The following is a 72,089-nucleotide window of genomic DNA, read 5'->3' as shown; positions in this document are numbered from 1 at the left end:
TTCAAGTGTGGCAGCTCTCCTGGATGGCGGGTGTGTCACACCACCGGGCTACACGCAGCAATAGGTTGGGCGCTGGTTCGCGCCTCTGAGGCTGATCGGGGTCCACAGCCAGCCAGTGGCGGGCCACTCTATTCGGCTCGCTACCTCAGGCAGTCATCTCGGCCCCCGACACATGCTGGAGACTTCCCAAGATGAGGACCGCAGATTCGGACACCAGATAGTGGGTGATCTCAGCCACACCTGCGAGGAGAAGGACGCAGTGGCTCACACCGCCCAGTGCTGAGTCGGCTGCTGGCGCAGCCATCCTGGTATCATCGAAACTCTGCGGGCCGGCCAAGACTGGCACGACACAATGATGCGTTGCAGAGACTGCTGGGATGCTTCCTCAGCATTGCGGGGCCCTGTGACACAGACCGAGGTGAACGGAGCACTGTAGTGGAAACAAATAAATCATTGGGAAAGTTTTAATGTGGCACCTCATGACACCCTATCCACTAGTGTGGCACAAAATCATGCAGAAGGCAGGCGACCATTATTATGATAATCAACAGTTCTGCATCCGGGCTAAGGGGTTCGCAATAGTAAAAGTCAAACATCAGGCAACAAGTGACTTTATTGCTCATATGACGCTTTTCGGAATGTTTGTTTCACTTACAACTTAGAACGCCATATCTACGTGCAGTTAGCGCTCCTGGATATCATGTGAAGGATAAATTCCGAAACGCATCATACCAGCAATAGAGTCATTCCTTGCCTGATATTTGAGTTTTACCATTACAAGCCCATCTGCCTGGATGCAGAACAACTGGTTGTTTTAATTTCAAGTTTGTGGCCGGATCACAAATGTCTTTTGTCATTTGTAATCCGACATCAAACTTCCTATAATAGCAAATTAACATTTTTCGGATGTTTTCCTTTACTTTTACTGTGGATCCTTGCTTCTTGCCAAATTTCATGATCGTCGGCCAATGGGAAGTACCATATAGCTTTTGATGAGTGAGTTTCGGTTGTTAAAATATGTGACATAAATAGCGGTATCTGTTGGCTGCATTGATTTAGAAACTTCAAGTTTTTATAGCGCCAAGCAACCAAATACCTCAGTATGTGAGATAAATTTCAACTTGTTACGTTTGCACATTCCTGAGAAATGGGTTTTTAACGATCGGACAGACAGACGGACAACAAAGCTCCTACAAGGATTCCATTTTCACCGACTGGGGCACTTAGGCACAGAACCTTGAAAACAGGAGATTAAGCCTCAAGTGTATATCGTTTTAGATCTTGATCAGCAAGTAACTAAGTACTACTACAGCGGGTGTCCAGATTCCTTAACCATTCATGATAATTTCGTGAAACTTTTGTACACTTTACAGATTACCAGTTATTGTATACAAGTAAACTTTCGAAGTGGAAGCAGTTCCGCGTAGTTGCTGTGTGGAAGGCTGCTATGATTTAATTAGAGAAGCTAAAATTGTGTTTCAGTATTTAAACTGAAAGCAATTTCCCAGAGAATCATTCTGAAGTGAGAGATAGGAAGTTCGTATTCACAGGACATGCACATTAGTGAGTGAGCCGTGCGTGGCTCGTGTTCCCGCCATCATGTATTTTACACCCTGCTTTTAATGTACTTCCACCTCACTACATTAATTTAAATTACTACTGGCACTGTGTTGCTGCTTTGCCTGACCGTGAATGGCGTTAGCAGCGTGTATCGATATATCCCCTCTCGTAGTATCTTTGTTTGACTGCTATTACTTCCCAGTCGTTGTCTGTCGTAAGCGAGTTCGGATCGCGAGTTCGGTCTGCCAGTCAGTTGGAACGTGTCTGGAGTGCAGTCAGGACCTGCCAGTCGGGAGTTCCAATGCTGCACTAGTGCTGTCGGGTTGGGGCTGTGAGGCCTGCGTCAACATGGCTCGCCCGACCGTTGCCGCCATGCATCACTTGAGCTGGGCCACGGTCTTAGTGGATCGTCAGCCAGTCGTTCTACCGGACGCCACGTTTTGGCTCGCCAATCGTTTATGAGTCGACTGTGTGTGTGTGTGTGTGTGTGTGTGTGTGTGTGTGTGTGCATCGACTCCTGATTTGTCTTTGTGCATACTTAGTTACTGTTGGGTATCGTTCAGGTCTTCGTGCAAGTGTTTGTCAGGTTGTGTGTGTAGTCGGCATATTTCCATTGACGACTATTTTAGAGGTGTCGGCATTCTGAGGGGAGTCTGTCGGTTGCTGCGGACTAGGGAAGTTATCTCTGTGCGGTGCAGTCAGCTGGGTCTGTTGGCAGTCCCTGCACAGTGTTGGAGTGTGTGTGGAGCTGTCCAATCGCTACGAGCTTCGTGGTTCACCGACCCAGGACGTCAAAGTTTAGTAGTAGTTTCAAGTGCCCATGCCACGTCCATTCAAGTTGTGGTTCGTTTCGGTGGTTCGCTGTTGGGGATGTTTTCCTGCGAGCAACACTATGTTTGTATTAGTGAAATTTAGCTACCAAGCGGTGGAACTAACTAAATTGGTTGACTACAACTAAAGTGCATCAGCGGAATTTTCTGCCTTGTGGCTGTTAGTGTCCCAGTTACCTGTCCTGGCCACTAATGTAATTTCAGGCAGTGTCCTTTCCTCACCTGTTGTCGCAGTCAAACACAGTGTGTAGTTTTGACAGCTTAATATATATATATATATATATATATATATATATATATATATATATATATATATATATATTTGATTTTGGATAATCACGCTCATAACATTTTGTGTTTGAATTCTCATGTACCGATTGGTGGCAAGTAAGTCGTTTGTTGGTCGGTCCGTAGCTGACCCTTGGTTGGGTTCCGATGGATCAAGAGTAGTTGGGCTCACCACCTGTCTCACCTAAGTGAACGAGGGCAGACAGACCCCCTGGAGCCTTCTGAATGCTGTTGTCTTTACTGTCTTTCTTACTGGTGTTTAATTGTCTGTTTATAACCTATCAAAACCAAAATTTAAAAAAAATCTATGCTTTACAGTGTTTTATGTTAGTAAGTTTGAATTCCGGCAAGTGGATCATGATCATTTAGTAATTCAAGATTTTGTTCAGTAATTCTTAACATTGCATTCCAAGATAAACCTGATGCTGTAAAATACCAAGAATGATCTAAATTATAGATATTTATACACGTTTTTCTAAAATTTTCAAAAACATCACTTACCAATTATACATCAGTTTTAAGATATAAATCATGATATTTACCAAGATTTTTTATATTGAATTCTTCTCAAAATAATTTTGCATCTTTATAATCTTCATCAGTTATATCACAATCATTCAGTTCATTTTAAAATTCTTCTTTTGGTGTTTCTTCAAATTTTTTTCAAGAATCCATGTAATCATAAGGATAAACACCTTTTCTAATTGCTGAATTAAGTAATTCTGAAGAAAAATGCTCTTTCATATTTTTGATTGATTCTTCTTTAAATTTGATGGAAGTTTATAAAGTGAAGAAGCCATAAATTTAAATGTATCAACAAATCTAATTTTTAAAGTTTTGTATGTTTACCAAAACTAATATATTGATTTTCATTATTTGGTATTAGTTCTATTTCATTATTATTATAGCCAAGTTATTTTACAATAAGGTGTGAATCATAACCAGATAAATTATGTAAGTAAATAGAACAAAATCAGGTTGTGTTAGTTTTAAATTACAATTACTACGTAATGGAGCAATTTATTTTCCAGTAAAATGATTATGATGATGTACTTTTTTATTATTTTTTGTATAACGACATTTACATAGTGTACAAACCGTAGATTTATTATATATTTTGTATTCATCAAGTGTAAGTGGTTTCATTTCTTCAATTTCAGAATATATTCTTCCAATTTCTTCACCATCTTGTTTTATGCATTCAATAAATTTTAATGACAATTTAGTCCTCTTTAAACAACAGGATCTTTATAATTTCCATACATTTATTTAAAATAATAACAAAATCCAATTGGTTCATGTTTTTGATATTTCATTGTATATGGTGTTTGTGGATTTGGTTTACAATTAGCAATTTTTAAAAGTAAACATTCAAAATCAGTATAAATAACAAATGGAACTTTTCATGTAAATTGATAATTTTTTAAGTACACATATTCTCTTTTACTTGACATTTCATCTTTTAATGGTTTCTTAGTTAAAAAATTTGGTGTATGTTTATTTAATTTTTCTTTACTATTAAAATGTAGTAAACATAAATCACAAATAAATTTTACTGTTTCATGTTTGGTAATTTGACTTGATACAAGTCCAGATAATTTTTTTATATAACAGTAATGTGAATTATTATCTTTCTTAAAATAAAGTAGATGTACATGGTTTTCCTTTTACATTTTGTTAGTTTTAATGGACACATTTAATATTGTTCATCTTTATCACCAACTGAATAAACATTAATTGATAGATTAATTAGATTTTCCATTTTTGGAATATGATCAACTAATACACGAAATTCAATATTTTCAAGTTTTTACCAAGGTCAAGATCAACATTTTTGTATTTTGTTATTCTTTCTGCATTTTCATCTACAGGTAGCAAAGCTGCTTTTATAGACCATAGAAAACATTTTTCATCATTATTTTTTCATTAACACAAGCTTTTTTATTTTTTATTACTTCAGGTATATCAATATCGGATGATTCTTTTAATATAACATATTTATTAATTCCTAGCTGTAAACAAATAATTCTAGTTAATGACCATCCTGATGTTTGAAAAATTAGAATTTTTTTCAAATACATCTTTTGTTGTTGTTGTTGTTGTTGTTGTTGTTGTGGTCTTCAGTCCTGAGACTGGTTTAATGGAGCGCTCCATGCTACCCTATCCTGTGCAAGTTTTTTCATCTACCAGTACCTATTGCAACCTACATCCTTCTGAATCTGCTTAATGTATTCATCTCTTGGTCTCCCTCTACGATTTTTACCCTCCACACTGCCCTCCAATGCTAAATTTGTGATCCCTTGATGTCTCAGAACATGTCCTACCAACCGGTCCCTTCTTCTTGTCAAGTTGTGCCACAAACTCCTCTTCTCCCCAGCTCTATTCAATACCATATTGAAACTTTTTATTAAAATCTTTTTCTACTAAAATAGTATAATCTGGTGTTCATTGTCCGAAATCTTGAACTTTTGCAGCTATTTCATCTTTTTTCAGTATATATTCTCAATATAAATTAACATTATTTGTCTTTACACCACGAAGTACTTTCAAATATTCTTTAACAGTTTTAAAAATCTTTGTTTTTACTGAATTCAAGAAATTTTTGGGATCAAGTATATCTATACTGCTTTCAAGATTTATAGTTTGTAACCTATTTTCAAATGCTTTTTCAACTAAGTAATCTTTAATTGTTTTTCTCTCCTTTGGTTTCGGTTTTACAAATATAATTGTAGAAAATCGAAATATTCTTTTTAATGATTTATCTTCTTTAGTTAGAGGTTACATCATAAATATTATAAAATGATAACTTTTTCCAAATATTTTCACTATGTTCAGTGACAGCTGAAGCAGTCTCAGATCTGTGATCAGCTTTAGTATTTTTAACAATATTTGTATTATCTTGTACAGGTATATAAATATTACCAATATCATTATAATTTTTACTCATTTCAGTTTTATAATTTTTATAATTTTCACTTACTTCAGATTTATTGTTATTATTATTATTTTGCACAATCTTTGTATTATTTTCACTTACTACAGTTGTATTATTTCTGACAACATTTGTATGATTACCAATATTAATTGAAGAGTTACTAATAAGAAACGTAATTAAATCAGCTTTACGAAATTTTGAATATCCTCGTAAATTATTAATTTATAAAACTCACAAAGTCTTGCAACATTGAATTGTTGTAGTTGAGCAGCAATGTTCCTTTCATTTTTGCTCTTCAATTTATTACCCAAAAAAATTCATTAGATTTGTAAAAATCATTTTCATTAATAGAATGATAATTTTTTAATAGATGGATAATGATTATTATTTAATAAACAATTAATCGAAAAGAGAATTAGTTTATTATTTAGTTTAAAAATCAATTAGTTTACTATCTACTTTAACAGTCAAATAGTTTTTAAACAATTAGTTAATTATTTAGTTTTTAAACAGTTTTTAAGCAATTAGTTTTTCAAAGAATTAGTTTCCTATTTAGTTTGGTATTTAGTTTAATAATCAATTAGCTTGCTCTTCTATTTATTACAAAAATTTCATTATATTTGTAAAAATTACTTTTATGAATAAAAAGATAATTATTTAATAGATGGATAAGGATTGTTATATAATAATTAATTTAAAAAAGAGAATTAGTTTATTATATAGTTTAACAATTAATTAGTTTTTAACAATTAGTTTAACAATAAATTAGTGTTAATAATGTATTTACTTAATCATAAAGGATAATTATTTTTTAATAAATATTAAATCAGAAAGTTAAAGCTTTCTTATTCTTATTATATTCTAAAGTACATTTCTTACATTTATTATTATGTTTCTCTTTATGTGTTGGATTGATATAAAAACAATTAAAATTTTTCTTTTTTTGACTAATTTTATTTTTCTTTGTGGATGTAGATTTTTCTTCAATTACAACTTCTTCATTATTCATTGTAGATTTAGATTTTTCTTCATTATCCATGTATGTTTTTCACTTGTTTTTCGTGTTAAATGTTCTTTAAAATAATATTTAGGAACACTTTTTCCACATACACAAGGAATTCTATTTTTATTGTAATTTTCTACAGTATATTTATTTTTACATGTCCTACATATAGTTCTATAACCATATTTTGAGTATTTTTGTAAAGTGAAATTATCGATTGATTTCTCTGTATTACAATATTTACAAAATTTATTTTTCACAGAACAATCTTTTTCTACTTGACACAGTTCTAAGCCTGCTTTAGCTGGCACTTGCTCCATTTATATAGAAAAACTTTATTAGATTTGTGAAAAAGTAAATTTTTATAATCTTATAATCATTCTAATCCATCCAAAAATATGTCTCGTGAAGTACATTCTGTGCTGTATGATCGAGAATTTCATCCAACCTCATAGTACTAATATCAGCTTCATCATCAGCTAATGTTGGTGGTTTGTTTTTAATAATCATTCTACAAAGTGGGCAATTTTCTTTTTCCTTTCACCATTTATCAATACATTCTTTAAGCAAAATATGATTGCAATTTGTTTTATCAAATTGATTCTTGTTTTCATCACTTAAACAAACAGGACAATCAATATCTTTTACACATACCTCAATTATTTCAAAAGTATCTTTTAGCTTGCATTCTTTTTTGTTCTCCATTTTTAAGAAATAATTTTTTTAGATTTATAAAAAATAAAAAGGTAATAATTTTCAATGAATCATTTAGCTGTAAGTCCAAAAATACAATTTTTTAAAAATATGTTTAATACAAACTATAAATTTATTTTTGTAAAACTAATAAAAATATTTTCTGTATAGATGGAAACTACTTTAATCAAGAAGCAAAGTAATTTAAGTATTTATAAGGATATTAGAGAAGTTAATGAGGTTGAGACAAATGTTTTACATAATATTTCAAACTGTGATTATTTAAATAGTAGATTTGGAGAATAACTTTGTCTAGAACTCAACAATGATTTTAAAGCTATTTTACCAAATAGATTTTCTATATTAATTGACGATTTTGATTTTGATATAATTAAAAATGACAAATGATAATAAAATATAAAGGAATGAAGAAACTTAAAAATAGAAATAACGAATTTCATGATATTGAGTTTACAATTTAAAATGTTTAAAATGCATAGATACATACATTTCCACTGTGCTACTATGGTTGTTTTGAACGCTGTTGCTAGCTGTACATTATATTGTGTGTGTTTGTGTGTGTGTGTGTGTGTGTGTGTGTGTGTGTGTGTGTGTGTGTGTGTGTGTCTGTATGAGCGTGCGCACGTGTGTTTGTATGTGTAGTAATGTATATGCAACCATTCCGCAGTAACAGTGGGTAAAGTTAACGTATATGGAACAAATATGTATATGTAACATAGCTACAGCCAATATTGCCTATGTTCGTCTGTGAAATATGTCACACAGAATTCTTATAATTAACATAGATGGACATTAATAAACAATTATTGCTGAAAAATGTACATATGTAACTAGTAACAAGGTAGCACAGCTATAACCACTGTGTGTGTGTAATGTTGATCTTATTGCGTTTTTATGATTTCCAATGTTGTTGTCTAGCATTAACATTCGCCATATGTAAGGTATATACAACCAATTTGTGTAACGTACACACAACCAATTCCGGCTAAATGTAACCATTCCGCAGTAACAGTGGGTAAAGTTAACGTATATGGAACAATTATGTATATGTAACGTAGCTACAGTCAATATTGCCTACGTTCGTCTGTGAAAATGGACTCGATAAGCAACCTAGCTATCAGTAAATCGAATCTAAGCTCATAACGCTGTATGCGCGTTGCATGAGTGTCAGTTTCACTGTTATTTGAGTCCTCAACAGATCATTACATGGAAAACTTAAAACTAACATTTCGATAAGCAGAATCTAACTTGTGCAACGGAGTTTACTGGACTAGAGTACATGACACGTTGTGGTGTGTCAGTGTCTCTGTTTTGGCCCTACGTTTTGCACTCACTTCTTTAGATGACTGCCTTTTCCCATGTGGTTTACAGCAGCAGCGGCTAAAGCTTATCGTTATTAAGAATTAATTTAATAAAAGGAGTTTGCTTGGGTCCTGTTAACTACTAAATAACTTTTGAGAAGGGATTTCATTAATTAACGATCACGAGCCTGACCCTGCAATTACTTTGGCGCTACGATTGTGAATTTTACCTTGAATTCCATCTTCAAGCGTAGTTAAGCCATCTAAATCTCTCCTGGCTATATAAACGAAATCAGGCCTCGAGTGAGGTAAGATCTGCCACCACCGATGTGAGGGCAGTGTGACACGTCTTCTGTCTCCGAGCTCTCGACCAACACTACTCTTCCATTCTAGTAGACAGATCTCGTCTCACAACAATGCTTAGAATTGCGCTCCCATGTTTTGTTCTCAAATTGTTACTATCAATATCTGAGTGCTTACATAATGCAAAGAATAGCCGTAAGTTGGATATATTGTTTTATGTAATGGATAGTTCTGACACGCTCCTTACAGTGTGTAGTATCCATTTCAATTTTTTGTCTATGGTTGGTAGCTAGTTGCAAAGGAACAGATAGCTCAGATAAATTTATGGAACACTTCAACACTTGCTGTCAGTAATGAGATGTATTGTACGAGAAATCAAGTCCCGGGATCAGAAGTGCCTCTGGCTTTTACCTAGAGCGGACAATATGTAAATTAAAAATTCTACATTTAAATGACAATTTCAGCCCACAGATGCTTTTTCAAGAAATTAAGGCGAAACGCTGCTGGTAAAACGAAAATAGCATTTATTTAGTTGCACCTAGTCGGACACAACCAAAAATTTACAAACACTACTGATACAGACACAAGAAAAAAAATTAAAAATGGAGCCATAGTACATTATTATACTGGAGCAGCAGATATGTATAAGGCACGTTCAGTGATATTACTGTTTTACAGGAGGAAAAAGAAACTGCAGCTTAATAACTTATTTCTCCATCTTTGGAACGAAATACTTGACTGATTCTGCGTATTGGGAATCCGACAGTTTGTTGGCAGGTTTGTGGAGGTGTGTGGCATTAGATATCTACTCGCTGGTCATGATTTTCTCGTAAATAACAAACCGCTGAGTTGAGTATGAGGTGATGGCGCTCGATAGCGACCCAGGTGGGTTTCATAGGATTCATATCAGACGAATTTGGACACTGAGACTCAACATAAGGTGCCTCAAACCACGTTAGCACAGTTCCTGCTCAGAAACACGGACAGTTGGACTGCTGAAAGATGATACCGCCGTCGGGGAAGACATCAAGCATGAAAGATACGAGTGGTTCGCAGCTGTTAGCCTCGATTAGTACCGCAGGTCCCATGTAAGTGCAGGAAAATGCTTCCCATAGCATAATACTGTTCCCATCAGCCTGCATCCATGGTGCGCTGCACGTTTCGAGCCGCCATTCACTTCGATGGCGGCGTTTTTGGAGACCACCATCGACCTAGTACAGCAAAAATGTGATCCACCCAAAGAGTCGACACGTTTGCATTAATCTACGGTCGAATCCCGATAGTCCCATACCCACTACAATCGTAGTTGGTCAACATGTGAACACGGAGGGGTGGCCGGCTGCTCCATGTTCAACAATGTATAATGATCTGTGTGCTCTGAAACACTTGTGCGTGCACCAGCATTTTGCTCTTTCGGCAGAGATGCGACAGATCACCATTTATCCTACTTTACAGAGTAAACAAGCCTCCGAACCCCACGTTCGGTGAAGAGTCGTGCACGTCCAACAAGTTAGCACCTGGTGGCAGTTTCACTGTCCTTCCTCTTTCCGTGGATGCTCATGACCGTAGTACGTGAACATTCGACAAACTTCGCCATTTTCGAGATAACTGTTAACAATGCCATTTGTCAAATTCGCTTTTCTCACTGGATTTCCCCATTTGTAGACCATATCTTTGTTAGAGTGATGCCCCATCCGTGTCTGCTCCGCTTAAATACACACATGAAAAGAAGTTTTGTATCATCCTGGTTCTCAGAAGTCCTGAAGACAGACGTTGACTGTGGGTACTGTATCACAGACACAGTCCCTTTGACTGTTCAGAGATGTCACTAAACTTGGCCAAAAATGTAAACAATCATGCATGAGCAGCGCGTATTAGACGGAGGGGGTCCGACAGCCGATCAGTCATTCCACCAGGAAGGAGGTAACAGCTTGTGTTGCCTGTAGTTCAACCAAGCGTAGACGGTCAATACTGGACTGCACTGCACTGCTACTTTGTGCCAGGAAGGGGTCTCAACAAGGGAAGTGTGCATGCGTCTCGGAGTGAACCAAGGCGATGTTCTTTAGACATGGGGAAGATACAGAGAGACAGGAACTGTGGATGACATGCCTCGCTGAGGCCGCCCAAGGGCCACTACTGCAATGGATGACTGCTACCTACGGATTATGGCTCGGAGGATCTCTGCCATCAATGCCGCCATGTTGAATAATGCTTTTCATGCAGCCACAGGACGTCGTGTTCCGACTCAACATTGCGCAATAGATTCATGATGCGCAACTTCACTCCCGACGTCCAAAGTGAGGTCCATATTTGCAACCACGACAGCATGCAACGCGGTACAGATGGCCCAACAACATGCCGAATGGAACACTCAGGATCGGCATCACGTTCTCTTCACCTATGAGTGTCGCATATGCCTTCAACTAGATAATCGCCGGAGGCGTGTTTGGAGGCAACCCGGTCAGGCTGAACGCCTTAGACACACTGTCCAGCGAGTGCAGCAAGGTGGAGGTTCCCTGTTGTTTTGGGGTGGCATTATATGCGGCCGATGTACGCCACTGGTGGTCATGGAAGGCGCCGTAACAGCTGTACTATACGTGAATGGCATCCTCCGACCGATAGTGCAACCATATCGACAACATACTGGGGAGATATTCGTCTTCATGGACGACAATTCGCACCCCCATCGTGCACATTTTGTGAATGACTTCCTTCAGGACAACGACATTGCTCGACTAGAGTGGCCAGCATCTTTTCCAGACGTGAACCCTATTGAACCCTATTGACTTAAGAACTTTAATATCTGAAGAGCATAAAAGACACTTGTTTCCATTAAGCTACATTACATTACTCAGCCCGAGCAGACCATGGAGGCCTAAGGGCACCGACTGGCAGTCGTGTCATCCTCTGCCCAAAGGCGTCACTGGCTCCGGATATTGAGGGCATGCGGTCAGCACACTGCTCTCCCGTCCGTATGTCAGTTTACGAGACAGGAACCACTACTTGTCAATCAAGTACACTGTGTGATCAAAAGTATCCGGACACGTGGCTAAAAATGACTTACAAGTTCATTGCGCCCTTCATCGGTAATGCTGGAATCAATATGGTGTAGGCCCACACTTAGCCTTGATGACAGCTTCCACTCCCGCAGGCAATACGTTCAATCAGGTGCTGGACGATTTCTTGGGGAATGGCAGCCCATTCTTCACGGAGTGCTGCACTGAGGAATCAATGTCGGTCGGCGAGGCCTGGCACTAAGTCGGCGTTCCAAAACATCCCAAAGATGTTCTATAGGATTCAGCTCAGGACTCTGTGCAGCCCAGTCCATTACAGGGATGTTATTGTCGTGTAACCATTCCATCACAGGCCGTGCATTATGAACAGGTGCTCGATTGTGTTTAAAGATACAGTCGCCATTGCGGGCCGGTATGGCCGAGCGGTTCTAGGCGCTTCAGTCTGGAGTCGTGCGACCGCTATGCTCGCAGGTTCGAATCCCGCCTCGGGCGTGGATGTGTGTGATGTCCTTGGGTTAGTTGCGTTTAAGTAGTTCTAAGTTCTAGGGGACTGATGACCTCAGATGTTAAGTCCCATTGTGCTCAGAGCCATTTTTGTGCAGTCGCCATCCCTGAATTGCTCTTCAACAGTGGGAAGCAAGAGGTGCTTAAAACATCAATGTAGGCCTGTGCCACACAAAACAAAGGGTGCAAGCCCTTCCTTGAAAAACACGATCACACGATAACACCATCGCCTCCGAATTTTAATGTTGGCACTACACACGCTGGCAGATGACGTTCACCGGGCATTCGCCATACTCACACCCTGCCATCGGATCGCCACATTGTGTACCGTGATTCATCACTCCACACAACGTTTCTCCACTGTTCAATCGGCCAATGTTTACGCTCCTGACACCAAGCGAGGCGTCGTTTGACATTTACCGGCGTGATGTGTGGCTTATGAGCAGCCCCCCGACCAAGAAATCTCGCGTACAGACTTATGACATAAGTGACGCCCAATCACCTGACCACTTTCGAAGTCCGTGAGTTGCGCGGAACGCCCCATTCTGCCGTCTCGAGATGGCTAATGACTACTGAGGTCGCTGATGCGAAGTACCTGGCAGTAGGTGGCAGCACAATGCACCTAATATGAAAAGCGTATGTTTCTGGGAGCGTCCGGATACTTTTGATCACATAGTGTAGCTCTTCAGTTTGCCTCACTAGAGCTGAGTGGACCCTGCTTGCCAACAGCCCTCGGTAGACCGGAGGTCACCCACCCTAGTGCTAGCCCAGTCCGATAGTGCTTAACTTCGGTGATCTGACGGGAACCGGTATTCCACTGTGGCAAGGTCGTTGACATTAGGTTACATCGTTAGGTTTATTTAGTGATGAAGTTTATCATCTTTGTAAAGCTCCCGTACTCGAGTGCGATAGCCACAAAATTAGTAAAAATAAGTCAAGGAGCTATATAAACTGCAGGCGTCTCAGAAGATTCTCTTTCTTAGTCCTCATGTGAATAGTTTTGAATTAGCTTTCCGCTTCTCTCAATACTCTATCCAGGACGTCGTGGTGCAATGTGCGTAGCTACTTGAATCCTATAAACATTCGTTAGAGGGGTACTCCTGCTTCAAGTAATACTGTACGTAACACATCCCGCTGTCTTCCAAATCTTAATTATTTCACTTTACATGACTGAGTTCCGCAATTACTTATGGAAGCGTCTGGCAGAAGAGATAAGCGAATCTTTCGACCGTGTACAAATGTATTGAGTTAAGTTTGTGTGGGGTTTAGATAATCGTGCGTGAGAGAGACAGGACATTTAATTGTATACTACTTTTTAGTGTGTTGCTCCTTTGTCAGCTGAAAAGACTGCTATAGTTCTTCCCATTCCTAAAAGATCTGTTTCATCGAGATGAAGACAAATTGAATGAGTAAGTTATTGTAGTAGGGGAAATCTCCTGTTTCATAGATCTGTCGAAACCGGTCATCCAAGAAACAGCTTTTCTAGCGGTCTTGCCTTGTGAAGTTTTATTCAGTTACCTTCTCTCTCAGTTTGTTTCTGCAGTTGGTCTACTAGCTCATTCTGTGTAGTTTTCGAGAGCCTTTTGACCAAAAGGATATGTTCACTTACAAGTCTGTGGAGATGTTCAAGTATGCATAATGTATGGTGGTTAGTTTTTGAGTTACAATTTTAATGAACTGTTAATTATACAGCACTTCGAGAACCTGTGATAACAGAAGCATCATCATGTGGGTTGTCTGCATACCGAACGGATTCTCTTAGTGCAGGGACTTACGCAGTAAAGGTGCCTAAAGTTTGTACATTTTTCTACCTTACTAATTTCCGCAATCACTGGCGAGATATACACCTTCTGTTGGTTTTGAACCACTTGCAGAATTTTTGAAACTTGTCGGCCTGGTGTGTACTATGAGGTAAAAGGTGAGATGCCGACATAGCCAGTCGTCGAGCCTGATGAAACTGTTAGCCTGATGAAACTGTTGGGAAGTTCGTTGAGCGCATCATAGTCCAAGTCTAATGCATGGCGGATGGGTTGGTATAATACAAGCGCGTTGCCGTACCTTAATGACTACTTTTATACGATACGCATCATTAACATTATTTTATTTCTATTCCCTAGGTTTCCGAAGAAAACGAAGCGTCCAGACATTTCCGAGGCTACAGCACCCGCTGCGCTGCATATTCCTCACAGGTGAAGGTGAGCGTTTGTGTGCGAGGTGCACGCAGCACATACTTCGTGCTCTTTTCCTACTTCCACCTGATTACTTTGCAATTTACAATCAAGTGTCTGACAGAGAGTTCACCAAACCACCCTCACACTACAATCCTGGAAATTGAAATAAGAACACCGTGAATTCATTGTCCCAGGAAGGGGAAACTTTATTGACACATTCCCGGGGTCAGATACATCACATGATCACACTGACAGAACCACAGGCACATAGACACAGGCAACAGAGCATGCACAATGTCGGCACTAGTACAGTGTATATCCACCTTTCGCAGCAATGCAGGCTGCTATTCTCCCATGGAGACGATCGTAGAGATGCTGGATGTAGTCCTGTGGAACGGCTTGCCATGCCATTTCCACCTGGCGCCTCAGTTGGACCAGCGTTCGTGCTGGACGTGCAGACCGCGTGAGACGACGCTTCATCCAGTCCCAAACATGCTCAATGGGGGACAGATCCGGAGATCTTGCTGGCCAGGGTAGTTGACTTACACCTTCTAGAGCACGTTGGGTGGCACGGGATACATGCGGACGTGCATTGTCCTGTTGGAACAGCAAGTTCCCTTGCCGGTCTAGGAATGGTAGAACGATGGGTTCGATGACGGTTTGGATGTACCGTGCACTATTCAGTGTCCCCTCGACGATCACCAGTGGTGTACGGCCAGTGTAGGAGATCGCTCCCCACACCATGATGCCGGGTGTTGGCCCTGTGTGCCTCGGTCGTATGCAGTCCTGATTGTGGCGCTCACCTGCACGGCGCCAAACACGCATACGACCATCATTGGCACCAAGGCAGAAGCGACTCTCATCGCTGAAGACGACACGTCTCCATTCGTCCCTCCATTCACGCCTGTCGCGACACCACTGGAGGCGGGCTGCACGATGTTGGGGCGTGAGCGGAAGACGGCCTAACGGTGTGCGGGACCGTAGCCCAGCTTCATGGAGACGGTTGCGAATGGTCCTCGCCGATACCCCAGGAGCAACAGTGTCCCTAATTTGCTGGGAAGTGGCGGTGCGGTCCCCTACGGCACTGCGTAGGATCCTACGGTCTTGGCGTGCATCCGTGCGTCGCTGCGATCCGGTCCCAGGTCGACGGGCACGTGCACCTTCCGCCGACCACTGGCGACAACATCGATGTACTGTGGATACCTCACGCCCCACGTGTTGAGCAATTCGGCGGTACGTCCACCCGGCCTCCCGCATGCCCACTATACGCCCTCGCTCAAAGTCCGTCAACTGCACATACGGTTCACGTCCACGCTGTCGCGGCATGCTACCAGTGTTAAAGACTGCGATGGAGCTCCGTATGCCACGGCAAACTGGCTGACACTGACGGCGGCGGTGCACAAATGCTGCGCAGCTAGCGCCATTCGACGGCCAACACCGCGGTTCCTGGTGTGTCCGCTGTGCCGTGCGTGTGATCATTGCTTGTACAGCCCTCTCGCAGTGTCCAGAGCAAGTATGGTGGGTCTGACACACCGGTGTCAATGTGTTCTTTTTTCCATTTCCAGGAGTGTATTTGTGAACAGTTCCACTCTCGAACAGCGCGCGGAAAAAAAAAAGAATCTTTCTGTGATTTCCCTTATTTTATTATGATGAACATTTCTCCAGCCAAATATTTTCGCATTCGGAGGAGAAAGTTAGTGATTGGAATTTCATGAGAAGATCCATCCGCAACGCAAAACGCCTTTTTGATGATTGCCACCCCAATTCGTGTATGATATTCTTGGCACTCTCGCCCCAATTTGGCGATAATAGAAAAAGAGCAGCCCTTCTTTGGAGTTTTCCGTTGTCCTCCGTCAGTTCTATGTGGTAAGGATCTCATACTACACAACAATACTCTAGCGCAGAACGCCAGTCTTCCTTTCCTTTTTCTAGCAGAGGGCGGACAAGCGTAGTGCGGGCGGCCTCTTTAGTAGACCTGCTGCATCTTCTAAGTGCTCTGCCAACAAAACGCACTCTTTGGCTTGCTTTACTCACAAAATCACCTATGCGTCGTTCGAGTTTAAGTTGTTCGTAATTGTAATTTCTAAGTATTTAGTTGAATTGATAGCCTTTACATTTGTGTGATTTATCGTGTAACAGAAATTAACGGACTTCTTTCAGTACTCGTGTGGATGACCTCATACTTTTGCTTATTCAGAGATAATCATCGCTTTTAGAGTATATAAAGACTCCTTTTATTACTAGGCTAATTACTGTTTAGCTCTACAGGGCCTTTATACTGAAATGTTTCCCCACACCACCTAGTAATGTCTTTCTATGTGTGTGAGTAACTGTATGTTCACTGTTGTGGGTAAATACATACAGCGTACACAGGGCGGTGTGTGAAACTGATAGCGATTACACTCTTCCGCTGTTGTAGAAATCTGCTCCAGATGCTGCAGATACCGTGTTGAGCTGAAAGTGTTAACCAAAGTACGGAGAAATATTCTTCGGGGCTCTGTTGCATAGCAATCAGATTTCTTTCAGTTCTGAGAAATGTCCAGTTACTATTGTGGATTTGAATGATCCATGAAGTGACTTCTTTTCCGAAGAAAACATCGAACTATTTCACTAGAACTGAACGCTCCCGTCGGAACTGTTCTCAGCTGGTGTTTATTAGTAAATCACAATAGCAGTACATCGCTGGGTGTATAATAAGACGTGCCTTCTTGAAATGAACAATATTTTATTGTTCTATTAACTGATTTCCTTCCATATGCACTTATATTTTACAATGTGAATCAAAACTCGCAATGGCGTCGATTTTTTACATCACAAGAATGGCTCTCCTCCCCTAAAAATTACTCTTAACAAGAAGAAAAAACTCTATATCCTAAGAATAATTATGTGAGCGCTGACCGCCACAGAGTAATAAACAATATCTTTGTCTCTCTCTCGCACTGTCACAGCAAGTAGCACCAGACTGATATTTTGCCGAAGTCATTTTGCGATTGGGTTTGATCTTCTGATAACTAGACAGTAAATGACAGCATCGTCTGAAAACAATCTAACAGGACTGCTCAGATAATCTCTTAAACATTTTTATAGATTAGGAACAGGAGAGGACCTACAAAATTTCCTTGGGGAACCCCAGATATCGCTCCTGCTTTACTCGATGATTTTTCATCGATTACTACGTATTGTGGCCTTTATGACTCGAAATATAGAAAACAGCCGTACAACTACAGCGATACTCCATAGACACGAGATCTGATTGGGAGTCACTTATAAGGAATGGTCTCAAATGCCTTCTGAAAATCCAAAAACATGTAATCAGTTTGATATGCCCTGCCCATAAGACTTATTATTTCGTGAGAATGATGAGCCAGTTATGTTCTACAAGAACGATATTTTTTAAATCCATGTTGGCTATTTGTTAAGAAATCGTTTTTTCACGGATAATTCATAACTTTTGAACACAGTAGCCGGCCGTGGTGGCCGAGCGGTTCTAGGCGCTACAGTCTGGAACCACGCGAATGCTACGGTCGCAGGTTCGAATCCTGCCTCGGGCATGGATGTTTGTGATGTCCTTAGGTTAGTTAGGTTTAAGTAGTTCCAAGTTGCAGGGGACTGATGACTTCAGAAGTTAAGTCCCATAGTGGTCAGAACAATTTTTTTGAACACAGTATATGTCCCAAAATCCTACGGAAAACCGAAGTCAGGGATACCGGTTTGTAAATTAGCGAATCACCCGCATTTCCTCTTTTGGGTATTGCAGACCTGTGCTACTTTCCACTCTAGGTGGCATCCTTCGTCAAGCAAGCGGTTGTATGATTCCGAAGTATAGAGCTATCATATCAGCATACTCTGAAAGTAATCTAATTGGTGCAATCTGGACCGGAGACCCACCCTTTGTAAAGTGCCTAGCTGATAAACCTGGTGTTGCCTGTGATTTCATTTTGCTAATTTTCTATTAGAAACGAAAACAAAAATAAGGATTCTGTATGTAGTGTAATATTGAAAATTGGCGAAGACACCTTACAAATTATGAAACGTACAAGGAAATACACTCCTGGAAATGGAAAAAAGAACACATTGACACCGGTGTGTCAGACCCACCATACTTGCTCCGGACACTGCGAGAGGGCTGTACAAGCAATGATCACACGCACGGCACAGCGGACACACCAGGAACCGCGGTGTTGGCCGTCGAATGGCGCTAGCTGCGCAGCATTTGTGCACCGCCGCCGTCAGTGTCAGCCAGTTTGCCGTGGCATACGGAGCTCCATCGCAGTCTTTAACACTGGTAGCATGCCGCGACAGCGTGGACGTGAATCGTATGTGCAGTTGACGGACTTTGAGCGAGGGCGTATAGTGGGCATGCGGGAGGCCGGGTGGACGTACCGCCGAATTGCTCAACACGTGGGGCGTGAGGTCTCCGCAGTACATCGATGTTGTCGCCAGTGGTCGGCGGAAGGTGCACGTGCCCGTCGACCTGGGACCGGACCGCAGCGACGCACGGATGCACGCCAAGACCGTAGGATCCTACGCAGTGCCGTAGGGGACCGCACCGCCACTTCCCAGCAAATTAGGGACACTGTTGCTCCTGGGGTATCGGCGAGGACCATTCGCAACCGTCTCCATGAAGCTGGGCTACGGTCCCGCACACCGTTAGGCCGTCTTCCGCTCACGCCCCAACATCGTGCAGCCCGCCTCCAGTGGTGTCGCGACAGGCGTGAATGGAGGGACGAATGGAGACGTGTCGTCTTCAGCGATGAGAGTCGCTTCTGCCTTGGTGCCAATGATGGTCGTATGCGTGTTTGGCGCCGTGCAGGTGAGCGCCACAATCAGGACTGCATACGACCGAGGCACACAGGGCCAACACCCGGCATCATGGTGTGGGGAGCGATCTCCTACACTGGCCGTACACCACTGGTGATCGTCGAGGGGACACTGAATAGTGCACAGTACATCCAAACCGTCATCGAACCCATCGTTCTACCATTCCTAGACCGGCAAGGGAACTTGCTGTTCCAACAGGACAATGCACGTCCGCATGTATCCCGTGCCACCCAACGTGCTCTAGAAGGTGTACGTCAACTACCCTGGCCAGCAAGATCTCCGGATCTGTCCCCCATTGAGCATGTTTGGGACTGGATGAAGCGTCGTCTCACGCGGTCTGCACGTCCAGCACGAACGCTGGTCCAACTGAGGCGCCAGGTGGAAATGGCATGGCAAGCCATTCCACGGGACTACATCCAGCATCTCTACGATCGTCTCCATGGGAGAATAGCAGCCTGCATTGCTGCGAAAGGTGGATATACACTGTACTAGTGCCGACATTGTGCATGCTCTGTTGCCTGTGTCTATGTGCCTGTGGTTCTGTCAGTGTGATCATGTGATGTATCTGACCCCAGGAATGTGTCAATAAAGTTTCCCCTTCCTGGGACAATGAATTCACGGTGTTCTTATTTCAATTTCCAGGAGTGTATGCATAAGTACCGTATCCCGGGCTGGCCACGCGGCCCAACGCGCTGCTTCCCGAGCGGGAAGGCGTGCCGGTCCCCCGCACGTATCCGCCCGGCGAATTATTGTCGAGGTCCGGTGTGCCGGCCAGCCTGCGGATGGTTTTCAAGGCGGTTTTCCATCTACCTCGGCGAATGCGGGCTGGTTTCCCTTATTCCGGCTCAGTTACACTATGTCGGCGATTGCTGCCCAAACAAGTTCTCCACGTACGTGTACACCATAATTAATCTACCACGCAAACATTTAGGATTACACTCGTCTGGTATGAGACGCACAATAAGCCTGAATTCGGTGTGGAGCGGCGGTGGGGTGGGTGGACTGCTGTGGCCTGTTGTGGGGTTGTGAACCACTGAGGGCTACGGCAGGACGAAGCCTCTCTGCCGTGTCTAGGTTCCCGGTTTAATACATGATACACAATGCACACCGTATCCCGGACGGTTTCTGTACGCTGGGCACAGCTCCTTTGCTTGTCTACAGCCCGATTTTGTAAATGTCTCCGTGGCAATGCCTCTTCATATCCCCATAGGCAGCTGTGTTTCGAAATTTGTGGTAAGATCCTATGGCACCAAACTGCTCAGGTCATCGGTCCCTAGGCTTACACACTACATAATCTAACCTAAACTAACTTACACTAGCCGCGCGGGATTAGCCGTGAGCTCTAAGGCGCTGCAGTCATGGACTGTGCGGCTGATCCCGGCGGAGGTTCGAGTCCTCCCTCGGGCATGGGTGTGTGTGTTTGTCCTTAGGATAATTTAGGTTAAGTAGTGTGTAAGCTTAGGGACTGATGACCTTAGCAGTTAAGTCCCATAAGATTTAACACACACACAACTTACACTAAGGACAACACACACACACAAATACATGCCCGAGAGAGGAATCAAAACACCGCCGGGGGGGGGGGGGGGGGGGGGGGAGCCGCGCGAACCGTGGCAAGGCGGCTTTATCTGTACGGCTATCCCACGCGGCTAGGCGGCTACAGATTTCATTTCACCTACAACCGTTTGCGCTTTGCGATTGAAAGCTGTCAAAGGTGCTACTAGGTGTCAGGAATTTCCTTGACTCGACTGTAAGAGTGTCTTATTAATCAAAAATACAGTCAGTTCCACAAGAAAGTGTACGTCATTATCTATATCAAATGAAAAACACTATTATAAATACAGGGTGTACATAAAGTCCGCATTGTTACTTTGTGCCAGGATGGCCTCCCAACAAGGCAAATGTCCTGGTGTCTCAGAGTGAACCAAAGCGATGTTGTTCGGACATGGAGCAGATACAAAGGGACATGAACTGTCGATGACGTGCCTCGCTCAGGCCGCCCAAGGGCTACTACTGCAGTGGATGACCGCTACCTACAGATTATGGCTCGGAGGAACCTTGACAACAACGCCACCATGTTGAATAATGCTTTTCGTGCAGCCACAGGACCTCGTATTACGACTCATACTGCGCGCAATAGGCTGCATGATGCGCAACTTCACCCCCGACGTCCATAGCGTGGTCGATATTTGCAATCACGACACTCTGCAGCACGGTACAGATGGGCCCAACAACATGCCGAATGGACCGCTCAGGATTGGCATCACGTTCTCTTCACCGCTGAGTGTCGCATGTACCTTCAACCAGACAGTCGTCAGAGACGCGTCTGGAGGCAACCCGGTCAGGCTGGATGCCTTAGATACACCATCCAGCGAGTGCAGCGAGGTGGTTTCCTGATGTTTTGGGATGGCATTATGTGGGGCCGACGTACGCCGCTGGTGGTCATGGAAGGCGCCGTAACGTCTGTACGATACGTGAATGCCATCCAACGACCGATAGTGCAACCATATCGGCAGCATATTGGCGAGGCATTCGTTCTTTATGGACGACAATTCGCGTCCCCGTCGTGCACATCTTGTGAATGACTTCCTTCAGGATAACGACATTGCTCGACTAGAGTGGCCAGCATGTTCTCCAGACATGAACCCTATCGAACATGTCGGGGATGATTGAAAAGGGCTCTTTACAGACGACATGACCCACCAACTACTCTAAGGGATCTACACCGAATCGCCGTTGAGGAGTGGGACAATCTGGACCAACAGTGCCTTCATGGATTTGTGGATAGTATGCCACGACGAATGCAGGCATACAGCAATGCAAGAGGACGTGCTACTGCGTATTAGAGGTAAGAGTGTGTAAAACAATGTGGACCACCACCTCTGAAGGTCTTCCTGTATGGTGGTACAACATGCAATGTGTGGTTTTCATGAGCAATAAAAAGGGGTGAAATGACGTTTTCGTTGATCTCTATTCCAATTTTCTGTACAGATTCCGGAACTCTTGGAACCGAGGTGATGCAAAACTCTTTTTGATGTGTGTAATAATGACGGAGACGGCATATAATATAGAAGAGCTGTTGAATGGGATGGATTCTGTTTGCAAAAGACGTTACCGGATGAACTTGAACGAAATTAAAACAAGGGTGAGGGAATGAAGTCCTGTTAAATCAGGTGATGTTGAAGGAATAAGTAAATGAGACACTAAAACCAACAGATGAGTTTTATTATTTGGGCAAGAAAATAACAGAGGAGATATGAAGTAGAGACAGTATAAAATGCAGACTGCTAACTGCAGGGAAATATTATTGCAAATGAGAAAGTTTTTAACGTTGTACGTAAATTTAAAAGTTGAGGAGTGTTTTCGGAATGTATTTTTTCTGAAGTAAAGTGCTTTATGAAAGGGAAATGTAGACGATAAACAATTAGACAAGCAGAGTAGAAACTTTCGAAAAGTGTTGATGCAAGAGAATGGTTGATTACATGGATATGTCGCGTGATTAATGAGGAGGCACTGTATGGAATAGAAGAGAAAAGAAATTTATGTTGCAACGCGACACAGTAAGGATCGGTTGATAGGACATGTCGTAAGGCGTCAAGGATTTGTTAGTTTGGTAATGTAGGGAAGTGTGTACAGCCGAAAGGAAGGGGAAACTAAAGCTGTTCTATTCCCCTAGGACTTGCTGCTCTACCGCACAGCTTAATGACGGAGGCAAGCACTCTGGTAAAATATTCCCCCTTCAGATCTCTGGGCGTGGGCTGCTCAGGAGGATGTTGGCTCCCGATGGGCCGGAATTGGTGAGTGATCCCACCCAGACATACGAATGTCACAGACCCCAATCCTGTGACTCGTCCATTGAATTATTAACCCTTTTCCTGAGGTGACATTTCTGTGGTGGTGACCAAGCAAATGCTGGCGTGGAGGGGCTCCACCTCTTCTTCTTCTTCTTCTTTGTTATAACAATAATAATAATAATTATTTTATTTTCGTATTGACCAACTAGGATCACGTAACAACCTCGGTTCCCTTCTTTCCTTGTTGATTTCTATTTCTGCTGGTCTACTTCATCTTCTGGCAACGGCCTTGCCGCAATGGATATAGCGGTTCTTCCCATCAGACCGCCGAAGTTAAGCGCTGTCGGGCATGGCCGACACTTGAATGGGTCACCAACCGGGTCTCATTGCGCTGTTGCCATTTTTCTGGGTGCACTCAGCCTCGTAATGCCGAGGAGCTACTCGACCGAATAGTAGCGGCTCTGGTCAAAGAAAACCATCGTAACGACCGGGAGAGTGGTGTGCTGGCCACATGCCCCTCATATCCGCATCCTCAAATGAGGGTGACATGGCGGTCGGATGGTCCCGGTGGGCCACTTGCGGCCTGAAGACGGAGTGCCTTCATCTTCTCCCCTTGTTGTATTTTCCTTTCTTGTGAACATGTTGTTCCAGATTTCTTATTTCTTCATCACTGACAGTTTATAAATTTAGTATTTTATTCTTAAAAAGGTTATTGTATCTTATTTACGATTGTTTGATGTTGTTACTTTCTAGTTCTTTCCTTATTTCTGCAATCCAAGCTAGTGTCGATTTCTTCTTCCCGAAATTCGTCGCCTTGTTCTCATTTCCAGAATGAAATATTCACTCTGCAGCGGACTGTGCGCCGAAGTGAGACTTCCTGGCAGATTAAAACTGTGTGCTGCACTGAGACTCGACCTCGGGAGTTTAGTAAAGCAAGAGTCGATGTACTAGCGGAAGTAAAGCTGTGAGGATGGGTCGAGAGTCGTGCTTGGGTAGCTCAGAGAAATCCAAACTCGGGAAACCAGAGTGTGGATATACACCTGACACGAAACGGGAAACCAAGAAACTATCCTTCGAGAAGACCAACTTGAAGTAGTTACTGAGCCGGGATTTATCATGCAGCGAAGACATGCCTAGACGGCTGCGGTTACACATCATACGGATAGAACACCTACCTCATCGACGGCTGTCCTCCGGACACAGAAGCCTAAAGCTGTACATCTCCTGCGGCGATTACGATCTTACAATGAAATAATGGAATGAATAATGAATTTCATGTACGTCTATAATAGTTCAGTCTTCTGCTGGCCACTCTCGAACGACTTTCACTTTAATGGTATGAGTTGCAACATCTTTAAGGTGGTCAAGATCTGTAACATGGTTGGTGTGAATAAGCCAAGCTGAAAAGAAAAAGAAAAAAAGTTGGTAGAGCACTTGCGCGCGAAAGACAAAGGTCCGGAGTTTGAGTCTTGTTCCGGCACACAGTTTTAATCTGACATGAAGTTACTGGTCTCGTTTATTCTGTAGAGGTGTCCAAAACAGATTAATCTTCTTTTAACCATTGCTTCTGAAATTGTGTTTATATTTTTGCAGATCTGCTCATTACTTCTGATTTTCTAGCCATCTCTAGTTTGTACTGCACCCATTATTTTTTTTAAGAATCCGTCTTTCAAGTACCTCTATTCCGTAAAGCTTATAGTTCATTATTAAGCATTCACGTTTACGAGACATTCTGGTCGTACCATTGTGGTATAATGTTTTAATTTTATTTTTCTGCATATGCATTTCTTGTTGCAAATATTATTTGTCAGACCATATGCACTCTCCATTTAGTTAACTCTTACATCTACTTCAAATTTTTGTAGACCATTGCGTTGTACAGTTTCTCAAAGATATTTGAATTTGCTACTCGCCCTATTTTACCATTGCTGTTTTTATGAATTTTGAAGCATTTTACTTAATTTCTCATAAACTTTCTTTCGTTGTTGTTGTTGTTGTGGTCTTCAGTCCTGAGACTGGTTTGATGCAGCTCTCCAAGCTACTCTATCCTGTGCAAACTTCTTCATCTTCCAGTACCTACTGCAGCCTACATCCTTCTCAATCTGCTTAGTGTATTCACCTCTTGGTCTCCCTCTATGATTTTTACCCTCCACGCTGCTCACCAATACTAAATTGGTGATCCCTCGATGTCTCACTACATGTCCTACCAACCGATCCCTTCTTCTAGTTAAGTTGTGCCACAAGCTCCTCTTCTCCCCAATTCTATTCAATACCTCCTCATTAGTTATGTGATCTACCCATCTAATCTTCAGCATCCTTCTGTAGCATCACATTTCGAAATGCTACACTCCATACAAATACTTTCAGAAACGACTTCCTGACATTTAAATCTATACTCGATGTTAACAAATTTTTCTTCTTCAGAAACGATTTCCTTGCTATTGCCCGTCTACATTTTATATCCTCTCTACTTCGACCATCATCAGTTATTTTGCTCCTCAAATAGCAAAACTCCTTTACTACTTTAAGTGTCTCATTTCCTAATCTAATTCCCTCAGCATCACCCGACTTAATTCGACTACATTCCATTATCCTCGTTTTGCTTTTGTTGATGTTCATCTTATAACCTCCTTTAAAGACACTGTCCATTCCGTTCAACTACTCTTCCAAGTCCTTTGCTGTCTCTGACAGAATTACAATGTCGTCGGCGAACCTCAAAGTTTTTATTTCTACTCCATGTATTTTAATACCTACTCTGAACTTTTCTTTCGTTTCCTTTATTACTTGCTCAATATACAGATTGAATAACATCGGGGATAGGCTACATCCCTGTCTCACTCCCTTCCCAACCACTGCTTCCCTTTCATACCCCTCGACTCTTATAACTGCCATCTGCTTTCTGTACAAATTGTAAATAGACTTTCGCTCCCTGTATTTTACCCCTGCCACCTTCAGAATTTGAAAGAGAGTATTCCAATCAACATTGTCAAAAGCTTTCTCTAAGTCTACAAATGCTAGTAACGTAGGTTTGCGTTTCCTTAATCTTTCTTCTAAGATAAGTCGTAGGGTCAGTATTGCCTCACGTGTTTCAATATTTCTACGCAATCCAAACTGATCTTCCCCGAGGTCGCCTTCTATCAGTTTTTCCATTCGTCTGTAGAGAATTCGCGTTAGTATTTTGCAGCCGTGACTTATTAAACTGATAGTTCGGTAATTTTCACATCTGTCAACACCTGCTTTCTTTGGGTTTGGAATTATTATATTGTTCTTGAAGTCTGATAGTATTTCGCCTGTCTCATACATCTTGCTCACCAGATGGTAGAGTTTTGTCTGGCTCTCCCAAGGCTGTCAGTAGTTCTAATGGAATGTTGTCTACTCCGGGGGCCTTGTTTCGACTCAGGTCGTTCACTACTCTGTCAAACTATTCACGCAGTATCATATCTCCCATTTCATCCTCATCTACATCCTCTTCCATTTCCATAATATTGTCCTCAAGTACATCGCCCTTGTATAGACCCTCTATCCACCTTTCTGCTTTCCCTTCTTTGCTTAGAACTTGGTTTCCATCAAAGCTCTTGATATTCATGTAAGCTCTTGATATTCCTCAAAGGTCTCTTTAATTTTCCTGTACGCTGTATCTATCTTGCCCTTAGTGAGATAAGCCTCTATATCCTTAGATTTGTCCCATCCCTGCTTAGCCATTTTGCACTGCCTGTCGATATCATTTTTGAGACGTTTGTACCCCTTTTAGCCTGCTTCCTTTACTGCATTTTTATATTTTCTCCTTTCAGTATTTCTTCTGTTACCCAAGGGTTTCTACTAGTTCTCGTCTTTTTAGCTATTTGATCCTCTGCTGCCTTCACTATTTCATCGCTCAAAGCTACCCATTCTTCTTCTACTGTATTTCTTTCCCCCATTCCTGTCAATTGTTCCCTTGTGCTGTCCTTGAAACTCTGTACAACCTCTGGTTCTTTCAGTTTATCCAGGTCCCATCTCCTTAAATGCCCACCTTTTTGCAGTTTCTTCAGTTTTAATCTACAGTTCGTAACCTCATCTGCCCCTGGAAATGTTTTACAATTTAAAACCTGGTAACTAAATCTCTGTCTTACCATTATATAATCTATCTGTTACCTCTTAGTATCTCCAGGCTTCTTCCATGTATACAACCTTCTTTCATTCTTAAACCAAGTGTTAGCTATGATTAAGTTATGCTCTGCCCAAAATTCTACCAGACGGCTTCCTGTTTCATTTATCTCCCCCAATCCACATTCGCCCACTATGTTTCCTTCTCTCCCTTTTCCTATTCTAGAATTCCAGTCACCCATGACTATTAAATTTTCGTCCCCCTTCACTACCTGAATAATCTCTTTTATCTCATCATACATTTCATCAATTTCTTCATCACCTGCAGAGCTTGTTGGAATATAAGCTTGTACTACTGTGTCTATCTTGGCCACGATAATGCGTTCACTATGCTTTTTGTAGTAGCTTACCCGCACTCCTATTTTTTTATTCATTATTAAACCCACTCCTGCATTACCCCTATTTGATTTTGTATTTATAACCCTGTATTAACCTGACCAAAAGTCTTGTTCCTCCTGTCAGCGAACTTCACTAATTCCTACTATATCAAACTTTAATCTATCCATTTCCCTTTTTAAATTTTCTAACCTACCTGCCCGATTAAGGGATCTGACATTCCAAGCTCCAATCCGTAGAACGCCAGTTTTCTTTCTCCTGGTAACAACGTCCTCTTGAGTAGTCCCCGCCGGGAGATCCGAATGGGGGACTATTTTACCTCCGGAATATTTTACCCAAGAGGATGCCATCATCATTTAACCATACAGTAAAGCTGCATGCCCTCGGGAAAAATTACGGCCGTAGTTTCCCCTTGCTTTCAGCCGTTCGCAGTACCTGAACAGCAAGGCCGTTTTGGTTATTGTTACAAGGCCAGGTCAGTCAATCATCCAGACTGTTGCCCCTGCAACTACTGAAAAGGCTGCTGCCCCTCTTCAGGAACGACACGTTTGTCTGGCCTCTCAACAGATACCCCTCCGTTGTGGTTGCACCTACGGTACGGCTATCTGTATCGTTGACGCACGCAAGCCTCCCCGCCAACGGCAAGGTCCATGGTTCATGGAGGGGGGGGGGGGGAGGGGGGGAACTTTGTTTTATCAGTTGAAATTTTGAAACAAGTTCTGCTACTTATTCCAGGATATTTATTTGAATAACTACGTCTGTCAGATTTATTACTATTATCATTATTATGATAATTATTACTATTGTTACCATTAAAAAGAAGATGTTGTCACCAGGAGAAAAAAAATGTAGAAAGTGTGGGGGCTGAAAATTGTTGACGGAGATCAAAGTTTGAGTACATGAGTAGAGTAAGCAATTTCGAATGGATGTCGGTTGCAGAAGTTACACAGAGATGAAGATACGTGCACAGAGCAGGCTAACGCTGAGAACTGCATGATAACCAGTCTTTAGTCTGAAGACCACGACATCAGCAACAGTGGTAATACAGTGGCATAAAAAAATCACAACGCTAAGAAGAAGTTGTGCGACATAAACGAAAGCTGGTAGGCCTGTTTCTACATCTGAAAGATAGCGTCTATTCAAATTTCGCGTCAGTCGCATAGGAGTGGCGATAGTGTCGTCACTATGAGGATGCAAAGCAGCTTTGCTTTAAATACACGCTGTACATCTACATCTACATCTACATCTACATCCATACTCCGCGAGTCACCTGACGGTGTGTGGCGGAGGGTACTTTGAGTACCTCTATCGGTTCTCCCTTCTATTCCAGTCTCGTATTGTTCGTGGAAGGAAAGATTGTCGGTATGCTTCTGTGTGGGCCCTAATCTCTCTGATTTTATCCTCATGGTCTCTTCGCGAGATATACGTAGGAGGGAGCAATATACTGCTTGACTCCTCGGTGAACGTATGTTCTCGAAACTTCAACAAAAGCCCATACCGAGCTACTGAGCGTCTCTCCTGCAGAGTCTTCCACTGGAGTTTATCTATCATCTCCGTAACGCTTTCGCGATTACTAAATGATGCTGTAACGAAGCGCGCTGCTCTCCGTTGGATCTTCTCTATCTCTTCTATCAACCCCATCTGATACGGATCCCGCACTGGTGAGCAGTATTCAAGCAGTGGGCGAAGTGTACTGTAACCTACTTCCTTTGTTTTCGGACTGCATTTCCTTAGGATTCTTCCACTGAATCTCAGTCTGGCATCTACTTTACCGACGATTAATTTTATATGGTCATTCCATTTTAAATCACTCCTAATGCCTACTCCCAGATAATTTATGGAATTAACTGTTTCCAATTGCTGACCTGCTGTATTGTAGCTAAATGATAAGGGATGCTTCTTTCTATGTATTCGCAGCACATTACACTTGTCTACATTGAGATTCAATTTCCATACCCTGCACCATGCGTCAATTTGTTGCAGATCCTCCTGCATTGCAGTACAATTTTCCATTGTTACAACCTCTCGATATACCGTAGCATCATCCGCAAAAAGCCTCAGTGAACTTCCGATGTCATCCAGAAGGTCATTTATGTATATTGTGAATAGCAACGGTCCTACGACACTCCCCTGCGGCACACCTGAAATCACTCTTACTTCGGAAGACTTCTCTCCATTGAGAATGACATACTGCTTTCTGTTATCTAGGAACTCTTCAATCCAGTCACACAATTGGTCTGATAGTCCATATGCTGTTACTTTGTTCATCAAACGACTGTGGGGAACTGTATCGAACGCCTTGCGGAAGTCAAGAAACACATCCACCTGTGAACCCGTGTCTATGGCCCTCTGAGTCTCGTGGACGAATAGCGCAAGCCAGGTTTCACACGATCGTCTTTTTCGAAACCCATACTGATTCCTACAGAGTAGATTTCTAGTCTCCAGAAAAGTCATTATACGGTTGCAAGCGTCTCTGATATTCGACGTACTGAGACGGTGTTGGTCAAGAATGACTTCAAGGCGACAAACACGCCATTATCAAGAGCTCACTGACTTTGAACGAGGTCGTCTGACAGGGCTATGAGAAGCTAGATGCTCCTTCCGTGATACTGTAGGAAGACTTGGCAGCTATGTAGCCACTGTACATGACTGCTGGCAGCGGTTGCCACAGGAATGTACGGTCGCAAGAAGACATGGGCTCCGGACGGCCACCTGGCATTACCGAGAGAGAAGACCGTGTTCGGTGTACGGCCCAGGCGCAGCAGTTTGTGCTACGCTTGGCACCACAGTGACACAACGAACTGTTGCAAATTGGTTACTGCAAGGAGAACCCTGTAGCGCGCAATCCACTAATCCCAGACCACCGTCATCTGCGACTTCAGTGGTGTCAAGCTAGACCTGACTGGAGGGCGGGGTGAAGGTTACGGTCTTTCCCAACAGAAAATGTGACACAATGTGGCCCTCAAAAGTTTTGGCTGGTTTTGTTCTCTACGGGCCGCGATACATACACTACTGGCCATTAAAATTGCTACACTAAGTAGAAATGCAGATGATAAACGGGTATTCATTGGACAAATATATTATACTAGGACTGACATGTGATTACATTTTCACGCAATTTGGGTGCATAGAGCCTGAGAAATCAGTACCCAGAAAAACCACCTCTGGCCGTAATAACGGCCTTGATACGCCTGGGCATTGAGTCAAACAGAGCTTGGATGGCGTGTACAGGTACAGCTGCCCATGCAGCTTCAACACGATACCACAGTTCATCAAGAGTAGTGACTGGCGTATTGTGACGTGCCAGTTGCTCGGCAACCATTGACCAGACGTTTTCAATTGGTGAGAGATCTGGAGAATGTGCTGGCAAGGGCAGCAGTCGAACATTTTCTGTATCCAGTAATGCCCGTACAGGACCTGCAACATGCTGTCGTGCATTATCCCGCTGAAATGTAGGGTTTCACAGGGATTGAATGAAGGGTAGAGCCACGGGTAGTAACACATCTGAAATGTGACGTCCACTGTTCAAAGTGCCGTCAATGCGAGCAAGAGGCGACCGAGACGTGTAATCAATGGCACCCCACACCATCACGCCATTATGGCGATGACGAATACACGCTTCCAATGTGCGTTCACCGCAATGTCGCCAAACACGGAAGCAACCATCATGATGCTGTAAACAGAACCTGGATTCATCCGTTTTGCCATTCTTGCACCCAGGTTCGTCGTTGAGTACACAATCGCAGGCGCTCCTGTCTGTGATGCAGCGTCAAGGATAACCGCAGCCATGCTCTCCGAGCTGATAGTCCATGCTGCTGCAAACGTCGTCGAACGGTTCGTGCAGATGGTTGTTGTCTTGCACACGTCCCCATCTGTTGACTTAGGGATCCAGACCTAGCTGCACGATCCGTTACAGCCGTGCGGATAAGATGTCTGTCATCTCGACTGCTAGTGATACGAGGCCGTTGGGATCCTGCACGGTGTTCCGTACAACCCATCTGAACCCACACCGATTCCATATTCTGCTAACACTCATTGGATCTCGACCAACGCGAGCAGCAATGTCGCGATACAATAAACTGCAATCGCAATAGGCTACAATCCGACCTTTATCAAAGTCGGAAACGTGATGGTACGCATTTCTCCCCCTTACACGAGGCATCACAACAACGTTTCACCAGGCAACGCCGGTCAACTGCTGTTTGTGTATGAGAAATCGGTTGGAAACTTTCCTCTGTCGGCACGTTGTAGGTGTCTCCACCGGCGCCAACGTTGTGAATGCTCTGAAAAGCTAATCATTTGCATATCGCAGCATCTTCTTCCTGTCGGTTAAATTTCGCGTCTGTAGCACGTCATCGTTGTGGTGTAGCAATTTTAATGGCCAGTAGTATAGTTGCCACATTACACGCCAAATACTGCGGAGTCTACAGTATACGCTAAGAATACACACATGAATCGAGTGGTCGAAGGTTTCTATCACTCGGCAATTGCTAAATATGAAAGTAACATATAAATATACAAATGAAAGATTGCAATTAAATAAAATCTGCAGTTACTATCTTAAAGATTTTTAATGCTAAGTACGCTAGTAGAAGTACTCTTGAGAATGCGGTATGTTTCTGCAAAACACGTATTGGTGTCGATGATCCAGTAATTAAATAAAATATAAATCGAATTGTAGATTAAAACTGAAGAAACTGCAAAAAGGATGAGAATTTGAGGAGATGGGACCTGGATAAACTGAAAGAACCAGAGGTTGTAGAGAGCTTCCAGGAGAGCATTGGTGAACTATTGGCAAGAATAGGGGAAAGAAATACAGTAGAAGAAGAATGATTAGCTTTGAGAGATGAAATAGTGAAGGCAGCAGACGAGCAAGTAGGTAAAAAGACGAGGGCTAGTAGAAATCCTTAGGTAACAGAAGATATATTGGATTTAATTCATCAAAGGAGGAAATTTAAAAATGCAGTAAATGAAGCAGGCAAAAATGAATACAAAGGTCTCAAAAATGAGATCGACAGGAAGTGCAAAACGGCTAAGGAGGGATGGCTAGAGGACAAATGTAAGGATATAGAGGCGCATATCACTAAGGGTAAGATAGATACTACCTAAAGGAAAGTTAAAGAGACCTTTCGGGAAAAGAGATTCACTTGTATGAATATCAAGAGCTCAGATGGAAACCCAGTTCTAAGCAAAGAAGGGAAAGCAGAAAGGTGGAAGGAGTATATAGAGGGTCTATACAAGAGCGATGTTCTTGAGGACAATATTATGGAAATGGAAGAGGATGTAGATGAAGATGAAATGGGAGATATGATACTGCGTGAAGAGTTTGATAGAGCACTGAAAGATCTGAGTCGAAACAGGTCCCGGGAGTAGACGACATTCCATTAGAACTACTGACAGCCTTGGGAGAGCCAGGCCTAAGAAAACTCTATCATCTAGTGAACAAGATGTATTAGACAGGCGAAATACCCTCAGACTTCAAGGAGAATATAATAATTCCAATCCCAAAGAAAGCAGGTGTTGACAGATGTGAAAATTACCGAACTATCGGTCTAATAAGCCACGGCTGCAAAATACTAACACGAATTCTTTACAGACGAATGGAAAAACTGGTAGAAGCCGACCTCGGGGAAGATCAGTTTGCATTCCATAGAATTGGTGGAACACGTGAGGCAATACTGACCCTATGCCTTATCTTAGAAAATACATTAAGGAAAGGCAAACCTACGTTTCTAGCATCTATAGACTTAGAGAAAGCTTTTGACAATGTTGACTGGAATACTCTCTTTCAAATTCCAAAGGTGGCAATGGTGAAATACAGGGAGCGAGAGGCTATTTACATTTTGTACAGAAACCAGATGGTAGTTGTAAGAGTCAAGGGGCATGAAAGGGAAGCAGTGGTTGGCAAGGGAGTGAGACAGGGTTGCAACCTATCCCCGATGTTATTCAATCTGTATATTGAGCAAGCAGTAAAGGAAACAAAAGAAAAATGTGGAGTAGAAATTAAAATCCATGGAGAAGAAATAAAAACTTTGAGGTTCGCCTATGACATCGAACGGAATGGACAGTATCTTGAAAGGAGGATATAAGATGAACATCATCAGAAGCAAAACGAGGATAATGTAGTGTAGTCGAATTAATTCGGGTGATGCTGCAGGAATTATATTAGGAAATGAGACGCTTAAAGTAGTAAATGAGGTTTGCTATTTGGGGGGCAAAATAACTGATGATGGTCGAAGTAGAGAGGATATAAAATGTGGACTGACAATGGCAAGGAAATCGTTTCTGAAGAAGAGAAATTTCTTTACATCGAGTATAGATTTAAGTGTCAGGAAGTCGTTTCTGAAGGTATTTGTATGGAGTGTAGCCATGTATGGAAGTGAACGATAAATAGTTTAGACAAACAGGGAATAGAAGCTTTCAAAATGTAGTGCTACAGAAGGATGCAGAAAATTAGATGGGTAGATCACATAACTAATGATGTGGTATTGAACAGAATTGGGGAGAAGAGAAGTTTGTGGCACAACTTGTCTCGGAGATGGGATCGGTTGGTGAGGCATATTCAGAGGGATCAAGGGATCACCAATTTAGTATTGGAAGGCAGCGTGAAGGGTAAAAATCGTAGAGGAAGACCAAGAGATGAATACACTAAACAGATTCACAAAGATGTAGGTTGCAGTAGGTACTGGGAGATGAAGGAGCTTGCACAGGATAGAGTAGCATGGAGAGCTGTATCAAACCAGTCTCAGGACTGAAGACCACAACAACAACAACAATATAAATTGAATAACAGAAAAACAATCGATTCCTTAGTTATGATAACAACATACCTCGCGAGATATTCACTTCTAAACTCACACTACGTCTTCACTGTAGAAGTCACAGAAATCTCACAAGTGCGCAAGTCGGCACTACGAAATATTTCTATTCTCTGCGACCACGTGCAAACTGCTCCACTCCAAGTCTCTCTCGCGACCGTGCGTCCCTTGCGCCATCGCGTCGACCACCTACTGTCCCGTCCCGTCCAGCACTGTCTCACCGCCAGAACCCCTCGTGTCCTCTCCGGAAACCAGGCTCCACCCCAACCTCCATACGTCTCTCTTAGTGACGAGCGCTTTGATTGGCTAGAGCGCTCGCGCCATGTCTTCAAGCCCACACACCCACATACATATAATGAATACATTCGAAATACTTGATTTACATTTAAATAACTTGAAATTAAATAAATATTCCTACGGCTGCACCATAAACACGTTCTAACACACATTATTAGATACATAAAAAATTAAATAAATATATATCAAAGGAATATAACAAAAGGTGGGCCAGTAGCCTAATGTCTCTGTGCTTTCTAAAACACAGTAAATATTTCAGCAGTTTCTTCATGAATAGTATATGTCGGATATAAACAAAGACATATATTAATAAATATATTTACAGGGTGCTTCAAAAACGACCGGTATATTTGAAACGGCAATAAAAACTAAACGAGCAGCGATAGAATTACACCGTTTGTTGTAATATGCTTGGGACAACAGTACATTTTCAGGCGGACAAACTTTCGAAATTACAGTAGTTACAATTTTCCACAACAGATGGCGCTGCAAGTGATGTGAAAGATATAGAAGACAACGCAGTCTGTGGGTGCGCCATTCTCTACGTCGTCTTTCTGCTGTAAGCGTGTGCTGTTCACAACGTGCAAGTGTGCTGTAGACAACATGGTTTATTCCTTAGAACAGAGGATTTTTCTGGTGTTGGAATTCCACCGCCTAGAACACAGTGTTGTTGCAACAAGACGAAGTTTTCAACGGAGGTTTAATGTAACCAAAGGACCGAAAAGCGATACAATAAAGGATCTGTTTGAAAAATTTCAACGGACTGGGAACTTGACGGATGAACGTGCTGGAAAGGTAGGGCGACCGCGTACGGCAACCACAGAGGGCAACGCGCAGCTAGTGCAGCAGGTGATCCAACAGCGGCCTCGGGTTTCCGTTCGCCGTGTTGCAGCTGCGGTCCAAATGACGCCAACGTCCACGTATCGTCTCATGCGCCAGAGTTTACACCTCTATCCATACAAAATTCAAATGCGGCAACCCCTCAGCGCCGCTACCATTGCTGCACGAGAGACATTCGCTAACGATATAGTGCACAGGATTGATGACGGCGATATGCATGTGGGCAGCATTTGGTTTACTGACGAAGCTTATTTTTACCTGGACGGCTTCGTCAATAAACAGAACTGGCGCATATGGGGAACCGAAAAGCCCCATGTTGCAGTCCCGTCGTCCCTGCATCCTCAAAAAGTACTGGTCTAGGCCGCCATTTCTTCCAAAGGAATCATTGGCCCATTTTTCAGATCCGAAACGATTACTGCATCACGCTATCTGGACATTCTTCGTGAATTTGTGGCGGTACAAACTGCCTTAGACGACACTGCGAACACCTCGTGGTTTATGCAAGATGGTGCCCGGCCACATCGCACGGCCGACGTCTTTAATTTCCTGAATGAATATTTCGATGATCGTGTGATTGCTTTGGGCTATCCGAAACATACAGGAGGCGGCGTGGATTGGCCTCCCTATTCGCCAGACATGAACCCCTGTGACTTCTTTCTGTGGAGACACTTGAAAGACCAGGTGTACCGCCAGAATCCAGAAACAATTGAACAGCTGAAGCAGTACATCTCATCTGCATGCGAAGCCATTCCGCCAGACACGTTGTGAAAGGTTTCGGGTAATTTCATTCAGAGCCTACGCCATATTATTGGTACGCATGGTGGATATGTGGAAAATATCGTACTATAGAGTGTCCCAGACCGCAGCGCCATCTGTTGTTGAAGATTGTAACTACTGTAATTTCGAAAGTTTGTCCGCCTGAAAATGTACTGTTGTCCCAAGCATATTGCAACAAACGGTGTATTTCTATCGCTGCTCGTTTAGTTTTTATTGCCGTTTCAAATATACCGGTCATTTTTGAAACACCCTGTATAAGCATGCTGCTACCGTTTCTTCGTGTAACTGACGCGATGGACAGCAATCAGCCACTATGACCTCCAATAACTCAAGTACTATTCAAGTTACATACCTGTAATTCATACCAGTTTACATTTACTCTAATAACTTTCTAAACACATGGCGATCGACAAAATCGGATGAAGCGTTTATATTTTGGAAATTCGTTGCTGGGTGTCACTTGTATAATTTACCATCAGATACTAAACTTTGGTTACTAAATATGTTGAAAATCTGATTACACCACCAGAATCGTCGTGGAAGTCATGGTAATGTACATATTTCTTTTTGAGGTATCATGATTCATCTGGCTACGATTAATTTCTATACAAACTGTGAAATGTCTGCCTTTAAGGTTTCACAAAGTCCGTCATCTTTGGCACTCCCGGTGTGTCTCCTTCATCGACACAAAGCACCGACATCGTCACAGTGGAATTCCCAGCCACGCGGCAAGACTATGGGCTGGGGCTACCTACCCCCCTCTCGTCCGGCTACCGTTTGCCACCACGTGTTTGCTGCCGGGCCGCGGCTTTGACGAGCGTCCTGTGCGGCCGCCCCAGCTACGAACACATAATACACTACTGGCCATTAAAATTGCTACACCACTAAGATGACGTGCCACAGACGCGAAATTTAACCGACAGGAAGATGATGCTGTGATATGCAAATGATTAGCTTTTCAGAGCATTCACACAAGATTGACGCCGGTGGCGACACCTACAACGTACTGACATGAGGAAGGTTTCCAACCGATTTCTCATATACAAACAGCAGTTGACCGGCGCTGCCTGGTGAAACGTTGTTGTGATGCCTCGTCTAAGGAGGAGAAATGCGAACCATCACGTTTCCGACTTTGATAAAGATCGGATTCAAGCCTATCGCGATTGCGGTTTATCGCATCGCGACATTGTTGCTCGCGTTGATCGATATCCAATGACTGTTTGCAGAATATGGAATCGGTGGGTTCAGGAGGGTAATACGGAACGCCGTGTTGGATCCGAATGGCCTCGTATCACTAGCAGTCGCGATGACAGGCATCTTATCCGCATGGCTGTAACGGATCGTGCAGCCACGTCTCGATCCCTCAGCCAACAGATGACGTTTGCAAGACAACAACCGTCTGCACAAACAGTTCGACGATGTTTGCAGCAGCATGGACTATAAGCTTGGAGACCATGGCTGCGGTTACCCTCGACGCTGCATCACAGACAGGAGCGCCTGCGATGGTATACTCAATGACGAACCTGGGTGCACGAATGGCAAAACGACATTCTTTCGGATGAATCCCGGTTCTGTTTACAGCATCATGGTGGTCGCATCCGTGTTTGGCGACATCGCGGTGAAACCACGTTGGAAGCGTGTATTCGTCATCGCCATACTGACGTATCACCCAGTGTGATGGTATGGCCGGACATTGGTTACACGTCTCGGTCACCTCTTGCTCGCATTGACGGCACTTTGAACAGTGGACGTTACATTCCAGATGTGTTACGTCTGGTTAATGGTGGCCGAGCAACTGGCTCGTCACAATACGCCAGTCACTGCTCTTGATGAACTGTGGTATCGTGTTGAAGCCGCATGGGCAGCTGTACCTGTACACGCCATCCAAGCTCTGTTTGACTCAATGCCCAAGTGTATCAAGGCCGTTATTAGGGCCAGATGTGGTTATTCTGGGTACTGATTTCTCAGGATCTATGCACCCAAATTGCGTGAAAATGTAATCACACGTCAGTTCTAGTATAATATATTTGTCCAATGAATACCCTTTTTATCATCTGCATTTATTCTTGGTGTACCAATTTTAATGGCCAGTAGTGTATTTATAAGCATGCTGCTACCGTTTTTTCGTGTAACTGTAGAGTGCTTATGGCCTGACACGATCGATAGTAATCGGCCACTTGGACCTCCAGTAACTCATGTACTATCAAGTTACATGCCTGTAATTCATACCAATTTAGGTGTACACTAATAGCTTTCTAAAGACACGGCGACCGACAAAATCGGATGAAGCGTTTATATTTTGGAAATTCGTTGCTGGATGTCACTTGTATAATTTACCATCAGATACTAAACTCTGATTAATAAATATATTGAAAATCTGATTACACCATCAGAATCGTCGTGCAAGTAACGGCAATGTACGTGTTTCTTTTTGAAGTATCGTGATTCATCTGGCTACTAGTAATTTTTATACGAACTGTGAAATGTCTGCCATTAAGGTTTCACAAAGTCCGCCATCTTTGGCACTCCCAGCGCCACAGCGCCACAGTGGAATTCCCGGCTGGACCATGCGCTGGGGCTACCTACCCCCCTCTCGTCCGGCTAGTGTTCGCCACCACCTGTTTGCAGCCGGGCCGCGGCTTTGACGAGCGTCCTGTGCGGCCGCCCCAACTCCGAACATACAATATTTCCTGGGCGCCACAACTTGCCCGTTACCTCACACGGTCTGTCGTTTTTTCATGGGAACGAGTTCTGCGTTGGTATCAGTGATGACCGTGTGTCGGTAGAAGGGCACCTGTAACCAGCCTGTCGGGGTGCTTGATGTACAGGACATACACCTGAAGTTACGGGGTGGGGTGCGATTTCGTATGACAGCAGGAGTACTCTCTCGGTTATCCCACGCACCCTGACTGCAAGTGTGTACGTCAGTCTGGTGATTCGACCTGTTGTGCTGCCGTTCATGAACAGCAATCCAGGGAGTGCTTCCCAACAGGATAACGCTCCTACACACACCACTGTTGTAACTCAACATGCTCTACAGAGCGTAGACATGCTGGCTTGACCTGTCTCCAGTCGAGCACTTGCGAGACATCAGAGAACAACTCCAGAGTCATCCACAAACAGCGTTAACCGTCCCTGTATTGACCCACCAAGCAAGTGCAACAGGTAGGGAACTGCAACACACACCCCCCTGTGGGGGTTAGAATAGGCCCAAAGTATTCCTGCCTGTTGTACGAGGCGACTAAAAGGACTTTCACACGTTTTGGCCTTTGTGATGGTCCCCTGTGGGGTTTGACCTACATTCTTCAAAATTTTCCCAAAAAGCCAATTGGGGAAGCGCGCCTTACAAGGTGCATCGTGCCCATCGTGCATTGAGATCTTTAGCCCACTTTCTCGTCGTCGCATTGCAGTCCTGCCCATTCTCCATTTCTTGGGCGAAGACACCTTCCTGGGTGCGTTTTCCACTATGTGCTATGCAGTGTCGATTTCTGCGTCGACGATGACTGTGGACTTCTTTGCACCTGACATCCAACACAGTAGCCAGTCCATTGTGGTGGGGCCGCAATGTACCATGTTGGTTGAAGCCCCCGCTGACCACACAGGGATCGCTCTGCTGATGCCTGCGCCGTTAACCTCCCAAGTGTGCCATGGGGCAGCAGCCCATCCCCCTGCGGCATCAGGACTCCCGGCAATGGCCATCCTGCCAGGTGGCCTTTGCTGCGGCTGGCTGGCGCCCGTGGTTGGGCCCCTGGTCGGAGTGGGTGTCATCAGGGTGGATGGCACGAGATGAAGCGTAGTCCATCATATCTTGCTGGTGGTGAACAGCAGCAGTCTCTAAGCGATCACGAACTCAATTCAATGCACAGAAGTACGACCCCAAATCTTTCCCTCCCTGGCCACGTCATGGGAGGAGCGTCAGGCTAAGGATGGCAGCGGATCTTATTCGCTCCAGTACCTTGTATGTTCCAAAGCTGATGGGGAATCTTTCATGACGATGAAGCCTCAGTTTTTTGTTGAGCATTTAGAGGACAAGTTCGGGGAGGTGGAGGGTTTGTCCAAAATGAGATCTGGGTCAGTCTTGATCAAAACAGCATCCTCTTCCCAGCCACCGGAGTAACTCGGTTGTGACAAGCTGGGGGATGTTTCTGTAATCATCAGGCCTCATAAGAGCTTAAACATGGTCCAGGTCATCATATTTCACAGAGACCTTATTTTGCAGTCCGACGATGAGCTGCTCGTCCATTTTCCAGCACCCTTCGGTGTTGGGCGACAATGCCTCCACAGCAGCTTTAGTTTTACGTTTTATCTGTGAGAGTGGGTTTTATATTTCTATGTAGGTTTTAGCGCATGTCATTTGTCGCTCTGTGTCCTCCACCCTAGTGCTTTTATGGTGGAGGTTTTAATGTGTCGGCGGGCGCGGTGGCCGAGCGGTTCTAGGCACTTCAGTCCGGAACCGCGCGACTGCTACGGCCGCAGGTTCGAATCCTGCCTCGGGCATCGATGTGTGTGATGTCCTTAGGTTAGTTAGGTTTAAGTAGTTCTAAGTTATAGGGGACTGATAACCTCAGATGTTAAGTCCCATAGTGCTCAGAGCCATTTTTAATGTGTCGCAGAGTGGCTGGATTTCCCTTTTTATTCTCGTGGTTGGCCAGCCACTGTAATCTGCTTTCATGTTTTAGTCACATCTCTTTCTAGCGTCTCTCTGTTGTTTTATTGTCCTCTTTTGTTCCTTTTAGTGTTCGTTGCCTTCTCTTCGTTCTTGTGGCTTTTCCTTTCTTTCCATTTTGTGTTATATGTTTCGTCCGTTTTATTCTCACACTTGTGGCGTTGTTTTATTGGGAACAAGGAACCGATGACCTCGTAGTTTGGTCCCTTCTCCCGCCTTTAAACCAACCAACCAATCAAGCACGCAAACTGACATCCGACACCTGTACAACACAATGCATGCAAGTCTGCATGCTTGCATTCAACACCGTGTTATTACTTTACCAGCATTTCAAATTTTCAATGGCTTACCTCCCGCTTACATTAATCTGTGATCTTGCAATGTTAATCACATAAGCAGACAAATGTATTCCCGAAATTTCATTACTCTACATTAATTATTTCTTGGCGTTGTTTTTTCCGTTAGTCTACGTGGAGAAAGCACTTAAAACCTACAGGGACAGATTTGGCGGCATGTGAGTCCTTTTGGGGATGAAACCTGCCATGTCCTGACTTAGGTGGGAGAGGGAAAAAGGGGTTACTGGTCAGTCTGCGCTCCCGAGCGGTCCAGAGCAGAAGGCAGAAGGACAATTCACAGTGAAGGCATTTGATTGTTTTCTTCTATCTGAGCCAACGCTGGTACAGGCATTTACTAGAAATGCAAGTGGTGAGACTCGGTAGGGAACTCGTTGTGGAGACTCTTGGACAAACAGTGTTTTGAAATAAATGTTTATTCCAGACAGGACTACCTAATACACTGGAGGCTAGTTCTAGGGTTAGAAAAAGCAGCAATAACACTGTTGCAACAGAAGCCTGTGCAGAAATCCCGGGAGTGGATGCTAACCACAATAGAAAACACTAGCATCATCTTAAGGCAAGAACTTAGTTGCAAAACAAAACATACTGAATGTGACACTGTTCACTGAGGCACTCCAAGAGAGGGAGCAGACTTACGCGGAGCTGTACCGAGGCTGGAGTCGACGGACGCGGATTCGGCACCCAGATCGTTGACTGAGAACTCTGCCAAAATGCGGAATCTAGGGGTTTTAAAGAGTCGCGTGGGGACACTGTTTTTCCCACTTAAAGCCACCCAGACAATCCCGTGGGTCTCTTGCAGGTGCCTGCCAATCACAGTTTAGTTAGGTCCCCTCTACTGCTCCTAATGTGGGGATGTTAATGCAGTTCGGAGTGGCCGAGCGGTTCTAGGCGCTACAGTCTGGAGTCGCGCGACCGCTACGGTCGCAGGTTCGAATCCTCCCTCAGGCATGGATGAGTGCGATGTCTTTAGGTTGGTTAGGTTTAAGTAGTTCTATGTTCTAGGGGACTGATGACCTCAGAAGTTAAGTCCCATAGTGTTCAGAGCCATTTGAACCATTTTTGTTAATGCAGTTGCACTAAGTTCGTATTTGGCATCAACATTTTTCAGCTGAAAGAAAATACGGCTTGCAACATTATTGTTATACATCATTTAGCCCCGCCCCTCGGGGGCTAGGTTAACAGTTTTTGGCGTTTCCGCTCTCTTTCTAACCCTTGTGAGCCTACTGACATTGTTGTTCTCAGGGCTAGTATCAAGCTGGCTTTATACGCTAATATATGCCTGTTAGTTACAAAGTTCTACGGTGGCAACGTACCAAAGCGTCTAGACGACATATGAAGTTACATGTTGATTCCTTGAAGAGTAACTAACGCCCTGGGACCGAGTCTGAGGGCGTCTGCATTTTCGCAAGGCTCTCCCCTTACGGTTTACTTCCTGTAACAATATCTCTCCCAGTTTCGCCTGCCCTCAGCATCGTCTCTGCTTCCGCGCCTTGGAACGCCTGTCCTCCTTTCTCACAGCTTCAAGATAACACTACAGTAGCAGGGAATAATCAATATATTACAAACCTTGTACACACTTCTGTGCGCTGATGACTGCCTCACCGTAGAAGGAGACCAAGATGATGCTGAGTTCATGCTCGGGAAGTTAAAAGTGAAAACGAATACCTGAAGGTTGACTACAGCACTCAGAATACTGAACGTCATCTTTTCTTCTAGTGTTGTTAGCTACGCACTTTGCTATTGTTTTTTAATTGGGACTTGCTGTTAATAAAAAATTTCATTAACGATTATATGTATTGTGAAGGTACTGTGAATATCCCTAGTTCCTTAAATATGCGCCTGCAAGATAACCTTGTGTGGACTTCAGCTGTTACTCTGTTTATACACTACAGGCCATTAAAATTGCTACACCACGAAGATGATGTGCTACAGAAGCGAAATTTAACCGACGGGAAGAAGATGCTGTGATATGCAAATGATTAGATTTCAGAGCATTCACACAAGGTTGGCGCCGGTGGCGACACCTACAACGCGCTGACACGAGGAAACTTTCCAACCGATTTCTCATACACAAACAGCAATTGACCGGCGTTGCCTGGTGAAACGTTGTTGTGATGCCTCGTGTAAGGAGGAGAAATGCGTACCATCACGTTTCCGACTTTGATAAAGATCCGATTGTAGCCCATCGCGATTGCGGTTTATCGTATCGCGACATTGCTGCTCGCGTTGGTCGAGATCCAATGACTATTAGCAGAATATGGAATTGGTGGTTTCAGGAGGGTAATACTGAACGCCGTGCTGGATCCCAACGGCATCGTATCACTAGCAGTCGAGATGACAGGCATCTTATCCGCATGGCTGTAACGGATCGTGCAGCCACGTCTCGATCCCTGAGTCAAAAGATGGGGACGTTCGCAAGACAACAACCATCTACACGAAAAGTTGGACGACGTTTCCCGCAGCATGGACTACCAGCTCGGAGACCACGGCTGCGGTTACCCTTGACGCTGCATCACAGACAGGAGCGCCTGCGATGGGGTACTCGACGACGAACCTGGGTGAACGAATGGCAAAACGTCATTTTCTCGGATGTATCCAGGTTCTGTGTACAGCATCATGATGGTCGCATTCGTGTTTGGCGACATCGCGGTGAACCCACACTGGAAGCGTGTATTCGTTGTCGGCATACTGGCGTATCACCCGGCGTGATGGTATGGGATGTAATTGGTTACACGTCTCGGTCACCTCTTGTTCGCATTGACGGCACTTTGAACAGTGGACGTTACATTTCAGATATGTTACGACCAGTGGCTCTGCCCTTCATTCGATCCCTGCGAAACCCTACATTTCAGCAGGATAATGCACGACCGCATGTTGCAGGTCCTGTACGAGCCTTTCTGGATACAGATAATGTTGGACTGCTGTCTTGGCCAGCACATTCTCCGAATCTCTCACCAATTGAAAACGTCTGGTCAATGGTGGCCGAGCAACTGGCTCGTCTCAATACGCCAATCTCTACTCATGATGAACTGTGGTATCGTGTTGAAGCTCCATGGGCAGCTGTACCTGGACACGCCATCCAAGCTCTGTTTGACTCAATGCCCAGGCGTATCAAGGCTGTTATTACGGCCAGAGGTGGTTGTTATGAGTACTGATTTCTCAGGATCTATGCACCCAAATTGCGTGAAAATGTAATCACATGTCAGTTCTAGTATTATATATTTGTCCAATGAATACCCGTTTATCATTTGCAATTCTTCTTGGTGTTGCAATTTTAATGGCCAGTAGTGTATATTATGCAATTCATCGTTAATTTCCAGTTAAGCATATAGTAATCGAAACCCTTAAATTTCCGTAGCTATCCCAGTAGTTTGGATTTCCTTGCAGACGTGCTGTATGACAAACTCGCCTGCAGATTTTGTATTGTGCCATATACAACAGAAAAAATCGTGACACACCGGAAACATGACGTTAAGTGCTTGCACGTGGCGTCACAAAGTGTCCGGAAAGGATTTCACACTCCATTTAACCTACGTAAAGCAACTTGCCTTCTGTGTTACGGTACTGTGGATTTAATACCCATTTTCTTTTCTAGGTGGATCCAACAGCGGCAGTGTGGCCCATTGTGTACCAGGAACAACGTTCATGATGGGGTGCAACAAATGTTTGTGTAGGCAGTGCGGCAGGAGAGCGTTTTGTACCAAAAAGGACTGCCACAAACAACTAAATGATGGTAAGTCTAGCCAGGCACCTGCTACAGCGGGCTAGCGAAGCGATCATTCCCCGCAAAACTCACACGTTAGATTAACCAGTCCACATCTGCATACTCCGCAGCCCACAATATTGCATCTCGCTTAGGGTTATCATACTACGCTGCTGGCCATTACAATTGCTACGCCAGGAAGATGACGTCCTGCAGACGCGAAATTTAACCGACAGGAAGAAGATGCTGTGATATGCAAATGATTAGCTTTTCAGAGCATTCACACAAGGTTGGCGCCGGTGGCGACACCTACAACGTGCTGACAACCGATTACTCCTACACAAACAGCAGTTGACCGGCGTTGCCTCGTGAAACGTTGTTGTGATTCCTCGTGTAAGGAGGAGAAATGCGTACCATCACGTTTCCGACTTTGATAAAGGTCGGATTGTAGCCTATCGCGATTGCGGTTTATCGTATCGCGACATTGCTGCTCGCTTTGGTCGAGATCCAATGACTATTAGCAGAATATGGAATCGGTGGGTTCAGGAGGGTAATACGGAACGCCGTGCTGGATCCCAACGGCCTCGTATCACTAGCAGTCGAGATGACAGGCATCTTATCCGCATTGCTGTAACGGATCGTGCAGCCACGTCTCGATCCCTCAGCCAACAGATGACGCTTGCAAGACAACAACCGTCTGCACAAACAGTTCGACGATGTTTGCAGCAGCATTGACTATAAACTTGGAGACCACGGCTGCGGTTACCCTCAATGCTGCATCACAGACAGGAGCGTTTGCGATGGTGTACTCAATGGCGAACCTGGGTGCACGAATGGCAAAACGACATTCTTTCGGATGAATCCAGGTTCTGTTTACAGCATGATGATGGTCGCATCCGTGTTTGGCGACATCGCGGTGAAACCACGTTGGAAGCGTGTATTCGTCATCGCCATACTGGCGTATCACCTGGCGTGTTGGTATGGGGTGCCATTGGTTACACGTCTCGGTCACCTCTTGTTCGCATTGACGGCACATTGAACAGTGGACGTTACATTTCAGATGTGTTACGACTCGTGGCTCTACCCTTCACTCGACCCCTGCGAAACCCTACATTTCAGCAGGATAATGCACGAACGCATGTTGCAGGTCCTGTACGGGCCTTTCTGGATGCATACAATGTTCGACTGCTGCCCTGGTCAGCACATTCTCCAGCTCTCTCCCATAATGAAAACGTCTGGTCAATGGTGGCCGAGCAACTGCTTCGTCACAATACGCCAGTCACTACTCTGGATGAACTGTGATATCGTGTTGAAGCTGCATGGGCATCTGTACCTGTACACGTCATCCAAGATCTGTTTGACTCAATGCTCAAGCGTATCAAGGCCGTTATTACGATCAATGGTGGTTGTTCTGGGTACTGATTTCTTAGGATCTATGACCCAAATTGCGTGAAAATGTAATCACATGTCAGTTCTAATATAATATATTTGTCCAATGAATACCCGTTTATCATCTGCATTTCTTCTTGGTGTACCAATTTTAATGGCCAGTAGTGTAGTATCAGTGCATTTCTATCCTATTCACTCACAGATTAAATACTAGAGCTACTGCTGTGCACAGCTGATGACATTCTAATACAAAAATGGCCAGATACGAGCAAAGCAACATGTAACATACGTAAGACAAATTTTTATACAAAACAAAAACAATAACAATGTTAAATTAAACTTAAATGGTGACTCGGTAAGCTGTGTAATAAATTATTAAGGATGGATACAGATAACCGGCCGCTATGGCCGAGCGGTTCTAGGCGCTTCAGTCCGGAACGGCGCTGCTTTTAAGGTCGTAGGTTCGAATCCTGCCTCGGGCACGGATGTGTGTGATGTTAGGTTTAAGTAGTTCTAAGTCTAGGGGACTGATGACCTCAGATGTAAAGTTCCATAGTGCTCAGAGCCATTTGAACCATGGATACAGATGAACAACTGAAATGGAGAAAACATACAACAAGAAGAGTAGCAAAACGAATTTCAGCTGCAGTGTATATTTTAAGAGCACCAGCCTCGAAGTAATTTATTATGCAAATGTTCACACAGTCAGTAGATATGGTATAATTTACTGGGACACAGACAGATAAAAGCTAGAAAAAAAAAATTCAAATTAAGAGAGATGGCTCGTAAAATAATAATGACGCGTAAGAAACGGTCTCACTAACTGGAATTATTTAAAGAGCTATGGATCGTAATCGTCCCCTGCGAATATGTTCTCCAAACATTAGTATATATCAGTTAAAATATACATCAGTACGCCAAAACAGCTCTGTACACAAACATAACGCAAGAACCAGAGAGTGCCTGCTCCTATAAAGAAAGCACAAGGTGAGAATACAAAACCGTATTGAATACCAGGGATTAAAACTGGAACTAGCGGGAAAAATCTCCTGTCAGAGCACGGCAAAGAGGAATATGTTCCTTCTTAAGACAGACAGAAACTAAAATTATTGACACGTGGATACATTCGCACTTTCTTCTGATGAGCGAGAGTAGCAGCAGTGACAGTGGAAGAGAGGTGGGATAGTCAATGAGAGTGAAAGAGATAGGTGATAGTGACAGGGGGGGAGGGGGGAGTGGCAGTGAAAGAGAAAGGGAGATGGGTGAAGACAACAGCAGTCGGAGCTATAGAAGAGATATTGATGATCAGTGAGAGACAGCGGCAGTAAAAGAGAAAGAGAAATGAATTGAGATAGAAGCAGTGGGAGGAAAAGAGAGATTTTGGTATGTGATCGTATTCGCCCTTTTTTGTGGTCAAAGTGAGTTGCAGAGAGATAGTGACAGTGCCAAGAAAGAAAGGGCGAGGAGAAAGTGATGATGGGAGAGAGGAAGTGGCAGTAAAAGAGAAAGAGAGATGGAGACAATAGCAGTGGGAGCCAAACAGACAGGAGATATTAATGGTCAGTGACAGACAGTGACAATAAAAGAGAAAGAGAGATGGACGGAGATAGAAGCAATGGAAACAAAAGAGAGAGGAGACATTGTAAATGGAAGGGAGAGGTGAGTGAAGTCCATACATAGGCTTTGGTGGTCTGAGCCCTCCAGGCCAGAGAACTTTAACATGCAGGTATACGGGAGGGCAGTGTTTGGATAGAAATCCTAAACCTGTGGATACAGGGAAAGACATATCAACTGCCAGGGTATGGTGGAGCCAGTGGTAGTGAAAAAGAAAGGCAGAAGAAGTCACTTTAAGTGAGAGAGGAGACAGTGCAAGTGAAATATATTGTAAATCAATGGGAGGAAAAAGAGGCAGTGGGAGAGAAAAATATACAGAAAGTGGTAGTGAGAGGGAGATGCTGAGTGTGAAGGCTTAACCACGAAGGGAGACTTGGTAAAAGAATATTGTGACCTTAAGGACCTAGAATGTTGTGAGTTAAAAAACGCTCTAACATTTTCACACGCCAAAATTTTTGGTAAGGGAGGTGGAAAGAGGATTGACACAGCAGTTTCCCTGCTCTTACGTCAGAGTCTTTTAAAGAGGAATATTTTTACCTTTGTTGTTGCCCGACAGCATCTTTATCCAACAGCTGGTCTCATTCACATTAAGTTACCATTGTTCATAGTTACTATCCTGTATCCTTAACAAGAAGAGGAGGTCTGATGTTACTTTATGACACATCTACACTCCTGGAAATTGAAATAAGAACACCGTGAATTCATTGTCCCAGGAAGGGGAAACTTTATTGACACATTCCTGGGGTCAGATACATCACATGATCACACTGACAGAACCACAGGCACATAGACACAGGCAACAGAGCATGCACAATGTCGGCACTAGTACAGTGTATATCCACCTTTCGCAGCAATGCAGGCTGCTATTCTCCCATGGAGACGATCGTAGAGATGCTGGATGTAGTCCTGTGGAACGGCTTGCCATGCCATTTCCACCTGGCGCCTCAGTTGGACCAGCGTTCGTGCTGGACGTGCAGACCGCGTGAGACAACGCTTCATCCAGTCCCAAACATGCTCAATGGGGGACAGATCCGGAGATCTTGCTGGCCAGGGTAGTTGACTTACACCTTCTAGAGCAAGTTGGGTGGCACGGGATACATGCGGACGTGCATTGTCCTGTTGGAACAGCAAGTTCCCTTGCCGGTCTAGGAATGGTAGAACGATGGGTTCGATGACGGTTTGGATGTACCGTGCACTATTCAGTGTCCCCTCGACGATCACCAGTGGTGTACGGCCAGTGTAGGAGATCGCTCCCCACACCATGATGCCGGGTGTTGGCCCTGTGTGCCTCGGTCGTATGCAGTCCTGATTGTGGCGCTCACCTGCACGGCGCCAAACACGCATACGACCATCATTGGCACCAAGGCAGAAGCGACTCTCATCGCTGAAGACGACACGTCTCCATTCGTCCCTCCATTCACGCCTGTCGCGACACCACTGGAGGCAGGCTGCACGATGTTGGGGCGTGAGCGGAAGACGGCCTAACGGTGTGCGGGACCGTAGCCCAGCTTCATGGAGACGGTTGCGAATGGTCCTCGCCGATACCCCAGGAGCAACAGTGTCCCTAATTTGCTGGGAAGTGGCGGTGCGGTCCCCTACGGCACTGCGTAGGATCCTACGGTCTTGGCGTGCATCCGTGCGTCGCTGCGGTCCGGTCCCAGGTCGACGGACACGTGCACCTTCCGCCGACCAGTGGCGACAACATCGATGTACTGTGGAGACCTCTCGCCCCACGTGTTGAGCAATTCGGCGGTACGTCCACCCGGCCTCCCGCATGCCCACTATACGCCCTCGCTCAAAGTCCGTCAACTGCACATACGGTTCACGTCCACGCTGTCGCGGCATGCTACCAGTGTTAAAGACTGCGATGGAGCTCCGTATGCCACGGCAAACTGGCTGACACTGACGGCGGCGGTGCACAAATGCTGCGCAGCTAGCGCCATTCGACGGCCAACACCGCGGTTCCTGGTGTGTCCACTGTGCCGTGCGTGTGATCATTGCTTGTACAGCCCTCTCGCAGTGTCCGGAGCAAGTATGGTGGGTCTGACACACCGGTGTCAATGTGTTCTTTTTTCCATTTCCAGGAGTGTACTTTGTTAAAAATAGCAGTAAAATCTAGCGTTATGTCTACGTCCATTATGTAACAGTCATTTAAACGGAGTAGGTGCTATATACCAGGCAGGTCATCCATTACTGCAGCTGTTTATTCGATATGGTCTACAGTGCTTCCTTGCTGACTTTTTCCGGTATGCATCTTGCTGTACATTGTCGTTCCCCTGTAGGAGGAATGGTGTTTTCACCATGATACCAAGTCATGGAAATATGAACTTGGAGAATATACCGCGTAGATAATTTTTAAATGCGCCACACATTTACTTATTTAATGTTATATGCAGTTCCTTTCTAATAATTTTTGGGAGTCGTCTGCTACACACGTACACTCACATCTGGCCGCAATATGTCCGGCCTATCTCTGAGGAATATAACGAGTGTAAATCTGAAGACGTCAACTAGTCTCGATTTACCTGGGACCTTGTTGACAAAACACACATTTTACACATCCTGGTGCACTCTCCCTGCCATTACAGGCACGTGGCTCCTTCCTCCACCCTTCACCAACCACCTCATCCCAATCATATAACATCAGGGGTACTGTGCTAAGATTTGCATGTACGCTAAGTCAGCAAGGAATCGGACAATTGGCGACTTTCAGAATGAATTTTTCACTCTACCATGGAATCTGTGCTAATATGAAGCTTCCTTTAAGATTACAACTGTTTACCAGACAGAGACTAAAAACTCAGGATCTTTGCCTTTCGTGGGCAAGTACTGCACTGGATTAGATCAGTTTTAGATCAAATTCAGTTTTTGTTATATAGGCCCAAAAATGAGATTATTCTCGAGTGTGTGGAACACATCAGAAAGTAGAACACAGAAACCATCCAACAATCAATTACATACTCTCTTCCCTGATCATTTGTCAGGAGACTGTCAAAATATGTGAATAGATTGTCAAAATATGTGAATCCATTAGACTAAACTGGAACTGTCAATATTTATAGAATTAATACATTGTTAGAATGAAACATAGTTATGCATTTTTAATAAATCATTCATACACAAAATACCTAATCTCGACTGTTGTGACCAAGTGCTGTGAGAACTGACATCTAGCAGACATTTTTACTTAACTTCCTGGCAGATTGAAACTGTGTGCCGGACCGTGGGTCGAACTCGCGACCTTCGCCTTTCACCTGCAAGTGCTCTACCAACTGAGCTACCCAAGCACGACTTACACCCCTTCTCACAGCTTCAACTCTGCTAGTACCTCGTCTCCTACCTTCCAAAGCTGTGAGGAGGGGTCGTGAGTCGTGCTTGGGTAGCTCAGTTGGTTGCCGGCACGGTAGCTCAGCGTGTTCGGTCAGAGGGTTAGCTGCCCTCTGTCATAAAAAAAACTGAGTTAATCGATCATCAACGAACTTGAACAGATATATTACGACGTCCGCCCCGAGCAGATGCAACGAATATAAGCGAACAAAATGAGATTTAAAAAAAAAAAAAAAAAAGTTGGTAGAGCACTTGTCCCTGAAAGGCGAAGGTCGCGAGTTCGAGTCTCGGTCTGGCACACATTTTTAGTCTGCCAGCTGGTTCCCTTATTATATATGCTATATAAAATGCTTGTTACATGAAATGAATTCCATAGAAAGTTCTGAGAACTTAATTCTATACTTCGACATATTTATGTACTTTGACACATGCAAACAGCACATAAGCAGACATTATATAAGGGTAACACAAGCCTTTCATGTAAAACTTTGCAACTTCCATTACACTTTAAACATAATGCCATACCTTTTCTAAACTTTTTGTTTCTTACGTGCCTTAAACATTTAACAAGGTAACTCATTTGAAAAGTAATCACAAGTCTGAAGCTCTTTTATACATGGCACTTCGATCCTTTAAACCATTATTTAGTATTTATTGATACCTGATTGGTAGGTAATCAGAGAGCGCACAGGAAAAGGTTAAGGTTGTGGATGGGGCCGTAAACAGTCACTGTGAGTTGCACAATCGAACACACAACTTTATTTTTCTAAGAACCACTTATTTACATGTTGGCTTAAGGATCACAATTAAACAATATGGCTGAAGGTCTAGTTAAAGAAAACTTAAGATGCTTTCTGGGCTGAAGACACAAAAACACACATCAAACACAAGAATGGCTGAAGGCCTGCTTTAGAAATCAAAAGCAATAAAAAATAGAATGTAAATTCTTTTTTCATAAAAAAACATGCAATGAAAGCAATTAACGGCTGACGGCCTACACTACACGTCTGAAGGACAACTATAATTAAGTCACATTAATAATCAATTTTTTTCTAAGCAAGACATTTTCCTTTTAAACTTATAACAGAATGGCTGAAGGCCGCAAACAAATTTGAAACGACAGCTGAAGGCCTGAATAACAAGTCAGATAAATAATTCAGAATAACCTCTTGCTTCGTATAAAAAATTTTTCTTTAGAGAATATACACGGCTGAAGGCCTTAGTAAGGGGTACACACATGGGACAACTACCAGCTTAGGGCCTGATTACAAACAATTCCAGATAGAACAATTTCTAAGAATAAAATTTTTTTTAAACAATCAATGCTCAAAATTTAATTTAACACGGCTGAAGGCCTTTATGTAAACTTTTAAAAAAACTGAATTAATACACAGCCAAAGGCCTCGCCCAATACTTCAGCTAAAATGAAAATCACAATTTAAAACAAACAGAACAAGTGGTACTCAGAAGTGTTCCAAGGGTCGGCCTAGGAAGGTACCACAAACGTAACGTGAGGTGAGACAGGCAGCCAAGAGTTGAAGTTAGGTAATTGGATGGCAACCCAAACTAGGGCCGTCTCAAGGACCGACCAAGAATTTAACCATTTTCCTTCTGTGCGACCAACGGCACAACGATGGAGAATATCGGCCGAGAGCGAGAATACGAACAGCACTAAGCCTCCAGAAATTGGCGTTTAAAAACAGCCAGGGGAACAATAACCAATCTAAGCAAATATGAACCAAACAACAACTTAAAGGCTGTCGAGCTACACGCTGTGCTGGACAGCATCAACATGATGAAGAAAAGGCACACTGCCTATGTTGTGTCTAGACAAGACAGCCTAGACACAATGAGAGGAAGCCGACAGGCACGCGCTAAGCCAAAGCAGGGTGCGTGAGGTCTGAAACAGGATACGTAATGAATGCTATAAAGAAAAGTACGTAGCTTCTGGAATACTTAACTTTAATCCATCCTTTTGGTACATCTGGAGATTGTGGCGATACAAGTGAGACTCTTTAGATACATGCAATGTTACTAATGGCGCCTTGCTAGGTCGTAGCCACTGACTTATCTGAAGGCTATTCTAACTATCTGCTCGGCAAAGGAGCGAGGCTTCGTCAGTGTAGTCGCTAGCTACGTCGTCCGTACAACTGGGGCGAGTGCTAGTCCGTATCTCGAGACCTGCCTTGTGGTGGCGCTCGGTCTGCGATCTCACACAGTGGCGACACGCGGGTCCGACATGTACTAAATGGACCGCGGCCGATTTAAAGCTACCACCTAGCAAGTGTGGTGTCTGGCGGTGACACCACAGCCTACAAACTACGCTAACGACCAGGGCAGTTAACTGGAGCGTTAAACGTCACAGGACACAAAATACCGCTGGTGCGCTTCACTGATAAGTAACAGTCAATTGAATAATTAATCAAAACGTAGGAAGATGGCTGCAAGATTTCGCCAACTCCAACACATCATACGATGCTGCTAGCCCGAACGGCCAAGAGAACAACAACCGGCAAATGAACGAAGAGATAGTTGAGCTTTAATAACAGATTAACTGATCACTCAACTATAGCGTCCAGGTTCTTTGGGCAGCGAACTTGTCGCTCTCACAGCTAGCGCCTCACGATCCGACAGCACGTGCATCCCGCCAGCGGCTCCGGCTTGGCCTCGCGCCATGGAGACTTGCTTGCACTTCCACAAACAACTCTAACAGTACTGAAACCAGTCACTGTCTAACAATAAGGATGAATCACAAGTCGACACAAAAAATGGTTCAAATGGCTCTGAGCGCTATGGGACTTAACTACTGAGGTCATCAGTCCCCTAGAACTTAGAACTACTTAAACCTAACTAACCTAAGGACATCACACACATCCATGTCGGAGGCAGGATTCAAACCTGCGACCGTAGCGGTCGCGCGGTTCCAGACTGTAACGCCTAGAACCGCTCGGCCACTCCGGCCAGCTAAGTCGACACACACGGAGAACCCAGAAGCGGTCAGCGGACCAAATACACGTCGTACAATGAGTCGACCAACCAAAGGTCGCCCCACTCAAGTGATGTGTGTCGGCAACAGTCGGGCGAGTCACGGCTGAAGCGAACCTCACTTCTACTACATCCCGACTCCCTCGATGTCCATTCGCAACTCGGACACACGACGATCCGGAGACACTGGCTCGGAACCAACCATGGAGAGGGAACACTTGCCCATTGGCCACCCGACATCTCTGCACAAGGAAGCAACCGACCCACGTCGCACAAGATGACCAATTGAAGGGGCCCAGAAGCGGTCAGATGGTCAAATACATGTCGCCCGATGAGACGACCGACCGAGCAACCAACCAATGGTCGTCCCTGACCAAGTCTCCTTTCGTCGGACAGTGCATGTGTGTCGCCAGCGGTCGGGCGAGTACTGGATGTACAGACCTCACTGGAGCTCCATCCTGACTGAACTCCCCGCGCGTCACGACCCGGAAATACTAGCGGTCGCTCCAAAGATAGTACGACAGTGCTCTTATCGATAGCGCTGCTGCTGCCACTCACGGGCAGGCAGGCCAGCAGCTTAGTGACGCCAGAAAATAGAATAAGAAACGCGACAGCAGTACCGCAAAGACAAGGTGTCAAGTAATAAACGGCACGCACACGAGTTGCGCTCGGCTCATTTATCTGCTACGATCCTAGATGGGTCTCTCTGAGTTCATTCAGCTCTTAGGATCATACCGAAAGCATAAGGTCTCGAAATACTTGGAGAGAATTCTAGAACCGTTCTCACTAGCGCCATGTATGCAATGTACAGGGTTGCTGATGTTGTTGCTACGGTCCTCAGTGCAAAGACTGGTTTGATTCAGCTTTGCACGCTACTCCATCCTATGCAGGCCTCTTCATCTCTGAATAACTTTTGAATTTGGTTATCACTGTTAGCATTCAACCGCGATTCTTATACATATATTTTAACAACGCGTTTCAAGAGACAATGCTCCCATCATCAGGTTGTAAAATCTATGTCATGAATTTAAACGGACTAAAAAGACAAAATACCATCACAAATAGTTGGGAAGTCCATAGAGTAAAACAGAATTAAAAGAACATTGGACTGTGGGTCCTCGTCTTACACTGAAGTTGTTGACACAAGTCGATGGCCGTCCCATATCTACGAAGTATGCTGTCGCACTGTGCTGGCTCGGGAGCTGTTGTGGACTGACGTGCCTAGGTGTTGTGGCGTGGTTGCAGCCGTGTGCTTGACGGTAACGCTATGCTATTGGGCGCCTGATTTCCTTATTGCATTGGTCTGCTATTGTTAGCCTCTCGCCATTCCGTCAGTGACATGCTACAAGTTTAAAGTCGCATACCTACCCTAAAATAATTCTAAAAACCCGCTAAAAAATCTCATTTCTTTAAAATTATCTTGTGCGTTTAGAATATTGCTTTGTTTCTTTTCATGCATAGTTATCTCGAATTCCTCTAGTAAATCAGGTTTCCTCCCTTTCTTTTCTACATGCAATATTTCTACGTTGTTTTCTATGCTCTTAGGGGATGGCCTGTTTCATATACAGGGTGTTTCAAAAATGACCGGTATATTTGAAACGGCAATAAAAACTAAACGAGCAGCGACACAAATACACCGTTTGTTGCAATATGCTTGGGACAACAGTACATTTTCAGGCGGACAAACTTTCGAAATTACAGTAGTTACAATTTTCAACAACAGATGGCGCTGCAAGTGATGTGAAAGATATAGAAGACAACGCAGTCTGTGGGTGCGCCATTCTGTACGTCGTCTTTCTGCTGTAAGCGTGTGCTGTTCACAACGTGCAAGTGTGCTGTAGACAACATGGTTTATTCCTTAGAACAGAGGATTTTTATGGTGTTGGAATTCCACCGCCTAGAACACAGTGTTGTTGCAACAAGACGAAGTTTTCAACGGAGGTTTAATGTAACCAAATGACCGAAAAGCGATACAATAAAGGATCTGTTTGAAAAATTTCAACGGACTGGGAACGTGACGGATGAACGTGCTGGAAAGGTAGGGCGACCGCGTACGGCAACCACAGAGGGCAACGCGCAGCTAGCGCAGCAGGTGATCCAACAGCGGCCTCGGGTTTCCGTTCGCCGTGTTGCAGCTGCGGTCCAAATGACGCCAACGTCCACGTATCGTCTCATGCGCCAGAGTTTACACCTCTATCCATACAAAATTCAAACGTGGCAACCCCTCAGCGCCGCTACCATTGCTGCACGAGAGACATTCGCTAACGATATAGTGCACAGGATTGATGACAGCGATATGCATGTGGGCAGCATTTGGTTTACTGACAAAGCTTATTTTTACCTGGACGGCTTCATCAATAAACAGAACTGGCGCATATGGGGAACCGAAAAGCCCCATGTTGCAGTCCCATCGTCCCTGCATCCTCAAAAAGTACTGGTCTGGGCCGCCATTTCTTCCAAAGGAATCATTGGCCCATTTTTCAGATCCGAAACGATTACTGCATCACGCTATCTGGACATTCTTCGTGAATTTGTGGCGGTACAAACTGCCTTAGATGACACTGCGAACACCTCGTGGTTTATGCAAGATGGTGCCCGGCCACATCGCACGGCCGACGTTTTTAATTTCCTGAATGAATATTTCGATGATCGTGTGATTGCTTTGGGCTATCCGAAACATACAGGAGGCGGCGTGGATTGGCCTCCCTATTCGCCAGACATGAACCCCTGTGACTTCTTTCTGTGGGGACACTTGAAAGACCAGGTGTACCGCCAGAATCCAGAAACAATTCAACAGCTGAAGCAGTACATCTCATCTGCATGTGAAGCCATTCCGCCAGACACGTTGTCAAAGGTTTCGGGTAATTTCATTCAGAGATTACGCCATATTATTGCTACGCATGGTGGATATGTGGAAAATATCGTACTATAGAGTTTCCCAGACCGCAGCGCCATCTGTTGTTGAAAATTGTAACTACTGTAATTTCGAAAGTTTGTCTGCCTGAAAATGTACTGTTGTCCCAAGCATATTGCAACAAACGGTGTATTTCTATCGCTGCTCGTTTAGTTTTTATTGCCGTTTCAAATATACCGGTCATTTTTGAAACACCCTGTACCAACTGAAGTTTAACTAGGCGGGGGACACAGGTGGAGAGACAAGCGCAGGGGCTCTCTCGGCGCAGGAAAAGAAATATGTAAACACTAGCTAAACAGCGAGGAATGTTCGGGTTGTGGAAAATATCGTACTGTTTCCCAGACCGCAGCGCCATCTGTTGTTGAAAATTGTGACTACTGTAATTTCGAAAGTTTGTCTGCCTGAAAATGTACTGTTGTCCCAAGCATATTGCAACAAACGGTGTATTTCTATCGCTGCTCGTTTAGTTTTTATTGCCGTTTCAAATATACCGGTCATTTTTGAAACACCCTGTACCAACTGAAGTTTAACTAGGCGGGGGACACAGGTGGAGAGACAAGCGCAGGGGCTCTCTCGGCGCAGGAAAAGAAATATGTAAACACTAGCTAAACAGCGAGGAATGTTCGGGTTGTGGAAAATATCGTACTGTTTCCCAGACCGCAGCGCCATCTGTTGTTGAAAATTGTGACTACTGTAATTTCGAAAGTTTGTCTGCCTGAAAATGTACTGTTGTCCCAAGCATATTGCAACAAACGGTGTATTTCTATCGCTGCTCGTTTAGTTTTTATTGCCGTTTCAAATTTACCGGTCATTTTTGAAACGCCCTGTATATGGTTCGCAACAGCTGATTTGTCATAATTTCCTAACCTGAGCGCATCTTTATGTTCTTTATACCGGATCGCGAATGATCTTCCTGTCTGCCCTATATATTTTGCATCACAAGTTCTGCGCTGAATCTTATAAACTCCCGATCTTTCAAACTTATTTCTCTTCTTGCCAATATCGTGCTTAAGCCTATACCTCACTAGGTTATTAGTCTGAAAAGCTATTTTAACATCGTATGGCTTAAAAATATTTGCTATCTTTTGTGAGACACACGGCTGTAACCACGCCACAACACCTAGGCACGTCAGTCCCGAGCCGGCACAGTGCGACAGCATATTTGGTAGCTATGGGACGGCCATCGACTGGTGTCAACAACTTCAATGTAAGACGAGGACCCACAGTCCTATATACTTTTAATTCTGTTTTATTCTATGGACTTCCCAACTATTTGTGATGGTATTTTGTCTTTTTAGTCCGTTTAAATTCATGACATAGATTTTACAACCTGATGATGGGAGCATTGTCTCTTGAAACGCGTTGTTAAAATATATGTGTAAGAATCGCGGTTGAATGCTAACAGTGATAATCAGTATAACGACAACTGCTACCTCGACTCCATAATGGATTATATTAAACTTTTGAATTTGCTTACTGTATTCACTTCGCGGCGTTCGTGTAGAATTTTTACTCCACCACCCCAACCTCACTTCCATTCAGTACTAAAAATGGTGATTGCTTGATGTCTCAGAATGTGCCCTATTAACAGGGCCCTGCTTTCATTCAAGTTATGCCGCAGATTTCTTTTTTGCTCCATTTATGTTGAGTACCTCATCATTAGTTACGTGATCTACCCATCTAATCTTCAGCATTCTTCTGCAGCGCTAAATATCAAAAGCTTCTATTCTCGACTTATCTGAACTATTCATCATCCAGTTCCACTTTCATACCAGGCTACACTCCAGACAAATTCCTTCAGAAAAGATTTTCCGGCACTTAAACCTAATTCGATGCCAACAAACTTCTCTTCTTCAGAAACATTTTTCTTTCCATTGCCAATCTACGTGTTATATCCTCTCTACTTCGGCCATCATCAGTTATTTCACTGAGGAAATAGCAAACCTCATCTATTCAAGTAGTGTCTCATTTTTAATCTAATTCTCCCGGTGTCGCGTGATTTAATTCTGCTACATTCCATTACCCCTGTTTTGCTTCTGTTAATGTTCATCTTATACCCCCCCCCCCCCCCTCTTTTCAAGAGACTGTCCATTCAGTTCAACTACTCTTCCAAGCCCTTTTCTGCCTCTGACAGAATCACAATGCCACCGGCAAACCTCAAAGTTTTTATATCTTCTCACTGAACTTTAATTCCTCTTCTAAATTTTTCTTTGGTTTCCTTTACCGCTTGCTCAGTATACTGATTAAAATTCTGAAGGTAGCAGTGATAAAACACAAGGAGAGAAAATTTAGGCCTATATACAACTTTTACGGAAATCAGACGTGAGCTGTAAGAGATGAGAGACACGAAAGGGGATCAGTGGTTGAGAAGGGAGCGAGGCAAGGTTGTAGCCTCTCCCTGATATAATTCAAAGAGTGCATTCCAGTCGACATTGTCCAAAGCTTTCTTCAAACCTAGAAAAACTGTAACCCTAGGTTTGCCTTTCTTTGACCTATCTTCTGAAGTAGGTCATAGCGTCAGTACTGCCACACGTTTCCTACATTTATCCGGAATCCAAACTGAAGTTCCCTGAGGTCAGCTTCTATGATCTTTTTCCACTCTTCTGTAAATAATTCGTGTTAATATTTTACAACCATAACTTATTAAACTGATAGTTCGGCAATATTCACACCTGTCTGCATCTGTTTCCTCTGTAGTTGGAATTATTACATTTTTCTATAAGTCTGAAGATTCTTCGCCAGTCTCATACGGCTTGGACACCAAGTGGAACAGCACTGTTTTGACTGGCTCTCCCAAGGATACCAGTAGTTTTGAGGGAATTTATTCCAGAGGCCTTGTTTCAATTTTGGTGTTCCAGCGCTCTGTCAAATTCTTCTGGCAGTACCGTGAATTCGGTCTCATCTTCATCTGCGACGTCCTCCCGTTGATAGCAATACACCATCCTTCCAGTCGCTGATAGTAACTGATAGTACAACCCCTGCCATTCGTTGGAGTCTTGGCTATCGGTAATAGAGAGACTGTAGGAGGTAACACTGTTTCTCTGTTTGTTTGCATCTTTTTGTTTTCCAGGGATCATTTTAATAGCAACGTAGTCTTTCTGTACATAAGTACAAATGCTGTCTGTTGTGTAAGTCTTAACTTCAGATGAGGAATATAATGTTTAAAATATCTGTACAGTTGAAAACTGATGCTTATCTATAACTGATTATGAAATGGCGATGTACAGGACAACTTGTTACAATTTCATTGGGAGCAGTTGTTATGGTGTACCAAGCTGTCCAGTGTCATTTGCAGTTGCTTATTACGTATTTTTATTTGAAGGCGACGTGAGAAATAAGAAAAAGATGAGAAACAGAGGCACAACATCAAAAGAAACGTATAGTGAAGTAGCGAAAAAAGTAATGTCATTACCAATGATTTGTCAAGTTAGCATAAGAGAAAAGTATGCAGTGAATCTACAGGGTGTTACAAAAAGGTACGGCCAAACTTTCAGGAAACATTCCTCACACACAAATAAAGAAAATATGTTATGTGGACATGTGTCCGGAAACGCTTAATTTCCATGTTAGAGCTCATTTTAGTTTCGTCAGTATGTACTGTACTTCCTCGATTCACCGCCAGTTGACCCAATTGAAGGAAGGTGATGTTGACTTCGGTGCTTGTGTTGACATGCGACTCATTGCTCTACAGTACTAGCATCAAGCACATCAGTACGTAGCATCAACAGATTAATCACTAACGTGGTTTTGCAGTCAGTGCAATGTTTACAAATGCGAAGTTGGCAGATGCCCATTTGATGAATGGATTAGCACTGGGCAATAGCCGTGGCGCGGTACATTTGTATCGAGAGAGATTTCCAGAACGAAGGTGTCCCGACAGGAAGACGTTCGAAGCAATTGATCGGCATCTTAGGGAGCATGGAACATTCCAGCCTATGACTCGCAACTGGGGAAGACCTAGAACGACGAGGACACCTGCAATGGACGAGGCAATTCTTCGTGCAGTTGACGATAACCCTAATGTCAGCGTCAGAGAAGTTGCTGCTGTACAAGGTAACGATGACCACGTCACTGTATGGAGAGTGATACGGGAAGTGTTCGTGCGCTTATATTAATGTGACTGATTCGTTGACGGATGGATTGGTAGAGGCGGACCAATTCCATGGCCTCCACGCTCTCCTGACCTCAACCCTCTTGACTTTCATTTATGGGGGAATTTGAAAGCTCTTGTCTACGCAATCCCGGTACCAAATATAGAGACTCTTCGTGCTCGTATTGTGGACGGCTGTGATACAATACGCCATTCTCCAGGGCTGCATCAGCGCATCAGGGATTCCATGCGACGGAGCGTGGATGCATGTATCCTCGCTAACGGAGGACATTTTGAACTTTTCCTGTAACAAAGTGTTTGAAGTCACGCTGGTACGTCCTGTTGCTGTGTGTTTCCATTCCATGATTAATGTGAATTGAAGAGAAGTAATAAAATGAGCTCTAACATGGAAAGTAAGCGTTTCCGGACACATGTCCACATAACATATTTTCTTTCTTTGTGTGTGAGGAATGTTTCCTGAAAGTCTGGCCGTACCTTTTTGTAACACCCTGTATAATAATGACGCTACGTTATAAGGTAATTCATTTCAGTTGGAAATTGCTCTGAAACCTTCTTGTGCTGTAATTACTGATAAACATTTTAAAAGTAATCCATAGTCTCCTCTTCACCAAAAGACTTGACCAATATCTTAGAAACAGCGACCTAAATATAGGTCCTGTAATTAAAAATAAAATATTCCGATATAAGGCCAAAAAAAGAGTTTTTCTTATTATTAATCTGACTGAAGAATTTTGCAATGCTTTATTTCGACCGAAACCAACGGCTGGAGTTTACAGACTGAACGTAAACCAAAGGACTTCTTCTCTACATTTTTTTGTTCGTATGAATGCCTAACAGCAGGTGAAATTCGCCACGTGTAGACTAAATCTCAGTTCTGCATCACAAGCACAGCTGAAGCCAGTTGTTCTGAATACATATCAATCTAATATTATGTCGTTTTTCTCTTACAGTGTGTGTACCTGGAAAAGTGACAAAAATGGAGTGCAACACTTGCATCTGCAGTGCTGCAGGAAGGTGGGCGTGTACTTACAAGGAATGCCACAGCGGTTTCATATGTGCGTATCACCGTCATATCGCCTTTTCTTAAACTAGTCCTAAAACAGTCCTCTTCGTTGATACCTAAACTTTTATTTCTGCAAATTGTATCACAGTCTTACTTCAGTAAGTTTTTATGGCATGTGGTAACAGAAACTATTGTTAATATGCGACCTAAATTTCTAGTTGGTCTAATTTTCTCTATCTGTTTGTCTCTCTTTATGCATATAGCTCTCTGCATGTCTAAGGCTCATATTGGTTTTGTACGAATATTTGATTGTACACTTGACTAGCAACATGCTTAGTTTCGTTTCTAAGAATCTTCATATGCCCTTCTTATGGCGTTTCTGAAGGTAATATGGTTTTGCTTTTTGTTATCTGAAGTTGGTACAGACACGACAAAGAATACCCATCGTACATTTCATGTGACATGAAGAAAATCTTCATACGAATCGGTCTTCAGAAACAACTGAACTCCAATTTTATGCAAAATGAGTTATGTCCAGGCCTTCTTAAAAGGTAGTCGCAGCGTTCAGTAGAGAAACTACGTAATTTCCATCTGCCAGTTTGTGTTTTTTTTTGTGTTTGGTTTAGAAACAACGTAGTACACGGATGTAGAAAACATCGTTCTTGTGAAACATAACTAGCTCCTTACTCACACTAAGTGTTGAGTGCTATTGATAAGAAATTCATTCCGTATTTCTGGATTTCCGGAAGGCTTTTGACACTGTACCACACAAGCGGCTGGTAGTGAAATTGCGTGCTGATGGAATATCGTCTCAGTTATGTGCCTGGATTCGTGATTTCCTGTCAGAGAGGTCACAGTTGGTAGTAACTGACAGAAAGTCATCGAGTAAAGCGGAAGTTGTTTCTGGCGTTCAACAAGGTAGTGTTATAGGCCGTCTGCAGTTCCTTATCTAGATAAAAGATTTAGGAGACAATCGGAGGAACCGTCTTAGGTTGGCTTCTAATGGTGCTGTCAACTATCGTCTAGTAAAGTCATCAAAAGATCAAGACATATTGAAAAAGATTTAGAAAAGATATCTGAATGGTGAGAAAATTGGCAGTTGACGCTAAATAATGAAAAGTGTTAGGTCATCCACGTGAGTACTAAAAGGAATCAGTTAAACTTTGGTTACACGATAAGTCAAGCTAATCTACAGGCCGTAAATTCAACTAAATATCTAGGAATTACAATTGCGAACAATTTAAATTGGAAATAACACGTAGAAAATGTTGTGGGGAAGCCGAACCTACGAGTGTATTTTATCGCCAGAACACTTAGGAAAGCAACAGATCTACTAAAGAGACTGCCTACACTACGCTTGTCCGTCCTCTTTTGGAACACTGCTGCGCGGTCTGAGATCCTTCAGATAGTATTAACGGACTACATCGAGAAAGCTCAAAGAAGGGCAGTGCGCTTTTTTGTTATCGAGAAACAGGGGAGAGAGTGTCACCGACATGATACGGGATTCGGGCAGGACATCATTAAAACAAAGGCGTTTCTTCGTTGTGCCGGAACCTTCTCACTAAACTCCAATCACCAACTTTCTCCTCCGAACGCGAAAATATTTTGTTGATGCCGACGTACATAGGGAGAAACGATCATTAAAATAAACTAAGGGGAATCAGAGCTCGCACGGAAAGATACTGGAGTTCGTTTCTTCCGCGGGCTGTTCGAGAGGGGAATAATAGAGAATTACTGTGAAGGTTGTTCGATTAACCCTCAGCCATGCTCTTTAGTGTTATTCGCAGAGTGCGGCAGCGAGGTTTCTCTTCGTCCACTTACCTGCACCTATCTGTGAATTCGTCGCAGCATATCACCGGTAGGAAAGCCGAGCAGAAACCTACCGTACTGCAACTCGCACCAAGATGGATGCAACGCAACTGTTCTAAAACTCTGGAAAAGGTTTTAATTTTGAATGAAAGGTGAAAATACTGGCAAAACTACCGTATATTCTGAAATTGAGAATTACACGTTCACTGTCAAACCCGTGCTAATCCTAACACAGCCACGCACAAATTCTTTCATTCACGTTAGCAAGTTCATGGTAACGTATTTCCCGAAATCTGAACAGCTACTAGAAACGGATTGTTCTTAAATGAAAATGCTCGCCACACCATTAAGTTCATCGGTGTCTAATGCACTCAAGTCTTTAGTCACCGATCTGCTCAATATGCCACGCGGACTTACTGTCTTTTTCTCATACACAAAATTACTTAAAAAATCCGTACTTTCTGAAAGACACACCGGAATAAATATGCCTTCACTTTAGAGAGCTTTTGAGGCGTGTAGTACAACTAAAACCGGCAAACTATAACTGCCTTCGGAGCTCATACTGCACACGACCGTACTACTGAAAGGATGGGCACCGACAACCTAGACTGCTGGAAGTATTCTCTATCTCCAAGAGAAAAGACGCGCGAAGAATACTCCGTTCGGACCGGTCAGTTTTCTTTGAGGCCGATAGAAAAACATTATCCGTGTTAGTCCGCGCTTTTTATGACTAACCAAGCAACGAATAACCCACTGTCGAACTGTACATGTTCCTGAAATAAATATTTAACATTCTGATATTTTGTATATACTTTACGCTATTAACTATTTTCATTTGCACTCGAATTAGCTTTCCTTTTACCATAAACTTACCTAACATATTACGATACATAAATAGCCGTCGTTTGCATTCACACTGTCTTAGAAATTTCACACACTGCAGCGTTCATTAGAAGAACAATGATCTACGTATTTGCCATAGAATACCTTGAAGCTGTACTGGCCCATTTAACAACCCAAAACAAAGAAATAGTGGTTGCTGGTGACTTCAATGTAGATTTCCTCAAAAACTCTCTCAATAAGAACTTACTTCAGTTAGTAACACTATCATTCAACTTAATTCCCACCGAAAAGTTCCCCACTAGGGTAGCCAATTGCTTACAAACAGCCATTGATAATATCTTTATAGAAAAGTCGAATGAACAAAATTATATTACAAAACCAATAGTCAATGGCCTCGCAGACCATGACATGCAGCTCCTTCTGTTAAATGTTCATACTGAACAGGATACAAAATCTGTTAAATCTGAGCTCAAGAGGGTAATCAATAAGCCAAAAATGTATTATTTTAGGACACTCCTCAGAGACGTTCGCTGGAGTGAAGATCACAGTGCTTATGGCATGAATGAAAAATATAACACTTTTGCTAATAAAGTGCTCACCGTATTTGAACACTGCTCTAACCTTGGTTAGTTTTGAGGGAAAACAAAGTCTACAAAGAAGCCATGGATTACTCGAGGAATAGAGGTATCTTGTAAAACAAAAACAAAACTTTATCTGTCTGTCCGATGCTATAGCACATTACAAGAAATAACGTAAAATATCAAAGACTGTAATATGGACATCGAAGAAAATATATTACAAGGAAAAGATAGTCATATCAGATAACAAAATAAAGACAATATGGGATATAGAGCAGGAGGAGGCCGATAGAACCAGACAGGAAGAGGGACAAACAGCGTTAAGAGTAAATGATACATTGCTATACCTCCTAACATCGTGTCGGAGGTCGTTTTGACCAGCATACAGAAGCTTTTTGACTTGGCATGGCCTCAAGAAGTCTATGGAAGTCCCCTGCAGAAATACTGAACCATGCTGCCTCTAGAGATATCCGTAACTGCGAAATTGTTGCCACTGCAGAATTTTGTAGATGAACTGACCTCTCGATGATGTCCCACAAATGTTCGATGGGATTCATGTCGGGCGATCTGTGTGACTAAATCATTCACTCGGATTGTCCAGAATGTTCTACAAACCAGTCGCAAACAATTGCGGCCCATTGATATGGAGCACTGTTCAAATGGTTCTGAGCACTATGGGACTTAACATCGATGGTCATCAGTCCCCTAGAATTTAGAACTACTTCAACCTAACTAACCTAAGGACATCACACAACACCCAGTCATCACGAGGCAGAGAAAATTCCTGACCCCGCCGGGAATCGAACCCGGGAACCCGGGCGCGGGAAGCGAGAACGCTACCGCACGACCACGAGCTGCGGACCATTTGAATGAATTAAGGAGTTCCTTAGTGCGGTTTGCTGTGTGAGGTCGCGCATTGTCATGCAAAAACAAAATTTTGGACGTCAGCTTTCCTCAGGGTTTATTTTGAACTGTTCTTCTAAGGCTGTGCAAAGTTTGACAGTACCGGACAGAACTTATGGTTCCTCCACGTTCGAGAAAATCAATAAGAAGCACACCTTGCCTATCCCAGAATACTGTTGCCATCAACTTCCTTGCTGACAAGGTTTGCAAATATTTTCTTGGTTTTTGGGGGAACCATATGTGCCCCCACTCCATGGACTGTAATTTTGTCTCGTAATTGACGTGTTTCACCCAAGTCTCGTCACTGATTACGATTCGATCCGGTAGTGAATCACCATGTTTTTGGTAGACCTCCAGAAATGTCAATGTTACCTGCATTTGCTGTTCTTTGTGGTGCTCTGTAAGCATGGGCACCCATCGTGCACAAAATTTTTGGTAGTCTAGCTTTTGAGTGACAATTTCAAACAACAAAGTCTATGAAACTTGTGGGGAAAAAAAAACGAGAACTCCGTTGTGAATCGACAGTTTTCACGAATCGTTCATCTACTTTAGCGACAAGATCGTCAGTCACGATGCTCGGGCGTCCACTCTTCTCTTCATCATGAACGTTGGTTCGGACATTTTTAAGCCGAATGCACCATTTCCGGATGAAACATTCACTCATTTCATTGTTTCCGTACGCTTCGCACAGTTCACGATAAATTTCTATAAGTTTTAAGTTTTTTGCGAACAAAAACCGTATCACAGACCGCACCTCACAACTAGCGGGATTTTCGACTGCAGCGCGCATTCAAAACTGGAATATCGAAAAACCCAGACGTTCCCGCTGTCGTAGATAGATACCGACAAAGCTGCAGAGCACGCACATAACAAAATATACGCGATCAGCGCGCGCCTAGCGGCGTCAGACGGAAACGTTCCCTACTTTCTGAATAGCCCTCATAGAATGTGTGTGTGGAGAAATAAAATTTTGTAAATGAGGGTGCGTATTGTCAGAGCATTTACGTGAAGTGTAAAATACAAAGGCACAGAAAAAAATTAATTTTTTTTAAAAACTATACAACCTTGTTTCGATGCGATATGGTCTATAGCTGCAATGAATTTTTTGAATGATTTCGCGATGCCTTCATCTGTCATTCTCTTTATTTCATGAATGGTTGTACAAATTCGGGCTTAGGCCATTTTCAGGTACCTAAAACGTAAGCATTATGCATTGGATACATTAGATTTGTGATTATGACATTGGAAATCGACACATCTGTAGATAGACTAAGCACATTGTAACTTACTTTATGAATGATTCTTTAGTGGTATATTGTGCCATGTGTGTCCTTGCTCCTATGACTGCCCACAGTGCTCATAAAATAAATTAGAGAAGTTTTTAGCTTTTTTAGGAGCACTTTACTTTCGAGCAGTTGTTATGTGCTATATACGAGATAACTATTTGTTAATTAAGCTACATACGCTTTTTTCTCAACTATATTTAATTATCGTGCATCATTGGTGTAAATATGACTGTATGTAATGTTTTCTTAGTAACTTGTAAGTATTTGCTCTCTTATTGCGGGAGCATATCGGTTTTCAAGATCTTACATATAAAATGAATCACTGTACTCTAATGAAACAGTAGCCTACTGAAAACTATGAGATTCGAATAAAATCTGATTTATGGTTTCGCGATTTTTCGCATTAGTCATATTTATTAAAGAGTGTAACGATAATTTTACATTCTATGTTTCTGTAATGCTTCGTCGTAGAATTGGTAAAAAGATGTCAAGGAATTTCCAATTTCGCAGGTCTTTTTGCTCATTTAAAACTCTGTACGACTGGTCTATTCGATGAGCGTAAATTTCAATTTCTTCCATTACATCCATGAATTTTCCTTACTGAAACTTACGTAACGTTTGAAGTGGCGCATCTACATTGGGTATTTTGTGTTTGGTGTCTTTCAAGTACGCAGCAAAGGTGGATGGGATACTGTCGCTTATTTTCATGTGTTCTGTAAGCTGTGTGCTAACTTTAAAGAACACACGGCAATAAGCGACAATAACCCATCCACCGTTGCTGCACACTTAAAAGTAGAAGAAGAACGAGACTGCATTTCCTGTAGAGGACATCAGAAGAATTGGAGAACATGGAAGCCTACACACAAGTAATTTGGCGTAGCACTTTCTTTAACACGTGCAGTCAAAGTGACTTAACTGGAGGACAGATTGTCTGCCATTCGAAATTGGTTGCAAAATATTGGCATGTATTATTTGCGGAAGAATAGGAAAACTAGCAGAGGACAACCTCAGGGAAGATCCATTGGTGTTCCGGAGAAATGTAGGAACTCGTTGGGCAATAATGACTGCACGACTTATGCTAGGCTGAAGAAAGGCAAACATTCAGTCGGGCGGTCGGGGCATGCCACACATTCTAGAACAATGGTTCTCAACCTCGGGTAATTACCACCTGAAGATGAAAATGTAATTATATGCGGGTTAAAGACGTTGGTATTCAGTATTGTGTTCTGGTCACGAAACTAAATTATTTCTGAAATACCATTACTGTAGCCACTATATCGCACGAGAGTAATACTAATTACATGAGTTACCAGTAATTAAATTTTTTGAAATTAGCGTTAAATAGAGCACTGAAAGACTTGATCGAAACAAGGCCCCGGGAGTAGAGAACATTCCAATAGAACTACTGGCAGCCTTGGGAGAGCCAGTACTGACGAAACTCTACCATCTGGTGAGCAAGATGTATGAGACAGACAAAATACCCTCAGACTTCAAGAAGAGTATAATAATTCCAATCCCAAAGAAAGCAGGTGTTGATAGATGTGAAAATTACCGAACTATCAGTTTAATAAGTCACTGCTGCAAAATTAAACGCGAATTCTTTACAGACGAATGGAAAAACTGGTAGAAGCCGACCTCGGGGAAGATCAGTTTGGATTCCGCAGAAATATTGGAACACGTGAGGCAATACTGACCCTACGACTCAACTTAGAAGATAGATTAAGGAAACGCAAACCTACGTTTCTAGCACTTGTAGACTTAGAGAAAGCTTTTGACAATGTTGACTGGAATACTCTCTTTCAAATTCTGAAGGTGGCATGGGTAAAATACAAGGAGCGAAAGGCTATTTACAATTTGTACGGCAACCAGATGGCGGTTATAAGAGTCGAGGGGCATGAAAGGGATGCAGTGGTAGGGAAGGGAGTGAGACAGGGTTGTAGCCTCTCTCCGATGTTATTCAATGAGTATATTGAGCAAGCAGTAAAGGAAACAAAAGAAAAGTTTGGAGTAGGTATTAAAATCCATGGATAAAAACATTAAGGTTCGCCGATGACATTGTAATTATGTCAGAAACAGCAAAGGACTTGGAAGAGCAGTTGAACGCAGTGGACAGTGTCTTGAGAGGAGGATATAACACGAACATCAACAAAAGCAAAACGAGGATAATGGAATGTAGTCGAATTCAATCGGGTGATACTGAAGGAATTAGATTAGGAAATCAGACGCTTAAAGTAGTAAATGAGTTTTGCTGTTTGGGGAGCAAAATAACTGATGATGGTCAAAGTAGACAGGATATAAAATGTAGACTGGCAATGGCAAGGAAAGCGTTTCTGGAGAAGAGAAATTTGTTAGCATCGAGTATTGATTTAAGTGTCAGGAAGTCATTTCTGAAAGTATTTGTATGGAGTGTAGCCATTTATGGAAGTGAAACGTGGACGATAAATAGTTTAGACAAGAAGAGAATAGAAGCTTTCGAAATGTGGTGCTACAGAAGAATGCTGAAGATTAGATGGGTAGATCACATAACTAATGAGGAGGTATTGAATAGAACTGAGGAGAAGAGGAGCTTGTGGCACAACTTGACTAGAAGAAGGGATCGGTTGGTAGGACATGTTCTGAGGCATCAAGGGATCACCAGTTTAGTATTGGAGGTCAGAGTGGAGGGTAAAAATCGTAGAGGGAGACCAAGAGATGAATACACTAAGCAGATTCAGAAGGATGTAGGTTGCAGCAGGTACTGGGAGATGAAGAAGCTTGCACAGGATAGAGTAGCATGGAGAGCTGCATCAAACCAATGTCAGGACCACAACAACAACAGCATTAAATACGTGCTACACAATGTGATGGAGGTTACAGCTTGTCAAATGGATTTATGAACAACATCTTCACTTAGTCCACCGCTCTACCCATTTACTTTGTAACATGAGTTTGTGGCAGTAAAACTTACACTGATGAGGCAAAAGATTATGACCACTCTCCACCGATAGTATGAATGCCCCGTAGTGTTTCGAGCACGTCGCGCAGTAAGAAAAGAGTACAGGCGGAAGAGAGACGAATGGGCAGTCATTATAGCTATGAAAAGGGCCGTAAATGCGGAAATCCACTGATACGAGCGGTATTGACTAAGGCTACATTGATGTGACGCTGCGTCTAGAAACGAGAATGTCTGAAACGGAAAAGCCGGACATCTGTTGGAGTACTACTGTCGAGAACACCTACTGAAAGTGGTTGAAGGACGGTGAAGTAATGAGTAGGCCGACCACATCTCACCTCAAATCATAGAAGTCGGAGGATCACCTACTGTGTAATCTAGTATAGGCAGCGATCTGTGGCAGATCTGATGCTGGTGCAGGCACAAGTGTCTCGGAGCACACCGTTCAAAGGTTATTGTTGAACATGGAGCTCCAAACCGCTCAAACCATAGCTGTTACTGTGTTGCCCCAACAACATCATCTGTTATGACTGCAGTGGGCACAGATTCGTGGTTCAATAGAAACATGTCGCCTGTCGAATGGATCGCATTTCTCGTTACACCAGGTCGATCGTTGGGTCCTTACACGCCGTCATCCAAGTGAATGGCTGCACGAAAGATATACTGTACTGCAGACGCAGGCCGGTGAGGCAGACTTACGCTATGGGGTACTGAGTTGGGCTTCCATGGGGTCTATGGTGGCAATCGGAGTCATCATGGCAGCAGTGAACTAGGTGAACAATATTGCGGACCACCTCCTTCGCTTCATGCTGGAAGCTTCCCCTATGGCGAGGACATCTTCCAGCACGATAAATGTATATGTTGACAGTGCAGAAACGATCTACAATGGTTTTGAGCGCATTATAGTGAACTGAAACTGATGTCTCGGTCAGAAAATGTCCGCGATCTCGTATCCATTGGGACGCATACCGGATGGCAGATGTGTGACTGTAAACCACCATCCCAAAGTTTGCGAGAATTGTTTGACCTGTGCGTAGAGAACTGCTGCCATATACTTCTGGAATACTTCGAAGGACTTGTAGTATCCAAGCCAAGCAGAACCTCTGTAGTACTACGAAGTGCGACAATAAAGTAATGAGACGATTTTCTTTGCAAGACGTGGCAACCCTGCAGGCTTGTGTAGGCACAATAACCTTGACCTTGGTCTATAAGCTGCTTCTA

Source organism: Schistocerca serialis, chromosome 10, assembly GCF_023864345.2.
Source record: "Schistocerca serialis cubense isolate TAMUIC-IGC-003099 chromosome 10, iqSchSeri2.2, whole genome shotgun sequence".
Classification (NCBI taxonomy): domain Eukaryota; kingdom Metazoa; phylum Arthropoda; class Insecta; order Orthoptera; family Acrididae; genus Schistocerca; species Schistocerca serialis.
Note: the sequence above shows the minus strand (reverse complement) of the source record.